Below are 62,321 nucleotides of genomic sequence, written 5' to 3' on the forward strand. Positions count from 1 at the left end.
CTCGACGGAGCTCCCCCTAGACATGTGCATATTTTGAGTATGTATTTGAATACAAATGCACACATCCTAGAGACAAAGACTCCCCCTAGATTTTACAAACCAAGCACATATGCAACAAGGATACTTGACAAATGTTCATATAGCATATGCACAATATGGAGGCAACACAAGATAATGCAAGGAGTTTTGGGTGAAGTTATCATACCTTTGCCTTGAGAATACCCATACTCACAATAAGGTGCCTCCATAGAGTTGGTGTAGCCGCAAGAAGAGATAAACAACGAGGACCAAAAGGCTACAACAACGAAAGTCCCCATGCAAAAACCCATCCGAATAGTCAACTTCTCCCCCTTTAGCATCGGAACACCAAAAAGGAGGGTAAGCAAACTAAAATGATGGTAAGAAAAAAACCCAACCAAGCTTGCAAAAACCAATAAGGAAAATAAAGCTTGGATGAGACTCCCCTAAAACATGGAGAAAAAAGAAAAAAAACAAAACAAGAAGGACAAAATAAAGTTAAAAATAAACAAAAAGAACCAAAAAACTCCTCAAGGAGGTGGTTGGTGGCCGAGGCCACCGTGTAAGAGTATAGTAGTGTGAGATCACGTAGATGTATCTAGGACTCATGACTACAACTCAACATGAAGCTCATTAGTCACTTATTTGACAAATAGCATATGTTTTGGATTTCTTTATGCATTATGGGGGGAGGGATAGCTCAATAAGTTTAAACCGCACTCCCCCTATGTTCATGCGTGCCTTTCATCTAGATATATAGTTTGAGAGTGGTATGTGCGCACGATGGTCAAGCGAAGTTTGATGGATCAATGATATTTAGCTCATGCCTCAACTCAATGAAACGCTTCTCATCCAAGGGCTTCGTGAAGATGTCCGCCAATTGCTCCTTGGTACCAATGAAAGATAGAACAATATCTCCGAGAGCAATGTGATCCCGGATGAAGTGGTTCCTTATCTCAATGTGCTTCGTCTTGCCATGAAGAACCGGATTGTAGGCGATCTTGATTGCGCTCTCATTGTCACACAAAAGAGGCACCTTGCTATACTCGAGTCCATAATCCCGCAAGGTTTGCCTAATCCACAAGATTTGAGCACAACTACTTGCCGCGACAACATACTCGGCTTCCGCGGTGGAGACGGAGACACAATTTTGCTTCTTCGAGGACCAAGACACCAAGGATCTTCCAAGAAAGTGACAAGCTCCGGATGTAGACTTCCTATCAACCTTGTCGCCCGCCCAATCGGAGTCGGTGAAACCAACCAAAGCGAAGCCCGTGTCCCTTGGGTACCATTGTCCGAATTGTGGGGTATCAACTAAATATCGAAAGATCCTTTTTACCTCCACAATGTGGCTTTCCTTCGGGCTTGCTTGAAACCGTGCACACATACCAACGCTTAACATTATATCCGAGCGAGAGGCACAAAGGTAAAGAAGCGAACCTATCATCGAACGGTAGAGCTTGGGATCCACCGCCTTGCCGGTCTCGTCAAGGGAGAGTTGACATTTGAGATGCATCGGAGTTCCAATGCCCTTGGAGTCCTTCATGTCGAAGCGCTTGAGCATGTCTTGGAGGTACTTTGCTTGATTGATGAAGGTGCCTTGTCGCATTTTCTTGATCTCGAACCCGAGGAAGTACTTGAGTTCACCCATCATCGACATCTCAAACCTATTAGTCATCAACTTAGCAAACTCATCATTGAACTTTGTGTTAGTTGAGCCAAATATGATGTCATCTACATAAAGTTGGCATACGAAGTGCTCCCCATTGACTTTCTTAGTAAAAAGAGTGGGATCGATTTTCCCCACTTCGAAACCACGGTCTAAAAGCAACTACTTTAGATGCTCATACCAAGCTCTAGGAGCTTGTTTGAGACCATATAGGGCCTTTTTGAGCTTGAAGACATGGTCCGGGAAATGGGGGTCCTCGTATCCCGGGGGTTGCTTCACATATACCTCCTCATGTAAAGGACCATTAAGAAAAGCACTCTTAACATCCATTTGTTGCAACTTGAAGCCATGATGAGAAGCAAAGGCCAAAAGGATACGGATGGACTCAATCCTTGCAACGGGTGCAAAGGTTTCACCAAAGTCCATGCCTTCAACTTGAGAATAGCCTTGTGCCACCAATCTTGCTTTGTTGCGGATGACGATGCCATGTTCATCTTGCTTGTTCTTGAAGACCCATTTGGTGCCGATAACATTGCGGCAATGATCGGGTCGCTTCATGAGAGTCCACACATCATTCCTCTTGAAGTTGTTGAGTTCCTCTTACATTGCTATCAACCAATCGGGATCTTCAAGCGCATCATTAACCTTGAGTGGTTCCACCATAGAGACAAAGGCGTGGTGCTCACAAAAGTTTTTGCTAGTTACCTCCGGGTGGTCACTTTGCTCTTTAAATCACCAATGACATTACGCAAAGAATGGGACTTGAGGCGCAAATGTCTTGTAGTAGGATCTTCACGGCGAGTATCGGCTATAGGAGTAGATTCTTGTGAGTCCTCTTGGCCTTCATCATGGTTTAGATCCTCGCCTTGACCTTCATTGTTGTTGAATGGGGCATCATCATCATCATCATGAGAGCCGGATGACTCGGGGGTATTAGGAATAGAATTGTCCATAAAGATCATCCCCGAGCCATTCGGTGAAGAACTTGAAGCTTGGCCTTGGTCATTTTATGTCGGTTGTTGAGGTAGATGAGCTTGTGGTTGATGTTGTTATTGAGCTTGTTGAGGTGAGCTTGCACTTGATTGTTGTTGTTGTTGTTGATGTTGATGTTGAACTTGAGGTTGTTGTAGAGGTTGGCTTGCACTTGTATGATCAATGGAAGAAGCTTGGCCTTGTTGTGTACATGGCTCCACTTGGGTGGAACTTGGTCCTTCCCCGGTACTCATAGAAGGTAGCTCTTGAGGTCGGCGAATGCCAACACCCATCCTTCCTATGGTATCCGGGGGAATTGCATCTCCTTTCTCACAAGAAGCACTTCGCTCCTCCAAAGATCTATCATCTTCATCGAATGTCACATACAAGATTCTACAACTCGCCCATTTGACTTGTTGAAGACTCTATGGGCGTGAGAATCCGTAGCATAGCCAACGAAAATTCCTTCTTGAGCTCTTGAATCAAACTTGGATAGACGTGTGTCCTTGACAAGCACATAGCATTTGCATCCGAAGACCTTGAAGTATGACACATTGGGCTTGTTGCCGGTGAGAATCTCATATGGTGTCTTCTCTAGACCCTTGCGAAAGTAGAGACAATTAGTAGCATGGCATGCGGTAGAGATAGCTTCCGCCCAAAAGTTGTAGTTGGACTTGTACTCCATCATCATTGTTCGAGCGGCTTCGATCAAGGTTCGATTCTTCCTTTCGGCGACCCATTTTGTTAGGGAGTATATGGCGTGGAGTATTGATGTTGGATTCCTTCTTCGCCGAGGAAGTCATCCAAGGTGTAGTTCTTGACTGCGTTCCATTGTCGCTCCTTATTGCGAGGATCGTGGTGTCGTACTTGTGTTGAACTTGATTGGCAAAATCCATCATGGTCCGTTGAGTCTCACTCTTGTACTTGAAAAAGAATACCCAACAATAGCATGAATAGTCATCAACAATGACGAGGCAATACTTCTTCCCTCCAAGACTTTCATGAGACGGTGGACCGAAGAGATCAACATGTAGGAGCTCCAAGCATCTTTTGGTAGAGATGATTGTCTTGGCCTTGTGAGGTGCTCCATGCATTTTTCCTTGTACGCAAGCCCTACAAACACGATCTTTGCAAAAAGAAACATCTTCTTTTAGTCCAAGAATGTGGCCACCCTTGTGGAGACTTTGCAAAGTCCTCCTGTTGACATGGGCTATTCGGTGATGCCATAACCAACCTTTGTCACCTTTAGCAAATAGGCAAAGAGCGAACGATGTTGTCTTTCCGGAGAAATCAACAACATACAATCCGTTCTCTACATATCCAACAAAGGCTAAACGGAGTGTCTTGCTCCACAAGAGGACCACCATATGTTCATCGAAAAAATTACATAGACCCATACGAGAAATTTGATGAACGAAGAGTAAATTGTAACCAAGGGTCTTGACAAGGAGGACATTCACAAGTGAGATGTCGGGTGTTACCACCACCTTGCCAAGACCCAATACCTTAGAGCACGTGTTGTCGCCACATGAAACGGTAGAGTGAGATGGCTCGAGGTCGACAACAATATCCTTGCTTCCGGTCATATGACTTGTGGCTCCACTATCAACCACCCATTTAGCGCCACCGGAAGCATAGTCCTACAAGGAATCAAGTCTTGGATTTAGGTACTGATGGCGTGTATTTCACACGTTCGTTGGGCAACCCCAAGAGGAAGGTATGATGCGCACAGCAGCAAGTTTTCCCTCAGAAAGAAACCAAGGTTTATCGAACCAGGAGGAGCCAAGAAGCACGTTGAAGGTTGATGGCGGCGAGATGTAGTGCGGCGCAACACCGGGGATTCCGGCGCCAACGTGGAACCTGCACAACACAACCAAAGTACTTTGCCCCAACGAAACAGTGAGGTTGTCAATCTCACCGGCTTGCTGTAACAAAGGATTAACCGTATTGTGTGGAAGATGATTGTTTGCAGAGAAAACGAGTAAAAACAAGTATTGCGAGTAGATTGTATTTCGAGTAAAGAGAATTGGACCGGGGTCCACAGTTCACTAGAGGTGTCTCTCCCATAAGACGAACAGACATGTTGGGTGAACAAATTACGGTTGGGCAATTGACAAATAAAGAGAGCATGACAATGCACATACATATTATGATGAGTATAGTGAGATTTAATTGGGCATTACGACAAAGTACATAGACCGCCATCCAACCGCATCTATGCCTAAAAAGTCCACCTTCGAGGTTATCATCCGAACCCCCTCCAGTATTAAGTTGCAAAGCAACGGACAATTGCATTAAGTATGGTGCGTAATGTAATCAACAACTACATCCTTAGACATAGCATCAATGTTTTATCCCTAGTGGCAACGAGCACAACACAACCTTAGAACTTTACGTCACTCGTCCTGGTGTCAATGCGGGCATGAACCCACTATCGAGCATAAGTACTCCCTCTTGGAGTTAAAAGCATCTACTTGGCCAGAGCATCTACTAATAACGGAGAGCATGCAAGATCATAAACAACACATAAGCATAACTTTGATAATCAACATAACAAGTATTCTCTATTCATCGGATCCCAACAAACGCAACATATAGAATTACATATAGATGATCTTGATCATGATAGGCAGCTCACAAGATCCGACAATGATAGCACAATGGGGAGAAGACAACCATCTAGCTACTGCTATGGACCCATAGTCCAGGGGTAGACTACTCACTCATCACTCCGGAGGCGACCATGGCGGTGTAGAGTCCTCCGGGAGATGATTCCCCTCTCCGGCAGGGTGCCGGAGGCGATCTCCGAGGATCCCCCGAGATGGGATCGGCGGCGACGGCGTCTCGGTAAGGTTTTCCGTATCGTGGCTCTCGGTGCCGGGGGTTTCGTCACGGAGGCTTTAAGTAGGCGGAAGGGTAGGTCAAGAGGCGGCACGAGGGCCCCACACCACGGGGCCGCGCGGCCAAGGGGGGCCGCGCCGCCTAGGGTGTGGCCCCCTCGTGGCCCCTCTTCGTCTCGTCTTCGGTCTTTTGGAAGCTTCGTGAGAAAATAGGCCTCTGGGCTTTTATTTCGTCCAATTCCGAGAATATTTCTTTACTAGGATTTCTGAAACCAAAAACAGCAGAAAACAGCAACTGGCACTTCGGCATCTTGTTAATAGGTTAGTTCAAGAAAATGCACGAATATGACATAAAGTGTGCATAAAACATGTAGATAACATCAATAATGTGGCATGGAACACAAGAAATTATCGATACGTTGGAGACGTATCAGCATCCCCAAGCTTAGTTCTCTCGTCCCGAGCAGGTAAAACGATAATAAAGATAATTTCTGGAGTGACATGCCATCATAATCTTGATCATACTATTTGTAAAGCATATGTAAAGAATGCAGCGATCAAAACAATGTGTATGACATGAGTAAACAAGTGAATCATAAAGCAAAGACTTTTCATGAATAGCACTTCAAGACAAGCATCAATAAGTCTTGCATAAGAGTTAACTCATAAAGCAATAATTCAAAGTAAAGGTATTGAAGCAACACAAAAGAAGATTAAGTTTCAGCGGTTGCTTTCAACTTGTAACATGTATATCTCATGGATATTGTCAACATAGAGTAATATAATAAGTGCAATAAGCAAGTATGTAGGAATCAATGCACAGTTCACACAAGTGTTTGCTTCTTGAGGTGGATAGAAATAGGTGAACTGACTCAACATTGAAAGTAAAAGAATGGTCCTCATAGAGGAAAAGCATCGATTGCTATATTTGTGCTAGAGCTTTGATTTTGAAAACATGAAACAATTTTGTCAACGGTAGTAATAAAGCATATGCATCATGTAAATTATATCTTATAAGTTGCAAGCCTCATGCATAGTGTACTAATAGTGCTCGCACCTTGTCCTAATTAGCTTGGACTACCTGGATTATCACCGCAATACATATGCTTTAACCAAGTTTCACAAAGGGGTACCTCTATGCCGCCTGTACAAAGGTCTAAGGAGAAAGCTCGCATTTGGATTTCTCGCTTTTGATTATTCTCAACTTAGACATCCATACCGGGACAACATAGACAACAGATAATGGACTCCTCTTTTAATGCTTTAAGCATTTGACAACAATTAATTCTTTTCTCATTAGAGATTTGAGGATGTTTGTCCAAAACTGAAACTTCCACCATGGATCATGGCTTTAGTTAGCGGCCCAATGCTCTTCTCTCACAATATGCATGCTCAAACCATTCAACTCGGTGTAGATCGCCCTTACTTCGGACAAGACGAACATGCATAGCAACTCACATGAAATTCAACAATGAGTTGATGGCGTTCCCCGGTAAACATGGTTATCGCACAACAAGCAACTTAATAAGAGATAAAGTGCATAATTACATATTCAATACCACAATAGTTTTTAAGCTATTTGTCCCATGAGCTATATATTGCAAAGGTGAATGATGGAATTTTAAAGGTAGCACTCAAGCAATTTACTTTGGAATGGCGGGAAAATACCATGTAGTAGGTAGGTATGGTGGACACAAATGGCATAGTGGTTGGCTCAAGTATTTTGGATGCATGAGAAGTATTCCCTCTCGATACAAGGTTTAGGCTAGCAAGGCTATTTGAAACAAACACAAGGATGAACCGGTGCAGCAAAACTCACATAAAAGACATATTGTAAACATTATAAGACTCTACACCGTCTTCCTTGTTGTTCAAACTCAATACTAGAAATTATCTAGACCTTAGAGAAACCAAATATGCAAACCAAATTTTAGCATGCTCTATGTATTTCTTCATTAATGGGTGCAAAGCATATGATGCAAGAGCTTAAACATGAGCACAACAATTGCCAAGTATCACATTACCCAAGACATTTTTAGCAATTACTACATGTATCATTTTCCAATTCCAACCATATAACAATTTAACGAAGGAGAAACTTCGCCATGAATACTATGAGTAGAAACCAAGGACATATTTGTCCATATGCTACAGCGGAGTGTGTATCTCTCCCATAAAGTTAATGCTAGGATCCATTTTATTCAAACAAAACAAAAACAAAAACAAACCGACGCTCCAAGAAAAAGCACATAAGATGTGGCCGAATAAAAATGTAGTTTCGGGGGAGGAACCCGATAATTTGTCGATGAAGAAGGGGATGCCTTGGGCATCCCCAAGCTTAGACGCTTGAGTCTTCTTGATATATGCAGGGGTGAACCACGGGGTGCATCCCCAAGCTTAGAGCTTTCACTCTCCTTGATCACGTTGCATCATACTCCTCTCTTGACCCTTGAAAACTTCCTCCACACCAAACTCGAAACAACTCATTAGAGGGTTAGTGCACAATATAAATTGACATATTCAGAGGTGACACAATCATTCTTAACACTTCTGGACATTGCATAATGCTACTGGACATTAGTGGATCAAAGAAATTCATCCAACATAGCGAAAGAGGCAATGCGAAATAAAAGGCAGAATCTGTCAAAACAGAACAGTTCGTATTGACGAATTTTAAAATGGCACCAGACTTGCTCAAACGAAAATGCTCAAATTGAATGAAAGTTGCGTACATATCTGAGGATCATGCTCGTAAATTGGCGTAATTTTCTGAGCTACCTACAGGGAGATAGACCCAGATTCGTGACAGCAAAGAAATCTGGAACTGCGCAGTAATCCAAATCTAGTACTTACTTTTCTATCAACGGCTTAACTTGGCACAACAAAACTCAAAACTAAGATAAGGAGAGGTTGCTACAGTAGTAAACAACTTCCAAGACACAAAATAAAAACAAAGTACTGTAGGTAAAAACATGGGTTGTCTCCCATAAGCGCTTTTCTTTAACGCCTTTCAGCTAGGCGCAGAAAGTGTATATCAAGTAACATCAAGAGATGAAGCATCAACATCATAATTTGTTCTAATAGTAGAATCATAAGGTACCTTTATTCTCTTTCTAGGGAAGTGTTCCATACCTTTCTTGAGAGGAAATTGATATTTTATATTACCTTCCCTCATATCAATAATAGCACCAACAGTTCGAAGAAAAGGTCTTCCCAATATAATTGGACAAGATGCATTGCATTCAATATCCAAGACAACAAAATCAACGGGAACAAGATTATTGTTAACGGTAATGCGAACATTATCAACTTTACCCAAAGGTTTCTTTGTAGAATGATCAGCAAGATTAACATCCAAATAACAATTTTTCAGCGGTGGCAAGTCAAGCATATTATAAATTTTCTTAGGCATAACGAAATACTTGCACCAAGATCACATAAAGCATTGCAATCAAAATCTTTAACCTTCATCTTAATGATGGGCTCCCAACCATCTTCTAGCTTTTTAGGAATAGAGGCTTCGCGCTCTAGTTTCTCTTCTCTAGCTTTTATGAGAGCATTTGTAATATGATGCGTGAAAGCCAAATTTATAGCACTAGCATTAGGACTTTTAGCAAGTTTTTGCAAGAACTTTATAACTTCAGAGATGTGGCAATCATCAAAATTCAAACCATTATAATCTAAAACAATGGGATCATCATCCCCAATGTTGGAAAAAATTTCAGCAGCTTTATCACAGGCAGTTTCAGCAGTTTTAGCAGTTTGAGCTTTTCGCGCTTTGCATTAGAAGTGGAAACATTGCTAACACCAATTCTTTTATTAGTATGAGTAGGAGGTGCAGCAACATGTGTAGCATTAGCATTACTAGTGGTGGTAATAGTCCAAACTTTAGCTATATTCTTCTCTTTAGCTAGTTTTTCATTTTCTTCTCTATCCCACCTAGCACGCAGTTCAGCCATTAATCTTATATTCTCATTAATTCTAACTTGAATGGCATTTGCTGTAGTAATAATTTTATTATGATAATTCTCATTAGGCAAAACTTTTGATTTCAAAAGATCAACATCAGCAGCAAGACTATCAACTCTAGAAACAAGAATATCAATTTTACCAAGCTTTTCTTCAACAGATTTGTTAAAAGCAGTTTGTGTACTAATAAATTCTTTAAGCATGGCTTCAAGTCCAGGGGGTGAATTCCTATTATTGTTGTAAGAATTTTCATAAGAATTACCATAGCCGTTGCCATTATTATAAGGATATGGCCTATAGTTGTTACTAGAATTGTTCCGGTAAGCATTGTTGTTGAAATTATTATTTTTAATGAAGTTTACATCAACATGTTCTTCTTGTGCAACCAATGAAGCTAATGGAACATTATTAGGATCAATATTAGTCCTATCATTCACAAGCATAGACATAATAGCATCAATTTTATCATTCAAGGAAGAGGATTCCTCAACAGAATTTACCTTCTTACCTTGTGGAGCTCTTTCCGTGTGCCATTCAGAGTAGTTGATCATCATATTATCAAGAAGCCTTGTTGCTTCACCAAGAGTGATGGACATAAAGGTACCTCCAGCAGCTGAATCCAATAAATTCCGTGAAGAAAAATTTAGTCCTGCATAGAAGGTTTGGATGATCATCCAAGTAGTCGATCCATGGGTTGGGCAATTTTTAACTAGAGATTTCATTCTTTCCCAAGCTTGAGCAACATGTTCAGTATCTAATTGTTTAAAATTCATTATGCTACTCCTCAAAGATATAATTTTAGCAGGGGGATAATATCTACCAATAAAAGCATCCTTGCATTTAGTCCATGAATCAATACTATTCTTAGGCAGAGATAGCAACCAATCTTTAGCTCTTCCTCTTAATGAGAAAGGGAACAATGTTAGTTTAATAATATCACCATCTACATCTTTATATTTTTGCATTTCACATAGTTCAACAAAATTATTAAGATGGGCAGCAGCATCATCAGAACTAATTCGAGAAAATTGATCTTTCATAACAAGATTCAGTAAAGCAGGTTTAATTTCAAAGAATTCTGCTGTAGTAGCAGGTGGAGCAATAGGTGTGCATAAGAAATCATTATTATTTGTGGTTGTGAAGTCACACAACTTAGTATTTTCAGCGTTGGCCATTTTAGCAACAGTAATTAAAGCAAACTAGATAAAGTAAATGCAAGTAAACTAATTTTTTTGTGTTTTTGATATAGCAAACAAGATAGCAAATAAAGTAAAACTAGCAACTAATTTTTTTGTATTTTGATTTAGTGCAGCAAACAAAGTAGTAAATAAAATAAAGCAAGACAAAAACAAAGTAAAGAGATTGAGAAGTGGAGACTCCCCTTGCAGCGTGTCTTGATTTCCCCGGCAACGGCGCCAGAAAAAGAGCTTGATGGCGTGTATTTCACACGTTCGTTGGGCAACCCCAAGAGGAAGGTATGATGCGCACAGCAGCAAGTTTTCCCTCAGAAAGAAACCAAGGTTTATCGAATCAGGAGGAGCCAAGAAGCACGTTGAAGGTTGATGGCGGCGAGATGTAGTGCGGCGCAACACCAGGGATTCCGGCGCCAACGTGGAACCTGCACAACACAACCAAAGTACTTTGCCCCAACGAAACGAGTGAGGTTGTCAATCTCACCGGCTTGCTGTAACAAAGGATTAACCGTATTGTGTGGAAGATGATTGTTTGCAGAGAAAACAGTAAAAACAAGTATTGCAGTAGATTGTATTTCAGTAAAGAGAATTGGACCGGGGTCCACAGTTCACTAGAGGTGTCTCTCCCATAAGACGAACGACATGTTGGGTGAACAAATTACAGTTGGGCAATTGACAAATAAAGAGAGCATGACAATGCACATACATATTATGATGAGTATAGTGAGATTTAATTGGGCATTACGACAAAGTACATAGACCGCCATCCAACTCGCATCTATGCCTAAAAAGTCCACCTTCAGGTTATCATCCGAACCCCTCCAGTATTAAGTTGCAAAGCAACGGACAATTGCATTAAGTATGGTGCGTAATGTAATCAACAACTACATCCTTAGACATAGCATCAATGTTTTATCCCTAGTGGCAACGAGCACAACACAACCTTAGAACTTTCGTCACCTGTCCCGGTGTCAATGCGGGCATGAACCCACTATCGAGCATAAGTACTCCCTCTTGGAGTTAAAAGCATCTACTTGGCCAGAGCATCTACTAATAACGGAGAGCATGCAAGATCATAAACAACACATAAGCATAACTTTGATAATCAACATAACAAGTATTCTCTATTCATCGGATCCCAACAAACGCAACATATAGAATTACATATAGATGATCTTGATCATGATAGGCAGCTCACAAGATCCGACAATGATAGCACAATGGGGAGAAGACAACCATCTAGCTACTGCTATGGACCCATAGTCCAGGGGTAGACTACTCACTCATCACTCCGGAGGCGACCATGGCGGTGTAGAGTCCTCCGGGAGATGATTCCCCTCTCCGGCAGGGTGCCGGAGGCGATCTCCAGGATCCCCCGAGATGGGATCGGCGGTGACGGCGTCTCAGTAAGGTTTTCCGTATCGTGGCTCTCGGTCCTGGGGGTTTCGTCACGGAGGCTTTAAGTAGGCGGAAGGGTAGGTCAAGAGGCGGCACGAGGGCCCCACACCACAGGGCCGCGCGGCCAAGGGGGGGGCCGCGCCGCCCTAGGGTGTGGCCCCCTCGTGGCCCCTCTTCGTCTCGTCTTCGGTCTTCTGGAAGCTTCGTGTAGAAATAGGCCTTTGGGCTTTTATTTCGTCCAATTCCGAGAATATTTCTTTACTAGGATTTCTGAAACCAAAAACAGCAGAAAACAGCAACTGGCACTTCGGCATCTTGTTAATAGGTTAGTTCCAGAAAATGCACGAATATGACATAAAGTGTGCATAAAACATGTAGATAACATCAATAATGTGGCATGGAACACAAGAAATTATCGATACGTTGGAGACGTATCAAAGTCCAGGCCGGTCCAGGACCCGGTCAGACCGGCCCCCAGACCGGACCGCCCGGTCCCTGGCCCGGTCGACCGGTCGTAAACCGGCCACCAACCGGAGGAAATTTATCGTACCGGGGCGAAACCGGAAACTTCGCAGTTTCCCGGTTTCCGACCGGTTGACCGGACCACCGACCGGACCGCCCGGTCCACAGCCCGGTTGACCGGACCACAAACCGGACAGCCCGGTCCACAGCCCGGTTGACCGGATCCCAGACCGGACCAGTCCGAGTCTGTCTCGACCATATCTATTCGGGTCGGTTATTTTTGTATCTTTTCGACCAGAACTCGTCCCGGACACCTATATAAGTGCCCAGGACGCCCCCTAGCTGCTTTAGACCACGTTTAAGATAAACCCTAGTTCTTAGTTGTTTGCTCTGCAAAACTATTGAATTCCCTACACCATATTGCTTGGATATCGTGTAGATCCTGTTTAAGTCTTGTGTGATCTGCTGTTCCATTGGGAATTAGACGGTTGCAATTTACCGCTTCGTGGTCGGCGGCTACGTGCGCAAGTGTGTGGAGTTGCGAATATCTTGCAGGGTTGAGAGCTGTTGCATTGGCGACAGGGACCAATCGAGAGATCTCGTTGCGTCATACAAGTTATCATCCACTACATCGTCGTGTTTCTCCGCTGTCATCATCCTGTGATCATCATCACCACCGTTGCTTACTGAGAAGATCGGGCCACTCCTTATCAATCACAGTCGTAGTACTCCCCAATCACCCTAACACAGCTCATGTTTTAAATCTTAGGCATTAAAATTACATACTATCTAAAATCACCGTAACACAGCCCATGTTTTAAATCTTGAGCATTAAAATTACATATGTGCCAACAACTAAAATAGTTCTAATGATGTGGATCAATGTGGTATCTCTATTTAGACCCCCCCTATCTTGGTTTTAGTAATATAGGAGTACTTCAAGTGAGACAACTATAAATGTACGTACGTCAACTGATCTGAAACAGCAAAGGAAATATTAACTCATTTCTCAGCATTGTGATCTGAAACAATTGTTCATTAATGGCTTCCGATTCGAGGATAGCTCGCCCAGCCCCATGCATGGTCAAATTCTACGGGGGGTGATGCAACAAAAGAGACACTTTTACCGCCCGGCACCCACTTCAATTAGGAAATTGCCTAAAAAAAAGGAAAAGTTTAGAGAAAGAAATAATGAGTTAAACGACTTTGCAGGTCCCCTTCCACAGCCGCCGCACCCAATCCGTCGTACGATCTTTTCAGGTGCTCCCCCCCCTAACAGCACTACTGAAAATAATCAGCACCCACCAATTGCCAAGATCAACCCTATCTCCCTATAGTCTCAAGAAAGTGTCTCGAGCAATGGTGGGTTGTGTAACGCTTCAAGCTACTGAACGACGTTCTCTATAATTAATGAACCAGGAACATACCATTGTCGATGAAACTGAGGTGCTTTTTGTTTATTTTCTGAAGGGGCACTTTGTGTACTACTGTCTCAGTAACAGGTGCATATTTTGATTTTCAAATAAGAAAGCTGAGCATATGATATATTCTGCTTGGCCTATTGGCCTGTAAGTATCAAAATCGATACGCGTCAAAGCACTTGTTAGCAATTTGCCGTGCCATGCCCAATCCTTAACGGACAAAACCATTTCAAGAGGCGCTTCTGCTGCCAATCCAATTCCGCCACGGCCGGCCACTTCTCCACAAACCCAAGCTAGTTTCTTTTTGCTGGCTCCTGTTCTTGCCTTATATGTTGATTACCTCACCTCAGCAAATTATGTCATTTTGGCGGCCGTTTGGGGATTTATAAAGTTGAAGCCCGGGACAATGCCTTCTTTCCAAATAAATTGGCATGCCATATATATAGCTAGTGAAGATATTCATATAATTCGGCAGCAAACCGGTGACTGTCTTAATCGGTTTGGTCAGTTAAACAATTCAATCTTCAAAATGTTATTATGAGCCATCTTTTTTTCAATGCAAAAAAGCTCGAGTGGGGGCATATCGAAGATTTTTGGCCTTTGCGGCTTACTCCCGATGTTTCATTACGCATTCACGCACCATGCAACTATATGGCAGTCGTAATCACTCATGCGTACCTAAGGACTCGGTCCAAGTGCAGATTTTTCCATGATAAGGTGATAGTGTTACTACATGTGGGAAACTCTTGGTCACTTGTTACATCTAATTAAGTGCTTGCTTGATGCAGAACACACACTACGCCCAGGGTGTGCCACTATAAATATAGCCCTACACCAAACAATCGTCTCACACATCCCCAAAGCAAACCTGAGACACAAACCACGAAGCAATCGACTAGAAATCAGAAGCATCCATGGCAAAGCCACAGGCATTGGCTGCATCACTGCTGCTTGTCTTGGTGATCTCCCTCGCTGCAATAGAGGGTGCTCATGGCATCTGCGGCTTGTCGAACGGTGAATTCAAGCTTTGCCAGCCCGCGGCGGCGGTGAACAACCCAACGAATGGCCCCTCGTCTGAGTGCTGTGCCGCGCTTGGGAAGGCTAACCTGTCATGCATCTGCCGTTACAAAGGCGTCGCCGGCGTATGGCTGAGGATGTACCACATCGATGCCAATCGCGCCATGGCGCTTCCCGGCAAGTGCGGTCTCACTATGCCCAGGAACTGCTAGTGAGGATTGGACGTACTATCTATACTGTCCGTCTACATATATGATATACATCACCACTTATACAGCTAAATAAGTGGAGGAGCACTTGAAAGGCTTTGTGCTACTCCATCTTACCGGTGTTGTGTGATTTCACGTGTGCTTAATTATCTCACTAAGCTACTATTCATGTATGCTGGAATTGTAATGATGGCACAAAGTGCCTTACTTGGAGGATTAAATGCAAGTTCCAGAATTATGATATCTGGTTTAATTGTCTACCCGCTTGCAGTGATATTTTGCATCAGAATATACTGTTACTTGGGTTCGGCACATTTGACTTCATACAAGAGGTCTGGGCTAGATGCACTGCAAGCTAAAGTTATATTATGGATTATGGGAGCAATATGAATGGATGACATTTATCTTGTTTATCCATGACTGTGATTCACTATAGTGTACTGATAGGTTTCAAAGCTTCAGAATGTGGCTGGCGTTATGTTTTAGAGTGTCTTGATGGAATATGGCCCTATTACATGGAGTAATTAAGATCTGATTCCTTGGGTAACATGATTTATCTGTTGCTTCGTGTCACGTAAAATATGACGCATCTAATTTGTTTGATCTGGAATAAATTATTTCTAAAATACTTCGCTTTAAACATAATAAAAATTGTGTTACTATCTCTTGGAGGGGGCATTTTATAAAATACCATAATTTTCTTCACATCTCTAGAGTTTGCTTCCATGACTTTAAATTTACTTCGATTTACCAAAAAAATGTGTCATAATTAACGATATGCTAATTCCAAATCATTATAATTTTATTACAGTCGACCAGATATATAGTTTATTCCAATGAAACAAAAGCTTGTTCCATCAAAGCGAAAAACGTATTGCTTCTCTGAGTTAGTAAAAAAATTGAGAACAGTGATGTTGTGCTTTCCCTACTTTTGCATCGTACTGGAAGGAAACAAATTGGTTTGGTCTACAAAAGTAACCAACCATATTTATTTACTCCGTATTAAAAGTTAATTTGGTCCTATGGTCAATTCCCTCGAGTCCAAAAATGTAATGCATTCGCGTTCCATATCAATGTGACATCAAGCCTAAATACAGGTCGGGTGATCCATGGTCATGGCGACAAATTTAGAGGTGGATCCCAGAGCTGGCAATGGGGCAGGTTTGGCATCGGTACTTCTTCATACTAGCCGCAATGGTTCCGGATAATGGCATGGAGGTGATGGTCACCACTTATACAACAAGAAAGGTGTCTGGATCCGTGGGAGTGACGAACGAAATGAATTGCAGCTTGGTGCGCTAAAGGCTTTGCAACTGCAAAAGGCAGGCATCGCGCAGCTCGTGCAGGAGAGGTGAGGAAACAAACTTGAGGGTCTAAACAAGATCGTGTACTTGGAGAGGTGTGAGCATGATGCATGTAAAATGCATACATAAACTTTGCACTTTATTACAACATATTATCACATATTTGCATTTTATATAATATTATTCTCATGTTTTATGATGTTTTAGGGGATTTTCTAAACAATCCTCCCTCCTCCGGTTCTAATTCGGTTTGACAGGAAACACCCCTTTTTAGTGTTTTTGACTTTCTAGGAGCTACGGGACTCCAAAAAGGGCAAAGTCAGGGGCCATGCTTCGAAATTTTTGAGACAAACAAAATAAGCTAAAGTGGGCCACCAGGAGGTCAACAGGATGGGAAAGAGAGAGGGTGGCACGGCCTCCCCCTCTGGCCGCGCCACCAGACCTCTTTCGGGCCTCGAGCGTCTGTTTCGCCTCATCTTTTCGTGAACCAATTTGTTTTGCCCTAAAAACTAACATATGTACGACCGTGGGGCGTTTCGTCCAGACGACAACGGCGTAGATCAAAAACACAGAAACAGAGAGTCAACAGGCCGCCGCCGGCGGAGATCGGAGGGGGAAAACGCTGCCGGAATCGCCTCCGGTGGACTCCACCCCCCCTCCGGAGAGGGCATCAGCACCATCTTCATCAACATCTACAACAACTCTTTATCATTTCCCTTTGTACTCTCTTGGAAAACATGATGTATGATGCAATATATTGTTTTTTTCATGATCTATTGTATCTCTATGTTGATGTTTGAGTACTGAATTGTTCATGGCAATTGTTATATAGTTTATTGTTGATTGCATACAAGTATTTGTTATCTTCTATGATGGTCTGATGTATTGATATATGAGTGCACACATATGTCAAGGGGATGCATAAGGTTATCACCGTTGCATATTGATGGGGTGCGGGACTGAGGTTGACAGAAACCTAGTCCCAATTCTTAGATGCATGTTGCATTAATTCATGGTTAATCAAACGGAGGGTCCAATTATGGGGACCTTTAAAATTACAACGATGGTTGGACTTCATGCCTTAATAATTCCTTTGTTTGCTTATGATAATGGCCTTAGGATCAACCACTAGAAGTGTACTTGCTCAGTTTCATGGCTACACCTATCTATGGTTCCTCTCTAGAAGAAACACTAAAAATACTATAATGAGATTCACTAATTATGACAACCACACAAATGAAATAGCAATGCCTGAACGCTTGCTCTCACAAGTTACTCCACTTTACTTCACTTCATCTCATTGCATTTTACGTTATTGCACTTTACTTTGTCTTGCATTTTAATTTCAGCACTTGTAGTTCATAGTAAAAACCCCTTCACACACACACGCAACATATCTCCTACATTTGCATAGAAGGCCATATAAGTGGGTTATAGGGCTTTAGAGAATAGATAGTTACCTTCAGCTCCTCGTGTGTTCGACACTCAAATACTTATCGAATTGTACTGTGGTGATCTCATACACTTGGGGGTTATCAGAGCATCGTCCCTGCGAGTGCCTTTTTTGGTATCTCCATTCACATGTTCGTTTTGTGGATTAGGATTAGGGTTAGGGTTAGGCGGTCATTAATTTTACCTACATGGATTCAACATGCTTCTTTACCTACCACTATAGTGTTCTTCCGTTCCCTTGCAATTCTTCCATAAGTTCAGTTTACATTTTAGCAATCTTTTATTTGTACGTTCTGTTTAAATGTTAGAAACGCACCATGCTTGTCCAGCTAGTGATACTTATTATTTTTTATTTATGCCATGCAATATTATTCTAGCCATTATTCTGAGGGAATATGGACCTACCGCTATGGTGTTCCCTTCATTTCCTTCCGTTGGAGTTGGCAATGGTTCCATAAGTTCAACTTACTTTCAACACTAAAAAATGGGGTGACAGTTTGGCTTACAAGCACGTAGAGCTTAAAGTCACGTAGTTCTATAGAAGTGTGGCTAGAAATGTTGCAGTAGAAGGAGAGTAATACTACATGCATTTTCCGCAGAGATATCCACATAATGCATTATGCATGCATAGATCGCCTCGAAGTTTTACTCATTTATTTTATTTTTCCCTCACAAAATGGAGTAGTGGAAATTCTTTTGTCTAAATTATGCTGGCATAGCAACTTCGGTCAATTGTTTTGTCCAAGTTAGTTCAGTTACTTGGTACCTTTTGTTCGTTAGCTGCTAACCTCTATCTCTTAGCCATCTATGCAGTTTTTGAAAACTTTATAGAAAAATGTATATGCACTAGGGGCTACTGTACAACTTCAATAACAATGCAGTAGTGAAATGCAAGTTACTATTACATGTGGATTTCGTTCTAGTACCGTTGATCGAATGCACTTGATTTTGATCTTTACTGCCAAGCATGGAATTGTTCTTCTTACAAAAGATAATCTTAGTAAAAGAAAATGTGATGGGAGCAAAAGAAATGTTGCTTTTGTGATTCTGACGAGACCGGTTGCACATTTATTTATTTCATGTCCTTTTACTCGGCATGTTTGGCGAATTGTTCACTTTACCTGTAATATCCCTCCACCAACTAATATAACCAATATGTTTGGAATTGGCTTAATGGTATTGATGCAAAAAAAAAATCTATCATATGCATAGGTGATTCCACTTTATGTTGGTCAATTTGAAATTACATCAATAACATTGTTTTTAACAAGATATGAGCCTCAACTTTTTTTCAGGTTATCCATGTATGTGCACTGGATACAACTTTGGCAACTCTTTCTCCCGGACAACAACCGGGAGTTTATGGTTACTGGATGCAATCGACTCTAATGGTTGCTCAGGATTTTTTCAGCAATGCGTGTTGACAACTTTCTAATAGGATCCTAGATGCATAGGTGATTTATGATATTACAATGGTTGATTTTTGTATGAACCCTATGTAACACTTGAGATGTAAAGACTATCTACCGGTGCACAACTTTGCTCCGTTTATGACGGTCTCTACAACGTGTGAAGAACTGAGACTTTTATGGAGGTGTCTAAACTGTTAGAGTTATACAACATAGATGACAGCGCGATCTACGGATTGATCCTCTACAGCTATAGGCCTCTTTACAGTTTCTCTCCGGATTACTTGTATTGCACCTTTTTTTATTTCTCTCCTTTTTGCTGGAATTGTGTGGCTGTGTGCATCTAGTTATTTTTTCGATAAATATGTGCATCGTAGTTATACATATATCGGGTGTAATGCTTAAATATTTTAAGTAATAAAATTTCCTTTGTTAAAAAATGCAAGAAAAGGTTGTGTGCACCAGACTAAAGACTGAAAAATGAAACGCGTCGCAGACAACACCAGCACGACAGTAAGATCTGCGAGCCGATCCCGCCTATCAGACAGTACCAAAACTCAGGGAGAAGACGCAACTGTCCACCTAGTAACCGTTAAGTGACGGTCGACGTCCCTCTGAATTTGCATGCCCTGAAATGCTATCATGGCGAGCAAAGACCAGTCTGATCTCCCCTTCCACAGCCGCCACAAGAAATCTGTCGCAATCTTTCATACGTTCTTTTCTAGCTGTTCCCCTTAACTTCACTACTGAAAATAGTCGGCAAAAGCACCCACCAATTGACTGCCGGGATCAACCAGATCTCCTGTGGTCTGAAGAAAGTTTCTTAAGCCACGGTGGGTGCATCCAATGTGCAATATGAATGTACAGTAGTTCTATATAATTAGTTAACTAGTAGCAGCCAATTTTCATTGAAACTGAGGTGCTTTTTGTTAGATTTCTGAAGGGACATTTAGTGTGCTAGTACTACATCACAGTACATATTTTATACCATTTTGATTTCCATAAAGAAGTATCCAAAAGACATGATATGATTTCCATAAAGCTTTGTGTGCGATTCAAAAGACGCCTTTGCTGTCACCTCCCATGCTGCTGACTCTGCCGTCAGGGCCGGGCCACCCTCCATCTCCGCATTCGCTCTGGCCTAAAACCCAAGCTATTTTACTGGCTTCTTCTTGCCTTACATGTTGAGTACCTCAAATCAACACTTTGGATCATTTTTCCCATTTGGGGGTTTATGAAGTTAAAGCCTAGTGTAATGTCTTCTTTCAAAACAAAATATTTGGCATGCCATAGATAATGAAGCTATTTTCTCTATTCATATAGTTCGGCAGCCTAACATAAATAAAGAGATGTCGGTGCCTGTCCTAATCAATCTGGTCAGTTAAACAATTCAATCTTCTAAATATTATCACGATCCATTTTCCTTTTTCAATGCAAAAAAAGCTAGAGCGCGGGCTTATTTCAGAATTGGCCTTTGCGGCGTACTCCTGATGTTTCATTATGGACAATTGTGGCAGTCATTATCACTCAGCTAGCACACTGCATGCATGCTTAGCGACTGAGTCAAAGTGTGCAGATTTTTCCATGATACGGTAATATGGTGCTACTGCTTGTGGGGAACTCTTGCTGCATCTAAGTGCTTGCTTGATGCAGCCCGCCCCTATAAATATAGCCCTAACCAAACAATCATCTCACACATCCCCCAAGCAAGACCTAAAATACAAACCACCTGACGAGAAACCAGAAGCATCCATGGCAAAGCCACAGGCATTGGCTGCATCACTGCTGCTCTTCTTGGTGGTCTACCTCGCCGCAATAGAGGGTGCTCATGGCATCTGCGGCTTGTCGAACGGCGAATTCAAGCTTTGCCAGCCCGCAGCGGCGGTGAACAACCCCACGGACAGCCCCTCGTCTGAGTGTTGTGCCGCGCTTGGGAAGGCTAACCTGTCATGCATCTGTCGTTACAAAGGCGTCGCCGGCGTATGGCTGAGAATGTACCACATAGATGCCAACCGTGCCATGGCGCTTCCCGGCAAGTGCGGTCTCACTATGCCCAGCAACTGCTAGTGAGGATCGGACGTACTATATATGTATGCTGTCCGTCTACATATGCATCAACACTTATACGGCTAGCTAAATAAGTGGAGGAGCACTTGAAATGCTTTGTGCTACTCGATCTTACCGGGGTGTTGTTCGATTTCACCTGTGCTTAATTCTCTCAGTAAGCTCTGGATGAATAGTATTCATGTATGCTGGAATTGTAATGATGGCAAAAGGTGCCTTACTTGGAGGATTAAATGCAAGTTCCAGAATTATTATATCTGGTTTAATTGTCTACCCGCTTGCAGTGATATTTTGCATCAGAATATACAGTTATTTGGGTTCGGCACATTTGACTTCATAGAAGAGTTCTGGGCTGGATGCACTACAAGCTAAAATTATACTTATGGATTATGGGAGCAATATGAGACCATGCCCAACTAGTTATAGACTCTTTAAAAAACGGATGTAAAAGCTTTGCCTCATCAATTAATAAAGCGCAAGATAGTTACCCAATTAGTTAACGAAATATTGGACCGAAACGGAGTCATAGAGTCCTATGTGTTATGTTTAATGTACACAATGTAATCCTTAATTTACCTGCACGGATTCAACATGCTTTTACCTACCAGTATAGTGTTCTTCCGTTCTCTTGCAATGCTTCCATAAGTTCAGTTTACATTTCAGCAATATCTTTTATTTGAGCGTTCTGTTTAAATGTCAGAAACGGACCATGCATGCATGTCCAACTAGCGATACTTACTATTTTTGATATATGCCATGCAATTGTTATTCTAGCCATTATTCTGATAGAATATGCACCTACCTCTGTGGTGTTCCCTTCAGTTCCTCCCATTGGAGTCGGCAATGGTTCCATATAAGTTCAGCTTACTTTTCAACACTCAAAAATGGGGTGAAAGTTTGGCTTAGAAGCACGCAGAGCTTAAAGTCACGTAGTTCTATAGAAGTGTGGCTAGAAATGTTGTCAGTAGAAGGAGAGTAGGACTACATGCATTTTTCGCAGAGATATCCACATAATGCATAGGTCATCTCCAAGTTTTACTCATTCATTTTAATTTTCCCTCACAAAATGCAGTAGTGGAAATTCTTTTGTCTAACTTATGCTGGCATAGCAACTTCGGTCAATTGTTTTGTCCAGGTTAGTTCAGTTACTTGGTACCTTTTGTTCGTTAGCTGCTAACCTCTATCTCTTAGCCTTGTATACGTACGGTTTTTGGAAACTTTATAGAAAAATGTATATGCACTAGGGGCTACTGTAGAACTTCAATATAAATGCAATAGCGAAATGCAAGTTATTGTTACATATGGATTTCGTTCTAGTACTGTTGACCGAATGCACTTGCTTTTGCTCTTTACTGCCAAACATGGAATTGTTCTTCTTACAAAAGATAAATCTTAGTAAAAGAAAATAAGATGGGAGATAGAAATGTTGCTTTTGTGATACAGATGAGGCCGGTTGCACATTTATTTATTTCATGTCCTTTTGCTTGGAATGTTTGGCAAATTGTTCACTTGACCTGTAATATCCCTCCACCAACTAATATAACCAATATGTTTGGAATTGGCTTAATGGTATTGATGCAAAAAAATAAATCATATGCATAGGTGTTTACCCTTTATATTGGTCAATTTGGAATTGCAGCAATAGCATTGTTTTTAACAAGATATGGAGCCTCAACTTTTTTTTTTGCAGGTTATCCACTTTGATGTGCACTGGATACAACTATGGTGACTCTTTCTTCCGGACAACAACCGGACTGGATGCAACCGACTGCTAATGGTTGCTCAGAATTTCCTCAGCGATGCTCGTTGGCAACTTTCTATTAGGATCCTAGATGCATATGGCAATTTATGATATTACAATGGTAGATTTTTGTATAAACCCTATGTAACACTTGATATGTAAAATTTTATGAACTATGAATTATGCAATAAAAGGCTATCTACCAGTGCACAACTTTGCTCTGTTCATGACCGTCTCTACAATGTGTGAAGAATCTAGACTTTTTATGGAGATGTCTACGCGGTTGGAGTATACGGTGAGAGATACTTTTATCCAACATAGATGGCAGCGTGATCAACGGATTGGTCCTCCATTGCTATAGGCGTCTTTACAGTTTTGGTGTGGATTACTTGTATTGCACCTTTTTTTTTTCATTTCTCTCCTTTTTGCTGGACTTGTGTAGCTGTGTGCATCTAGTTATTTTTTCCGAAAAGATGTGCATCCTAGTTATACATATGTCAGGTGTAATGCTTAAATGTTTTAAGTAATAAAACACCCTTTATTAAGAAATGCAAGAAAAGGTTGTGTTTATTAACATGATGCAAATGTCGGGGTCACTCACAACCATACATGGAAATTTACAATTAATGCACCTTAACCTGGCGTTTGTCTGCCCGTGCCACTGGGCTTCTTGCGCCATGCCAGCCGAAGCACGACTACCATGCTGCTCCAACATACATTCATCCGATGTACATTGCTCCGACATATGCTCCATACGGTGCTCCATCACCACAGCAGCAGTAGCAGAAGCAATAGTAGCAGTAGTAGTCAGTAACGTTAAATGGTTGGATGCCAATGGGGATTTCGTCTACGGAGCTTGCAAGCGGCTTCTAAAGTATGGTGGCGGTAACATTGTTGTTTGTGGTGCTCCCGAGGAAGCAGCCAAAGAAGGGAGGCATCGCTGCGTTAGCCTCCTCTTCAATGAGGCTTGTCGATCTGGAAAAAATGGCTAGGCGGGAATTCGAGCTGCAAACTCTCCTCGGAGCTAGATCCTTAGCAGGGACTCACGATGGTCATAGCCCTCTTTGGCCATCTTCTCATAGCCAAAGGGAGGCCCTCATCAACCACACGATGGTGACCGTTCTTTCTCCGGGCAGGATGCCGATGCGAAGGATCTTCAACTACTCTGTTCGGGCGCTCCTGGGCTGCGTTACCCCAAGTGATTTGTGTACCCGGTGGCGGCAAAGCTGGCTCGGGCGTCGAGTGTGTCCCATCATTTTCCAAATTTGTTTCAGGGTTGTTGGTACAAAAGTGCTGGTCCTGGTGGTGATTTCTGTTGTATTGTGATCCAAATTCATATACTAAAGGTGGGTACGGATCGTTGGCACCGCCTATATATACATCTTGTAAGCCGCTGGCTAGGGTTTATCAGATTATAAGATAACCCACGGCGTTTGTAAATACTCCCCGGTATAGTGAAGTTTCTTGGTCGGCGCCCGTGGTTTTTCCCTTCTGTGTTGGAAGGGGTTTTCCACGTTAAATCTTGTGTCCCCTGCATGTGTTCTTGTTTCGTTCTTCGTTATTTGCTTGTCGCTTTTATAACAAGTGGTATCAGAGCCCGTGTTTAAATCTAGGGTTTTGCGACATGTCTTCTTTGAAGTTCGATCTACCGCAGCTGGATTATACCACGAGATTTTCTCTGTGGCAAGTGAAGATGAGGGCGATCCTTACCCAATCTTCTGATCTGGATGAAGCTCTTGATGGATTTGGCAAGAAATATGCCAAGACCTGGACCGACGAAGAAAAGAGGAAAGACCGTAAGGCGTTTTCTTTAATTCAGCTTCATCTATCCAACAATATCTTGCAGGAAGTGCTGTCTGAGAAATCCGCAGCGGCGATGTCGTTGAAACTGGAATCGATCTGCATGTCTAAAGATCTAACCAGTAAGATGCACATGCAGATGAAGTTGTTCCTGCACAAGCTGCAAGAAGGTGCGTCAATGATGAATCACCTATCGATCTTTAGAGAGATCGTTTCTGATTTTCTATCCATGGAGGTAAATTATGATGATGAGGATCTCGCTCTTATACTGTTAGTCTCGTTGCCTAATTCCTTTGCGAATTTTCAAGACACTTTGTTATACAGTCGTGATGAAATAACCCTTGCCGAAGTCTATGAGGCCCTCCAGCAGAGGGAAAAGATGAGATCTATGGTGCAGACAGAGGGTTCGTCATCTAAGGCAGAAGCAGTGCAGGTCCGAGGCAGGATCGAGAACAGAAACAACAACTACAACAACTATAACAGAGATAAGAGCAAGACCGACAGAGGTCGCTCAAAGTACAAGGGACGATATGGTAAGTTCTGCAAGTATTGTAAGAAAACTAGACACAATATTGATGATTGTTGGAAGTTGCAGAACAAAGAGAAAAGAAATGGTACTTACCAACCGAAAAACAAATCTGAGGGTGATGGTAATGCTGATGTTGTTTCCAGTGATAATTCTGATCGCGATTGCCTAGTTGTTTTTGCTGGTTGTGTTTATGGTAATGATGAGTGGATCCTTGATTCTGCATGTTCGTTTCATATTTGTTGTAACAAAGACTGGTTCAGTTCTTATGAGTTTGTGCAGAGTGGAGATGTTGTGCGTATGGGAGATAACAACCCACGTGAGATCGTGGGCATTGGTTCCGTTCAGATCAAGATGCATGATGGCATGACACGCACTCTGACAGATGTGAGACACATACCTGGCATGGCCAGAAATCTGATCTCTCTTAGTACCCTTGATGTTGACGGGTACAAACACTCCGGTTCTCGCGGAGTTCTGAAGGTATCAAAAGGTTCTCTCGTTCAAATGATTGGTGATATGAATTCTGCAAAGTTATATGTTCTTAGAGGTAGCACTTTGTCTGGTATTGCTGCTGTTGTTATTCCTGATGAACCTGGTAAAACTAATCTGTGGCATATGCGTCTTGGACATATGAGTGAACATGGCATGGCAGAATTGCACAGGAGAGACCTGCTAGATGGCTGCAATTTGAGTAAGTTTGAGTTCTGTGAGCACTGCATTTTTGGTAAGCATAAATGATTTAAATTCAATGCTTCCGTTCATACCACTAAAGGGATACTAGATTATGTGCATGCTGATGTGTGGGGACCTTCCCGCAAGACTTCTCTTGGTGGTGCAAATTACATGCTTACTATCATAGATGATTACTCCAGAAAAGTGTGGCCTTTCTTTCTGAAACATAAATCTGATGTGTTTGATGCTTTTAGAAAGTGGAAACTTATGGTAGAGAAGCAAACAAAAAAGAAAGTTAAATTGCTTCGTACTGACAATGGCACGGAGTTTTGTTCTACTGTTTTCAATGATTATTGCAACGACGAAGGCATTGTCAGGCACCACACCATCCCATATACTCCTCAACAGAATGGTGTGGCAGAGAGGATGAACAGAACCATCATCTCCAAGGCTCGCTGCATGTTGTCCAATGCTGGTATGCATAGACGTTTCTGGGCTGAAGCAGCCTCCACCGCCTGCTACTTGATAAACAGGTCACCTTGTATTCCGCTTGATAAGAAAACTCCTATTGAGGTATGGTCTGGTTCACCTACTGATTATTCACAGTTGAGAGTTTTCGGTTGCACCGCTTATGCTCATGTTGATAATGGAAAGCTAGAGCCTAGGGCTGTTAAGTGTGTGTTTCTTGGTTATGGTTCAGGAGTTAAGGCATACAAGTTATGGAATCCTGAAACTAAGAAAGTTTTGCATAGCAGGAATGTAGTCTTTAATGAGGCTGCCATGTTTTATAAGAGTTCATCTACAGATGTTACTGATGCTGTTGACTTTTCTGATAGTTCTGATGATGAGCAATAGAGGATTAGTGTGCAGGTGGAGCACGTGGAGGAGAAAGAAAATGATGTTGCTGAAAATGATAACACTGTTATTCATCACTCACCACCTGTTTTGCAGCAAACAAATGATTCCATTGCTGCTGATAGACCGAGGCGTAACAAAGGTCCACGTCCTCGTTTAATTGAAGAATGTAATCTTTTTCATCATGCTTTGAGTTGTGCTGAACAGGTGGAGCATGATACTGAACCTGCTACATATACTGAGGCTGTTGCATCTGTTGACTGCATGAAGTGGATTTCTGCTATGCAAGAGGAGATGCAGTCGCTTGACAAGAATGGCACATGGGATGTTGTGCCCTTGCCTAAATAAAAGAAGGATGTCCGCTGTAAGTGGATATTTAAAAGAAAGGAAGGATTGTCTCCTAATGAGCCTCCGAGGTTTAAGGCAAGGTTAGTAGCAAAAGGTTTCAGCCAAATTCCAGGTATTGACTATAATGATGTATTCTCTCCGGTTGTGAAGCATAGTTCCATTCGTGCATTCTTTGGTATTGTGGCTATGCATGATCTTGAGCTTGAGAAGTTAGTGTAGGATAACGTTGCATAGAAAACAAAAAAATTTCTACCGCGAACACGCAATCCAAGCAAGATGCAATCTAGAAGACGGTAGCAACGAGGGGGTATCGAGTCTCACCCTTGAAGAGATTCCAAAGCCTACAAGATGAGGCTCTTGTTGCTGCGGTAGACGTTCACTTGCCGCTTGCAAAAGCGCGTAGAAGATCTTGATCACGATCGGTTCCGGCGCCACGAACGGGCAGCACCTGCGTACTCGGTCACACGTTCGGTTGTTGATGAAGACGACGTCCACCTCCCCGTTCCAGCGGGCAGCGGAAGTAGTAGCTCCTCTTGAATCCGACAGCACGACGGCGTGGTGTCGGTGGCGGTGGAGAACTCCGGCGGAGCTTCGCTAAAGCTACGTGGGAGATATGGAGGAGAGGGGCGGCTAGGGTTTGGGAGGGGGTGGCCGGCCACTTCAAGGGGGGCGGCCAGCTTGTGGTCTTAGGGTGGCCGGCCCCCTCCCTTGGCCCCTCATTATATAGGTGGATCCCCAAGAGTTGGTCTCCAAGTCTTCTAATAAGACCCGAACCAAAAACCTTCCATAGGGAGGGGAAACCTAGCCAAGCTAGGACTCTCACCAAAGGTGGGAGTTCCACCTCCCATATGGGGGGGTGGCCGGCCCCCTAAGGGGAGTCCACTTGGGACTCCTCCCCCACTAGGGTTGGCCGGCCATGGAGGTGGAGTCCCATGTGGACTCCACCTTCCTTGGTGGTTTCTTCCGGACTTTTCTAGAACCTTCTAGAACCTTCCATAGAACCTTCCGCGACATTTTAATTCACATAAAATGACATCCTATATATGAATCTTATTCTCCGGACCATTCCGGAACTCCTCGTGATGTCCGGGATCTCATCCGGGACTCCGAACAAATATTCGAACTCCATTCCATATTCAAGTACTACCATTTCAACATCCAACTTTAAGTGTGTCACCCTACGGTTCGTGAACTATGTGGACATGGTTGAGTACTCACTCCGACCAATAACCAATAGCGGGATCTGGAGATCCATAATGGCTCCCACATATTCAACGATTAGTTTAGTGATCGAATGAACCCTTCACATACGATACCAATTCCCTTTGTCACGCGATATTTTACTTGTCCGAGGTTTGATCTTCGGTATCACTCTATACCTTGTTCAACCTCGTCTCCTGACAAGTACTCTTTACTCGTACTCGTGGTATGTGGTCTCTTATGAACTTATTCATATGCTTGCAAGACATTAGACGACATCCCACCGAGAGGGCCCAGAGTATATCTATCCGTCATCGGGATGGACAAATCCCACCGTTGATCCATATGCCTCAACTCATACTTTCCGGATACTTAATCCCACCTTTATAACCACCCATTTACGCAGTGGAGTTTGGTGTAATCAAAGTACCTTTCCGGTATAAGTGATTTACATGATCTCATGGTCATAAGGACTAGGTAACTATGTATCGAAAGCTTATAGCAAATAACTCAATGACGTGATCTTATGCTATGCTTAATTGGGTGTGTCCATTACATCATTCATACAATGATATAACCTTGTTATTAATAACATCCAATGTTCATGATTATGAAACTAATCATCCATTAATCAACAAGCTAGTTTAAGAGGTATACTAGGGACTTCTTTGTTGTCTACATATCACACATGTACTAATGTTTCGGTTAATACAATTATATCATGATATATAAACATTTATCATAAACACAAAGATATAAATAATAACCACTTTATTATTGCCTCTAGGGCATATCTCCTTCAGTCTCCCACTTGCACTAGAGTCAATAATCTAGTTTTACATTTGTAAAGATATAACAACTTGGCCTTCTGGTGCTTTATCATGTATTGCTCACGGGAGAGGTTTTAGTCAACGGATCTGACACGCTCAGAAACGTATGTATTTTGTAATTCATTTGCGTCTCAACGCATCACTCATTTCCAAATGAGTCGGTATTAAATATGTTTGGTCTTCTCGGTGGAACCTTAATTCCGCGGTCTGAAATATGTCACTAATATTGTCACACACAATATAGCTTCAAAGTTCTGACTCGTCGGAACTACACCAAGTTCTCAAAGAACCTCTTGACTTAACATCCTTTGTCATTGTCAAAACAATGACATACTCTGCCTTCTTTTGTAGAATCTGTCACAATATTTAGAACTCTTCTAAATCTAGCATAGACAACTTCTAGCTCATTGTGCTACCTTTTAAACAACACTTAGTCTAATTTGAGATTGAAATTATATTTTATATGTGACAAAACCAATATCGGTGTAACACCTTACAACGATTTGTTTGTCATTTCCTCATACAAAACTATATACATATATCCTTAGTTCTTCTCAAGTACTCAAGGATATTCTTACTGTCGTCCAATGATCATCATATGAATCATTCTGGTATATGCTCATAACACTTTATAGCACATGACATCTGATTGTGTACATATTATTCGTGATCTATAATCACTCATGTGTTTTTACTCATTGAGTGTCAGATACATTCAAGTCTTGTTAAAACTTAACATGACAAGAACATTTTCTTAATATTTATATATTGAACTACTTCAATATCCATTCTATGTACTTTGACTTAAACTTATTATGTGTTTCAATCTATCTTCATAGATCTTGACACTAAATATGTTTCAGTCCATATCCTTTCATTGAAATTAATTTCTCAATGAAACCTTTTAATCAAGTATATAATTACATCATTTATAACAAACTATATGTCACCTACATAAAGTATTATAAATATGTCTCAGCGCTCCCACTTAATTTCTTGCAAATACAAGCCTCTTCATCATCTCTTGATGAAATAAAAAAACTCTTTGACTATTTCATCTGGTGAAGATTCCAACTCCGTGATACTCACTTCATCCAATTGAAGTTTGTATACCTATCTAGTATTCTACGGACACGCAAAACTCTTGGTTGTATTTTGTATACACCTTTAATACATACTTCTGATAAGTAATGTATTTTGCCATCCTACTAGCATATCTCATAAAAGAAATATGTAGTGATTACTAGAATAATCCACATAGACTATAAGCATTGCTACGGAAGATCTAATCTTATCGTAGTCAACTCTTTGAACTTTGTCGTAAACAATTTTTCGACAAGTCGAGCTTCTTTAAGGATATTTCATCCAAGTCTATAGATCCATTTACTTTCAAAAAGTATTCATCTATTATGGATTTCATGGCGCATGGCCATTTTAACGGAGTCAGGGCCCATCATAACTTCTTTGTTTGTAGTTGGTTTATCATTATTCAAAATCAATCCTTTGTTCACAAATCATTTATTTGATCACAAAGTAAACCATACCTACAAGGTTCAATATGTACTTCGATCTCCATGGCTAAAACACTTTGTAGTCATGGGAGCCATGATCGTCGTGGCCGCTTCCGAAACAAATTCCGATGCTGCGCTACTCTGATCATTATGCTCGGGTTCATAAACCTTATCAAATTATATTGTCCTCCCACTCAAATACTTCACTAGAAACAATTTCTCGGAAATAAGAAACATTGACAAACACTTTTGTCTTTGTCTCGTGGGAAGAATTCCCAATTAAATCTCTGGGATAACCAACAAAGACATTCATCCGATTTTGGTTGTAAACTCTTAGACCAAAATTTAAAGAAAGACTATTAGGGTTTATACCCATACCACAACTCGTATGGTGTCATTTCAACGGATCATGATGATGCTCTATTCAGTGTAAAAGCGGTAGTCACTAAAGCATAATCCACAAAAATATAATGGCGTCATAATATTTTATCTCATCATTAATCCAACAAGGTTTGGATACATATCTCGGATACTATATCATCATTATGATACTCCAAGAAATGTGAGTTGTAGAACAATTTCATAACTCTCTTAGATGTTCGCTAAAACTCGTAATTCAAATATTTCTACCATGATCCAATCATAGATATTTGACTTTTCTATTACGATGATTTCCACTTCATGCTGAAATTTATTTGAATCCATTCAAATGTTTCAAACTTCTGAGACTATGTTTATGATAATTAGTTCATGTTTTAATCTAATTACTAATGAACTCCCACTTAATACAACATCCCTCATAGTTGTTAAGTGGTACACGATCCAAATCCACTACACCAAAACCGATCATCACGTGAGATGATGTAGCTTCAATGGTGAACATCAACATGTTGATCATATCATCCATATGACTCGTGTTCAACCTTTTGGTTTCCGTTGTCTCGAGGCCATGTCTGTACATGCTAGGCTCGTCAAGCAAACCCAAGTATTCCGCGTGTGCAACATGGCTTACACCCGTTGATTGTGAATCGTTGAATCTATCACATCCGATCATCACGAGATGCTTCGAAACGACGAACTGTTACAACGGTGCATACGAGGGGAGAACACTTTATTATCTTGATATTAATGTGAGGGATCATATTATAATGCTGCCGTCGCGATCTAAGCAAAATAAGATGCATAAAGGATTAACATCACATGTAGTTTATATGTGATATGATATGGCCCTTTTGTCTTTGTGCCTTCGATCTTCATCTCCAAAGCACGGACATGATCTCTATCATCAACGGGCATGATCTCCATCATCGTCGGCGTAGCGTCAAGGTTCATGGCGCCGTCTTCATGGTTGTTCACCTCATGTAGCAACTATTACAACTACTTTGAAATACTACTCAACATGAAATTTAAAGACAACCATAAGGCTCCTTCCGGTTGCCACAATACAATAATGATCATCTCATACATATTCATCATCACATTATGGCCATATCACATCACCAAACCCTGCAAAAACAAGTTAGACGTCTCTAATTTGGTTTACATATTTTACGTGGTTTAGGGTTTTCGAGAAAGATCTAATCTACCTACGAACATGAACCACAACGGTGATACTAATGTTGTCAGTAGAAGAGTAAATTGAATCTTCACTATAGTAGGAGAGACAGACACCCGCAAAGCCTCTTATGCAATACAAGTTGCATGTCGAACGAGGAACAAGTCTCATGAACGCGGTCATGTAAAGTTAGTCCGGGTCGCTTCATCCCACTATGCCACAAAGATGCAAAGTACTCAAACTAAAGATAACAAGAGCATCAACGCCTACAAAACCATTGTGTTCTACTCGTGCAACCATCTATGCATGGACACGGCTCTGATACCACTGTAGGATAACGTTGCATAGAAAACAAAAAAAATTCTACCGCGAACACGCAATCCAAGCCAAGATGCAATCTAGAAGACGGTAGCAACGAGGGGGTATCGAGTCTCACCCTTGAAGAGATTCCAAAGCCTACAAGATGAGGCTCTTGTTGCTGTGGTAGACGTTCACTTGCCGCTTGCAAAAGCGCGTAGAAGATCTTGATCACAATCGGTTCCGGCGCCACGAATGGGCAGCACCTCCGTACTCGGTCACACGTTCGGTTGTTGATGAAGACGACGTCCACCTCCCCGTTCCAGCGGGCAGCGGAAGTAGTAGATCCTCTTGAATCCGACAGCACGACGGCGTGGTGTCGGTGGCGGTAGAGAACTCCGGCGGAGCTTCGCTAAAGCTACGTGGGAGATATGGAGGAGAGGGGCGGCTAGGGTTTGGGAGGGGTGGCCGGCCACTTCAAGGGGGGCGGCCAGCTTGTGGTCTTAGGGTGGCCGGCCCCCTCCCTTGGCCCCTCATTATATAGGTGGATCCCCAAGAGTTGGTCTCCAAGTCTTCGAATAAGACCCGAACCAAAAACCTTCCATAGGGAGGGGAAACCTAGCCAAGCTAGGACTCCCACCAAAGGTGGGAGTTCCACCTCCTATATGGGGGGGTGGCCGGCCCCCTAAGGGGGAGTCCACTTGGGACTCCTCCCCCACTAGGGTTGGCCAGCCATGGAGGTGGAGTCCCATGTGGACTCCACCTTCCTTGGTGGTTTCTTCCGGAATTTTCTAGAACCTTCTAGAACCTTCCATAGAACCTTCCGCGACATTTTAATTCACATAAAATGACATCCTATATATGAATCTTATTCTCCGGACCATTCCGGAACTCCTCGTGATGTCCGGGATCTCATCCGGGACTCCGAACAAATATTTGAACTCCATTCCATATTCAAGTACTACCATTTCAACATCCAACTTTAAGTGTGTCACCCTACGGTTCGTGAACTATGTGGACATGGTTGAGTACTCACTCCGACCAATAACCAATAGCGGGATCCGGAGATCCATAATGGCTCCCACATATTCAACGATGACTTTAGTGATCGAATGAACCATTCACATACGATACCAATTCCCTTTGTCACGCGATATTTTACTTGTCCGAGGTTTGATCTTCGGTATCACTCTATACCTTGTTCAACCTCGTCTCCGACAAGTACTCTTTACTCATACTTGTGGTATGTGGTCTCTTATGAACTTATTCATATGCTTGCAAGACATTAGACGACATCCCACCGAGAGGGCCCAGAGTATATCTATCCGTCATCGGGATGGACAAATCCCACTGTTGATCCATATGCCTCAACTCATACTTTCCGGATACTTAATCACACCTTTATAACCACCCATTTACGCAGTGGAGTTTGGTGTAATCAAAGTACCTTTCCGAGTATAAGTGATTTACATGATCTCATGGTCATAAGGACTAGGTAACTATGTATCGAAAGCTTATAGCAAATAACTCAATGACGTGATCTTATGCTATGCTTAATTGGGTGTGTCCATTACATCATTCATACAATGATATAACCTTGTTATTAATAACATCCAATGTTCATGATTATGAAACTAATCATCCATTAATCAACAAGCTAGTTTAAGAGGTATACTAGGGACTTCTTTGTTGTCTACATATCACAAATGTACTAATGTTTCGGTTAATACAATTATAGCATGATATATAAACATTTATCATAAACACAAAGATATAAATAATAACCACTTTATTATTGCCTCTAGGGCATATCTCCTTCAGTTAGATGTGAAGACTGCTTTTCTGCATGGAGAGCTTGAGGAGGAGATATACATGGACCAGGCTGAAGGTTTTGTTGTGCCTGGTAAGGAGGATCTTGTTTGCAAGTTGAAGAGGTCTCTTTATGGTCTGAAACAGTCTCCAAGACAGTGATACAAAAGGTTTGATTCATTTATGCTTGCACATGAGTTTAAGAGATCTAAGTATGATAGTTGTGTTTATATCAAGTTTGTTAATGGATCACCAATATAATTGCTGTTATATGTTGATGATATGTTGATTGCTGCCAAGAGCAAGAAAGAGATCACTACTTTAAATTCACAGTTAAGTAGTGAGTTTGAGATGAAGGATCTTGGTGCTGCTAAGAAAATACTAGGTATGGAAATTACAAGAGACAGGAAATCTAGTGTGTTATTTCTTAGTCAGCAAAATTACATTCAGAAAGTTCTTCATCGTTTTAATATGCATGATGCAAAGTCTGTTAGTACACCAATTGCTTCTCACTTCAAATTGTCAGCATTGCAATGTCCTAGTACTCGATGAAGATATTTAGTACATGTCTCGAGTTCCATATTCTAGTGCTGTTGGTTCCTTGATGTATGCCATGGTTTGTTCTCGTCCTGATTTATCATATGCTATGAGTTTGGTCAGTCGATACCTGGCTGATCCTGGTAAAGAACATTGGAGAGTTGTTCAGTGGATTTTCAGGTACCTTCGTGGCATATCCAAATCTTGCTTGAAGTTTGGCAAGACCGGTGAGGGACTCGTAGGCTACGTGGATTCAGATTTTGCTGCCGATTTGGATAAGATAAGATCCCTCACAGGTTATGTGTTCACTGTTGGTGGATGTGCTGTAAGTTGGAAGGCAACGTTACAATCTGTTGTTGCCCAATGTACGACCGAAGCAGAATATATAGCAATTAATGAAGCTTGCAAAGAGTCTGTTTGGTTGAAAGGTTTGTAGCTGAGCTTTGTGGAGATGATTCTTGCATTAACTTGTTTTCTGACAGTCAAAGTGCAATATACCTTACTAAAGATCAAATGTTACATGAGAGGACAAAGCACATTGATATCAAGTACCATTATGTTCGCGACATTGTTGTTCAAGGTAAACTGAAGGTATGCAAGATAAGTACTCATGATAATCCTGCTGATATAATGACAAAGCATGTTCCTGTTTCCAAGTTTGAGCTTTGCTCGAGCTTGGTTGGTACAACTGTTTAGCCCAAGTGGCTGTTGGCGCCAGCAAGTGTTTTTCTTTGTTGTTCAGGAGATTGTTGAAATTCATGCTACAGGATAGAATTTGTCTCAAGGTGGAGTTTGTTGTATTGTGATCCAAATTCATATACTAAAGGTGGGTACGGATCATTGGCACCGCCTTTATATACATTTTGTAAGCCGCCGGCTAGGGTTTATCAGATTATACGATAACCCACGGCGTTTGTAAACACTCCCCGATATAGTGAAGTTTTGCTGGCTGGCGCCCGTGGTTTTTTCCCCTTCTGTGTTGGAAAGGGTTTTCCACGTTAAATCTTGTGTCCCCTGCATGTGTTCTTGTTTCGTTCTTCGTTATTTGCTTATCGCTTTTATAACAATTTCTATTAATTCCAGGACCTTTTGTACGATGAAACCTTTAATGCAGGGCCATTCAGAACCCTTTCGTATCCAAAAAAACAAAAAGAATTCCAGATAGTTGGAAACATTTAATGGCTATGAAATAGCATGCGCATCAGCATCGTCATTCAGATAATGCATGTCGGCTGCGAGACCGAAAAGTAGGACATGAAACATAGTCGGATGATCCAAGCGGAAGACGTCACAGAAGCGAAATACCGGCCAGTTCAGACAGTTGTGTTTTCTTCTACAGTTGGGCGGCAGCTGCGGGTTAATTTGTCTGCAGTGCTCGTTATTAGACCGTAGTCTCGTTTGGCGCCCGTGAATATTTGATCATCCAGAAGGCAGATGGGCATAATGGAGAATCAAAGTCATAAGGGTCATTACCAATGAATGACTGACAGTGGAAAGGGGTGCGAACACGTCAATCGGTGCGGGCAGAATTGAGTGGGCGTGCGACACAAGTCCCAGTCACAAATCACTTTATATCCTCCCTTCAGTCCACTACCGATCCCATCAGCTTCTAGTCGATCGGGACAAGCAGATGATGTACAGTACAGCACAGGCAGGCGCCTTTCTTTGATCAAGTCGTGTAGGATGGTGTCCCTTTTCTGAAGAAATGTGCATGATTGGCCTCGTCAGATTTTGTGTTCGGGGTCTAGGTCGTGGTCACCCGGCCTTTTGTACCATTGTGAATTTGTGACCATGGAAACGGGGGAGAGAATGCACACCATGGAAAACTAGCGACATGAACTGCTCGTTAGAAAGGAAGACAAGTCATTATCTAATCGAAAAGAAAAAAAGGTACTAACACAAGTGGCTTCACCCATGTTGTAAGACTGTAAAGTAACGTTGTTTTGCATGCTGCCGCTACCAAAGTTTGAGCATTTCTAATCTTCGTTATTCGGCAGCACAAGTGTGAGCGGTGGCATGTTGAGATGGTGGTCCCGAAACATGATGTTGGTCATCCGCTGGGTGTCGCGAAGCAGCTGGATGTCGAGGGGGTGACCTAAAATGCTGACAGTGTTGATGTCTTGACCTCGTGTCGTGTGGACGGCGAGGTTGCCTTTGATGTTGGTCGCCAGTGTCGTTTTGGTGCAGCTCCTCGTAGCATCGGCTTCTTCATATACGTTAGATCGTTCCATTTTTGCTCCTTCTATAGCACTCACAATGGTTTCTCTCTGGCGGGGGTGAAATGTTGTCCGGTCTTGACAGAGTGATGTTTCGGGTTGTTCTCGGATCTTAAGTGGGCTTGTTCCTCTGGCGAGTGTGGGCGTGCCCATTGGTGTTGGCGCTGTTGTGTAGTTTCGTCATGTTTTCTGCTAATTAACTAGACACCTCCTTTTTTAATGGATAAGGCACTCTGCTTTAAAAAATTATTCAGCAACAACAAATATGCATGGAATTGCATCAGCCATGAGACATTTGAATCAACTCATTAACACAACAAGCTAACTAGTTTCGTCAGATATCTTTTGTCAGGTTTGACCGTTCCATACTTTTCTAGCAATCTCATCAACATAGAAAGAATTACAAACGGGCTAAATGGGATATTATTTGCACGTTAAAAGAAAAATAAATGGCTCCTTAGGATTGGCTTTTTAAGTAATTCACGTAGGATGGTACTTGGATTCAGTACTTTGTATTGTATGGACGGTAAACCTTTAACCGTATCAAGGTTAAAAGATCTCGAGTTTAAGACCACACCAACGCAGTATTAAAAAAATGCAGCTTACACCAAGCTCGTGTCTAAGGATTAAAATAGCCTAAATATATTGTCTAGGCAAACTTTTCTGTCAAGTTAGATAGTGCATCAATTCAATATATCAAATGTTTTTAGTAGGTGTAGCATTTCACATTTTTTTATTTGACCAATTTTTCTTTAGACGGTGATCTTGTAATTAATTATTTCAACCCGCAAAAAAGTAATTATTATTTTCTCTTAGTGAGAGCATTCCTTACAAAAGAATACAAGTGGATCGTTAAATAATTTGATTTTCCACCCGTAACTTTACAACCAAGAAGTCAATCGTAATCCCATCATAGTTGCAGTGGTATTTCATTTTTCATTTCTAGTTCAAATTTTAAAACGAATTTAAAACAAGAAATCATAAAATGAACTATGAGTGAAATTTTGGTGGGATCCGTTTGCAATCTCTACCCACAGCCCGGCATAGCGGCACCCCGCTCCACGATCGCGAAAGTTGCCATGGACTTTCACCATTCTGTAGCATTTTCTAATGTCCCCGACACGCCATTTCTGACTCCTCCCGGCGAGGTCGCCATAAGTCATGCAGCAGAGGCCAAGCTTCCCTCCGAACAAGAACAAGAAGCGAGACCTCCCTTGCAGTCGCAGTCCATATGACCCAGAAGAGAGACTTTTTCTTTTCTAGATTGCTCATAAGAGCGGCCCATCCCCCGTCAACTGAAAACCCCAGTCCCCATAGACACGCGCGAGGAACAGCTCGTCCAAGGCTATATAAGGCACAATAAAGAGTCAGGACAAGACAACGCTGCAGCAGTGACACTTTGAAATCCTGAATGAAGCAAGAAGATCGAGCGGCAAATATACTGGGAGAGGATCGATCTTCGTTCGTCTTCAGGACAGGGGAACGAGGCGCTGCATCTGTCAGGTTTGCGCTAAGCTTAGTTTTCTTTCGACTCGATCGACACCGAATATTTGAGATCGAGTTTGTCTTAAGATTCTTAGCTGCCAGAGCCCCGGATTCTTTCATAAACAATGATTGTCGGTTCCTTTAACCCTGTCGACTGCTCCGTGTTTTCGTTTATGCAAATTCTGCGAGTCGCCATCAGAGAGTCACACTCTGCAAAGCAGGACACGCAGTAGTTTTATAAAGGACAGGTAAAGTACGAGTAGTTGATCAAGTGTGGTGGTAGAACCGTAGAAATCGTATTAGGAACTGAACTGCCATTATGATTCAGGAGTTAGCCAGGTGAACTTTTCTGAAACTGCAACTTCTTTGAGCAAATTCATGCTCCATGTTTGGAGCAGCAAGTGGCAATGGCCACCATCCATGTGCTTGTGTGCGATCTCTTTAGCATAGTGCAGAGCTGGGTGCTTCGGCTGTTGGATCTAGCTTTTGCATGTTCTTTTCTCTCCACATTCTTTAAGGGTTTACAGAGAATGTTGGCGACGGAACGGCACCATACTGATAGTGATGCCCAGCATGGTTTGCCAAACACAAAGCACTAGTAAATTCAGCCGCCTCGTACCGATGAAATTACCTGCGCAGGACAATCACAAAGTGTCACATGGCTGACACCGAAATGTCTTTACCTTTTTGTTGCATATTGTTATGTTTGGTTTGATACTCGTTGAGACTACGATATTTTCAAAGGGTAAAAACAGAGACTGGTGGAAGTACTACGTAATTTTCACACTACAACCGAAGAATGGACAACAGATATGTTGCTGAGGTGACTAAGATTTTCAAATTTTCAGACAACTTAGAACTAGCAAAGTTCGAACTAAAAGGATTAGCTTGGCAATATCTGAAATTTGAACTCCTTGATGGCAAGGTGTTGCACGGTGGGTTTCCTACCATTGCCCCAACTCGCTTCTTGTTCCCTCGCCCCTTTCTTTGTTTTTTTTTTTTTGAGAAACACAGTACAAACGCAGGCGCTCACATACACGCGCGTACACTCACCCCTATGAACGCACACACGCACACCCTACCCCTATGAGCACCTCCGGAAGACCGAGCCGGCGGATTGGATCTTGAAATTGACGAAGTCACCACAAGCGCCTCGCTGTCGACGGGAACGTCGCCTCCCACTGAAAGAATATTCCGCCTTTATGAGACACACAGATGTCAAACGTGGGGTTTGAACTCTGGTGGGCTGGGAGTACAACCACCCTCCTAACCACCCAACCTGAGATTGGTTCTCGCCCCTTTTCTTTGTTTGTTATAGTGTGTAAGAAAGACTGGTTATTTCCGTTATTGCAATGGAAAGGGGTTGAAGCCGATTGGAAAAAAGAAGAAGCAAAATTCAAACTAAAAAGATTAGCTTGAAAATATCTGAAATTTGACATTGCAACAAAGATGACAAGGTTGGGAGACACGCGGCTGCTTCTTCACGCATTAACTAGGTGTCTAGGTCCCGTCATCGCTATGTAGTAGAGCATATTTCTGTCGCTCCTTACAGTGAAACGCTAGATTCAAAAAAGTTGAACAACATTGGTGCCAGTATTCAACGTGCCACGATTCACAGTGATCCTATAGACAGCGATTAAGATTTAGTGCACCAAACAGCATCAAATATTGTAGGACTAGCCAGTAGCAATGTAGCATCTAAGACTCTCAGGCTAGCTATAGTGGTAGTACCTTAGCTAGTATTATGTACATTGGTCCCACAAAAATGCTAATGTGGTAGCTAATTAAGGAGGATAGATGAGTTTAGAGTATCATAGATGGATACTGTATCATAGCGCATATCATGAGAAAAGTTAATGCCAAACAAATCTTGTACATTAATTTGCATTGTGATTCTAAATAGCAATAAATATAGCATAACTATGATACTACCTCCTCCGTCTCGGTTTAACAGACACGCACGCAGTTCAAGACAAACTTTGACCATTGATTTGGTCAACAAAATATAACTTTTATATCTACAAAATCTATATCATTATATTCATATGCAAAAAAGTTTTTCATTGATATAATTTTTGTGACATATATTTTATATTTTATTGACTAACATAATGTTCAAAACAATTTATTAAACTGCGTGCGCCTGTTAATCTGAGATGGAGGGAGCACTCCATAATAACACCCACTATAGGAATAGTATCGTACACAAGTATCACTATAGGCAGCCTCAGTAAGTGGTTGTATATTCCTTACAAGATCGAGTCGTAGTAAATGTCCACTTGTGGTCTCGATCTTGAAGAATGGTACAGATGAAATGCGTGGCGCCAGAATCAGTACATGGATCATTTAATTTGGTAGGGCATGTCATGTTTGACCGTTTGGCCGGAACAGTGTGTTCAGGGGCTCATCAGTTTCTCAGTCGGCTGACAAATACCAATACCGAACTAGAGGTGATTGCCAGTCGGCTCATCAGTTTCTGGTTGTGCTGCAGCCAGTTGACAAATTTTTACACATAGGACTTTGTTTGGTCGTGGCATGTGTGCTGATGCTTGGGCGTGTACAACTCTGAAACTCTTGCAGGTGCAGACTAATCGGACCACGAACATACGACGTGTTTCTCTGATTCTGAAGTAGCGAAGTGGCACTAACGGGGGAAGGAGCTGGGCAGAGATGGATCCGCCGGACGACGGGAGTCACGGCAGCAGAGAGAGGCACGAGATCGTCGTCGACGCGCCGCCGGAGCCGACGCGGCTGATGGACTTCATCCCCATCTACATTCCGACGGTGGAGAAGGGCGCGCTGAGCAAGCGCGTGCGCAAGAGGCGGTTCCTGGACTTCCTCCGCGCACGCCCGTCCAAGGACTGGTTCCTCCGGTCAACCTTCGTGGGCCGCCTCCGCCACAGGAACCAGATCACGTCCAGGGAAGAAGAAGAAGACCATGACGACTCCGACGAGAACTATGGCGAGTGCCGGCTGCGGAGGCGGGGCCGGTTCCGCGTGCCGTTCGTGCGGAAGATCAAGTGGGGCAAGCTGTGGTCCTCCGCGGCGAGGTGGTGCAAGCGGCCGGCCAACTTCGCGATGATCATCTGGCTGGCCTTCGTGGCCTCGGGGCTGCTGCTGCTGTTCCTGCTCATGACGGGGATGCTCGACGGCGCCATCCCGCAGGACACCCGGCGCAAGGACTGGACGGAGGTGATCAACCAGATCCTCAACGCGCTCTTCACCATCATGTGCCTCTACCAGCACCCCACCATCTTCCACCACCTCGTCCTGCTCCTCCGGTGGCGCCCCGACGGCGACCGCGACGAGGTACGGAAGGTGTACTGCAAGGATGGCGCCCCGGCCGAGCCGCACGACCGCGCGCACATGCTGGTGGTGGTGGCGCTGCTGCACATCACCTGCCTGGCCCAGTACTTCTGCTGCGCTCTCTTCTGGAGCTACTCGCGCACCGACCGGCCGGACTGGCCGCTCAACATCGGCTACGGCGTCGGCACCACGTTCCCCGTCATTGCCGTCATCTACATGGCGTACAGCCCGCTGGGTCGCAAGCAGCATGACACGGAGTCGTCCTCGGCCGAAGAGGCGCACGGTCACAACGGTGACGTGGAGATCAGGGTATACAACCGGTCCGTGGTGGTGGGCAGCCCGGAGTGGAGCGGCGGGGCGTTCGACTGCTGCGACGACGTGACGGTGTGCGCGCTGTCGGCGACGTGCACGTTCTGCGTCTTCGGCTGGAACATGGAGCGCCTCGGGTTCGGCAACATGTGCGTGCACACCTTCACCTTCATCCTGCTCTGCATCGCGCCCTTCCTCGTCTTCAGCGCCACGGCGCTCAACATCCACGACCACGACATCCGCCTCATCGTCGCGGTCGCGGGCGTGCTCCTGGGCTTCTTCGGCTTCCTCTACGGCGGCTACTGGCGGATGCAGATGAGGAAGCGGTACAAGCTGCCGGCGAGCGGCGACCGCGGGCATGTCTGGGCCGCGGTGGGCGACTGCGCCAAGTGGCTCTTCTGCTGGAGCTGCGCGCTGGCGCAGGAGGTGCGCACGGCCAACTTCTACGACGTCGATGACGATCGGTTTGTCGTCCACAGCGCGCGCAACGAGGATGGCCGCGCCGTGCTGATGCCGCTGCCACGGGAGGCGTCGGCGACCTACTTCCGGAGCATTTCGTGCCCGCCCAAGATTGACGCGATGGTGGCAATGAGTGACGGCGGCATGAGCTCGCCGGTTGTGCAGATGGGCGACATTGCCATGGAGAGGTCGGCCACGTACAACGGCTACGGCGCCAATCTTGATCGCCAACATGCCATGAGGCCGCCTCTGCCTACGCTGATACAAATGGACAGGGAAGAGTGTAGTTCCAACTAGTTTAGTTCATGAGTCTTTGGTGATTATGTGTATGTTCGTAAAGAATGGTGTGATTTTTTTTCAACCGCAGCAGGACCACTCTTTAGTTTCTGCGTCTCAAATTAGGTTGCATATACTTTTATACTAGTTAAAGTCACTTAAAGTCAAACCTATTTTAATGGATAGCCCTGAGAATTCTTCGCACGATAGGATTAGGAACCTCCAATCCTCCGGATTCCTAACCGTATGATCTCATCGAGACAAGTTGGATTGGACAGCGAACACCCTCCCGCAACCTCTCGCCGATGAACGGAAAAGAACTCCTCCCATCCGCACGCTCCTCTCGAAACTCCACCCACAAACCATGGCGGCTCTCAGTAGCGCTGCCCCTCTGCCCCTGCCTACATCCGCGAGCAGCACTGGTGCCCCGCGAGGCTTACTTCGGCTTGTAGCTCCGGCAAGCCGCTTGCAGCACTGGCTTTCTCCTTGGAAACATCAGCACCCTCTGATTGCAGCACCGTCGCCCCACGCCGACTTCCACTCGCACCACCGTCAGTTACGGTTGGCAGCAGTGGCTGGTAGCATCGGGCATCCACGCAGGTACCACCAGGTCTAGAAATGGCGCTGCCTCCAACTGGCAGCAGTTCTACCGTGCCCTGTCAGCATCGCTCTTCCATGTTGGAAGCATCGCCGTCGTGCCCTCGCAGAAGCACCGCCATTGCTGGCAGCAGCGGTAGCAACGCCAGCAACTGCCGGCAGCAGCATCGTTGTTCCCTGGTAGCAGCGCAAACAGCCTCTTGTAGGCGCGCCACCCATCCTGGCGGCTTCACCATCGCCACCCCTGAGCTCTCAATACCCACACTTATAATTACTATATTGTAAATTACATTCCAAGATGCATATTATGAAAATACATTTCAGTATGCATCTAGTCATATTAATTTGGCGTTGCAAATATTTTTTCTTTATGGAATTGGTCAAACTTAAGAAAAATAACTTTGGATAAATCATATTATAATATACTTATTTGTGGATGGAGTATATTTTATTTGATATCTAAGTTAAATTGTTCCCTAGCAAGGAAATCAACTAAGGGATAAATACGTGCTTATAAAGTCATCATTTTTGCTTTTTTAGACCACACCGGTGCGCCCAATAATGTGTCGGCACCATTCGAAACCCAGTACAATCGTTGCCAACCCCGTGACGGCCTCTTTGCGCGGGACACCGAATGGGCGCGTCGGTGCCTCGTGCCACATCGTACGGAAGCCCTCGGGCCTGCTTGGGAGCCGCTGAATGAGCGGTTAAACACGGGTCGACGGACTACGGCGTCTTCACTTCCGAGGGTGCTGGAGATTAATGGCGCCACCACCCACCTACCGTTGCCTATCACCGAGGACCCTTTCGGCCCAAAGAGGCTCCCGGAGAAGTTTGCGCAATTTCTTGCCGGCCGGTAGCGGGCCAGGGTTCACCAGCTGCGGCTTTTTCCATTGGCCTATAGAGGTCCTATTCGACGGGCAAGGTCAAATGTTCCTCCACACCGGCTCGGAGAGGTTCGCCCAACTTTAAGTACGAAGGCGACAGCGAGGTAGCTCAGGGTGAAGGTGTTCGACGCCACATGCTGCCGCATGCACTACCACAATAACAGCACCGACGATGGTGGGGATAGCAAAGTTTAGGTTTTTGAATGTTCTTCCTTTGTAGCGAAGATGGTGAGGGCCAGCGAAGATGGTGAGGGCCAACAGAAGCCTTTACTATAGGTTTCTAGATGTTCTTCCTTTGCAGCAAAGATGGGGGGGGGGGGGCAGAAGCCTCTAGTATAGGTTTCTAGACGTTCTTTCTTCGTAGCGAAGAAGGCTAGGGCCAACATGAGTCTAAGTGTAGGTTTCTGGATGTTCTTCCTTCACAACGAAGGTGAGGGCGAGCATGCGCCTCTAGTGTAGGTTTCTGGATGTTTTTCGTTCACAGTGAAGAAAGAGAGGGCAGCATAAGCCTCTAGTGTTTTAATTTGAATGAAGTATAAATTGAATTTCGTAGTTTAGTTACATTTTCTTGTTCAAAGTTTTTTTTAGGGTTCTTATCAGGGTCGGCGGTATGTGCAACCTGTCGGCGCACCTGCCGGCGCCTATTTAGGACGCGCCTGTGAAGATGCTCTTAGACTAGTCATAGTGGGTAGTATTTATACATATAAACTGATATTATCTCTATAACGCATTGTATCATGTAGGAGTATCATATCCTCATTATGTTTATTGATTTGTAGAATCTCAATGCAAAAGACAATGTACAAGATTTATCTGAAAATAATTTATGTTGTAATGTGTCATTATCTACATATGTTACTCCAATATTCTCTCTTCTTTAATTAGCTGCCGCATCAGCTTTTTAGTGGGGCCATGTTGCATGATACCACCTAATATACTACCACTATGACTAGCCTTATCTCTAGCTTAAAACTATGTCACCGGCTCTAGAATTACGGAGAGAAATAATTTCTCTCCCAATGTCTACAAAAAAATCCATCCTTCTAAGAAGTTTATATTAGACAGGCTGATTAACAATGTCTACAAAAATACGATTAATATAGCGTACCTCTCAACTCAAGCATGCTTTAAGAGTTTCAAGACTACTGATGCAGTGGTACCGAACAGCCTTCTGGATTGCTGATTACTTGTTAACTGTGGAATTCTTCCCAACAATCCAAGATTCTTATTTGAAATTGGAGGGGATCTTTCAGCCACTGATCTATTCCAATTTTCCTCGGTCTCTTGAATGGTTTGCAACTTTATCATGGGAGACATATCCTGCAGCTGGGATAACACTGATTTCCAATATGGGAAGAAGCTTCTCCTTGTATATTCGAGCTCCCATCCTTTAGGTCGTTTCTTTCTGGTAGCCTGTACCAATGGTCAATAAATGCCGATTTTGAAAATCCAACACATAAAATATTTCCACAAGACCAAATGAGGTGTTACATATTGTTTGGATTGCTCTGGAATGTGGTCGGTTCATATATTTCTTTTCAGAGTATACTACCACTTAAGTGGCATGGCAAGCAGCTGAACTAGTAAGCTTCATTTAAGGAATATGTAAAGTGGCACGTGCCACTACCATTGCCTCTGGAGACTGCTATTTCCTTTACCTCACAAATCCAATAATATTTCAAAATTAAAGAGAAAAGAAGAAACAATTTTTACTGGTAATTGAATAAATTCCACAGTAAGCCAATGCTATATATTATTGAGCATAATTACAGAGATCATGCAAGCTGCACAATTCAGGAAACAGTGGGTACTAATAAGTCAGTTCGAGTGGATGTTAATTTTATAAACAGTGTAGCAGTGTTATTGACCTTAAATTCCCCCAAGAAAATTGCATCCAAGAGCTATTCCAGTGTTTTTTCACCTTTTCGTTGTCAATGATAATCAAATTTAAATATTTACACTTTATTTTTCTTTTTATCAATTCTGCTTTTGGCATATGGTTTCATGTGAAACACTTCAGTTCCATCAGCATTTTAGACATGTAAAAAGTCGTAAGAATACTACAAAATAGCAAATGTACCATTTGATTTATAGGCATTATATAAGCTGGCAGCAAATCAAAGAGTGTGAACTATAAAGTAGGATTCATCGTACGGAGAACCCTTGATTCAGAAAATATTTCAATCTCTTATTTCAAATTTATTCCCAAGTATAGAATACTGATGATTTGTTGAAAATAAATTATCTGCCTTTTTACCGGTTCTCAATAGAAGATACCTGGATCAATGGAGTAATTGGTTTGAATGCCAATATATTTAAATAAAAAACAAAGAATTATCAATCAAACCTGTCACATCTTTAGTACCATCTAATGCCAAGTAGATATTTCTTTTCTTTTACTGACTATATATGCTTAGTTGGTTTTTTTTTTTCTGTTACATCTTTCAGTTGTCGCAATGCAGCTAGCATCACACAGTTTGGACTAACTTTTGCAAGTCAGGTTACTTTAGCTAACAAATTAATAGATTTAACCCATGCGAGAAGATATCTTATCGGCCCTTGCGCATTAACCAAAGCAAGAACATCAAAGATTACATCGCTTGTGACAAAATATTTTCCATGTGTTCAACAAACAGAAAGTTTTAAATTGATACCCTGCCGCAGAATTTGGATACCGAACAAGCATACTGCAGAAAATATAAACACACCAGTTCTAGATATCTTACCTTCTCAACTGTACCATGCACATCATCTTTGACAGGTAGCTCTCCATCGGAAGATCTGGACAATTGTTGCTCATAGGGGCAGCTACAATAACAAATAGGAGAAAATATTCAATGAACATAACTCAAGCGTGTAGTTGTATGCAAAAATATATTGGTGGAAAAGATTGAAAATAAGTACAGGTTTCCAGTGTTGATGCATTCTCCAGTAGGAAATACACCATGGTTCTTGAGAATCGATGAGACACGTTCAAGAACATGGACATGGGACACCTGCATGGCACTGGTCACCTGCATGACACTTTAAACCTGTATAAGAAAATGCCTCTGTGAGAGGGAAAGTTTGTTTCCTACATTACAAGTTCTCAATATCACACAGCAATTTGGAGAGAGGTTCAGAGGAAAAAGATGACAGTATCTTTGTGCAGCGTTCAACTTGCTATATTTCTGTTTCTTCTTCCTTCTATTCTGAAACTCAAAGCAAGCCGTGGTGATCGCCACACCCCCTGCTGAATCGTGCCATCCCATGACTCGGGACGTGCCCACGGTGACCCTACAATGCCGGACGTGAACACATAGACCGCATCATCGCCCAGCCCAAACTCCTGAAGACTCACAAACTGAAACCTAACACTTAGACTAACGTAACAGAACTTTTCAACACCTAACTCTGACGAAACTGAAACTATCCTAACAGCTAGTTTATTTCCAACAAAGTTTAATCCTAGATCTTGATGCACATCTGTGTTTATTATTCCTTTTAAATTTACATTGTTAAAAATTATTCCAGGGGGTCAGCTGATGTAATTACGCTCTGGATTTAGAATTTTAGGTGCCATGGTTGTTTAAAGATCGTAAGTCAACCTACAATGAGTCTAATAGGCGCATTGGATGTTTGTTTTTTCTCTCAATCAATATGATTATTTTCATAATTTAAATCGAGCAGATTAATACATTTATTTCCTAAAAGCCAAGGCTTACCATATTATATGCATCTATAGTAGAGAAAACAAGAAGATATGCACTGTAGCTACAGATACAAACAGTTTGATACCTCTGGGTGCGCCCGGATATAAGAATCAAGAGCTTCACCAGCTTCATTAATTGCATTAACAAGGACCCATGACATACGTTTAAGCTTTTTCTCCGCCTTCAGCCGCTTATTTCCAGATTTTTTTTGAGAAATTTCCGAATCTAAGGCAAGAATATCATCTGCACATAGCTTAGATATAATAAAAAACCCATCTCCATCTGTCAAAGAATTGCCATTTGCATTGAACGAAGATCCCGTGCGGATCTTTTTTTGAGCCGCCAGGAGCAAAACTGCTGTTTCGGCAAGCATTCCATTCTTTATGTATATCCAGAGCTCAGCAAGTAGATCATCTGTTCTTTCTGCAATCAGTCTGGTTGTATCCAAGAAGATCTTCTGCAAAAACGAAAATGGAACATAAACTGAGTACCTTTGGCATTATACACAAATAAGTGGTGTTGAATAACTTCCACCGGTGTTCTCACTGTCAAGCACAATAAAATTGAATGTTCAAATTTGTTAACATCAACCTGTAGTCACTGCTTCCTTATCTTGATTAAAAAGTAAAAAAGATGTGATACCTGGACTACAAAAAAAAAAGGTTCCATAGGGAAACTATTCTGTCTTTGACAACTAGTACATCAGTAATGACATACTAGAAATTCCACTTGTTACGTTTCAGAAATAGTAATTCATGCTGGGATGAATCTGAGACGAACATTATGGCACGCACAGAATATGGACATCCCAAATGTAGTTGAAGAAATAGCAGTACTATGGGTCAACAGGAAAGTGGGACAAACCATTTCAGGTAAGCACAGCAGTTGAATGAGCCTGTAGACATACTCTCTATTCTCTTTGTCAGGTAACAGATTGTCCTCAAGAAACTTATGCAGGCAAGCGTTCTGAACTGCAACATGTAGTGGGAGTAGGCCCTCGACGACTTCAGGGCCAACTGTGCGCAAATTGGCCAATGCGCCATAGCGGAACAGCAACTTGATCATATCAGTAGAGAACATCTCAGCAGCTTGGTGGAGGGGAAAGTACCCACATTGGTTCATGTAGTTGGGATTGGCACGATGTCCATCGAGCTCAGGAGCCTTGCCCTCCAAGGCAACTTTGGCACATCGCAGGGCATTTTGCACAATCATCTGATTGAAGGTCTGTGGGGTTATGACGAAACCCCAAGCCAAGCCCACTCTGTCATTCTCGAATAAGTTGAGGAAAAGCTTGACACTATCCTTTTCCAGGATGGGTGCCAGGCGGGATAATTTATCGAAGAAGGCATCATTTGCCATCTTAGATTTATCCATACAAAAGTGAAAGGGTGAAAAGGTAATCAATGATCCAATCAACAAAGTTTAATAGGGAAAAAAAAAAAAGACAAGCTGAAATGCATCGTATGACAACAAAGCGCAAACATTGGAACACACAAGTTAAGTATTCACAAGTAGTGCAGGGATGAAAACTGAAAAGACAATTATAACTAAATGATTTTTCAATCCAATTACAGTAACGTGGACAGCAAAGAACCTCATGAGTACGGTCTGGGATGATTGTATGAGTTGCTCTGTAGGCAGAAAGAAAAGCCTGTTTTCGATCCATCCACTGAAACAGAGAATATGCAAGCATGAAGTGGCATGTCTAAGAAAAGGAAACAGAAGTAGAGCGAAATATCATATAGGAGGTTTAGTTACCGCACCTCCTTGATTAATTTGATATGGCTAGTAAAATCTTTAGAAGGACCAGGTGCACAAGGAGGATAGGGAGGATTCCAAGGATCAATTGCTTCCATGTTTGATACATCCTTAGCTTGACGATTATCTTCACCATAAGCAGCTTCAGTTGCCTTCTTTTCGTTCACTATCTCCATTGCTGAAGAACAGGCGCGGATTCTAGTTTCAGTGTCTATTAGCCTGAAAGTAAGTACAGAATTACCATCCATGTGTTATCATAACTTGTTTAGTTTGATACTTATTATTTAGAGCATTTGCACTAAGCAAGATTACGCCCAGACACTGACTTTCAAAGAAACCTCAAAACTGCAGTTAGTTTGGCACTTCTGTCATTTGGCAAAAATAGCCTCCAGTTCGCTATAGAGAAAATGATATTGGTATATTTGCAGCCAGTGCGCGCTCTGCAAAAAAAGGTCCACAGTTTCACATACAGACTTTGCGAATTTTGACCAACAATCGCTTCAATGTACTGTGTCCTTCACAAACAGTACTACCCGATTGAATTTAAAACTAATTTAACAAAATGAGGCCTGATAGTATATTGTAATAGTCACACACAGTAATTGCCAACGCTGATGTCCAACTATTATGACAAAACGAGGTCTAATGTATACGAGAAACATGATAAATGCTCCAGAAAGTACAGATGGTTGAAGCTGAAGCATATGTGCAGAAGATTAAAAAGCATGCATGAGTATAACACACAAATTTGTCTCACGCATGACACTCCGGACCGAAAGTACGGATGACTGAAGCTGAAGCATATGCACAAGATTAAATTCTATGCATACTACCGCAGATCTATTCGAGCTCGAAGGTACCAGATATAATGAAGGCTAATCTTTTTTCCAAAATCAGTAGAAAGAAGCTTTCGATTGCGCAGTTCGTGTGTAGAATTGAATGTATTGGGAAGAGGGAGAGGATCTGGGGTTCTGCGATTACCAGATGAAAGCAAGCACGGCCGGTTGGGGATCGTAGGCCGGGACGAGAGGAGGCACGGTGAAGATAGGGTTTCGCTCGATTGCGCCGTCGCCGGGTTGCCGCTAGGGGCTTCGCGGGGCCTCACTCCTTATTTCGTGCGCTCGAGGCACCCGCACCCCTTTACTTCATTGGATGGTCTTCTCCATAGAGTCAGTTTAACTAGGTTAAATCCATATACTTATGTTTAATGGTATTTTGTTTGGTTGCTAACAAAGTTTTTCAGTCTATTTGTGCATCCTGTTTGGTTAAAAAGAAAACTGCAATTTGTGTCTCAAGCACGCATTTTACCTCTTTGGTTATCTATGAGACGTTAGTTTTAGTTACCACCTCTTTCAAGTAGTGATATTACCCCGCACCAACAAAGAGCAAAGAGACATCATAACAGCAAATGAAACTAACATGGTGGCCTAATATAACGTCGTTCAGTCCTAGCTAGTTCCGGATAGCAGTTTAACATAATATGTTAGGCCCTAGCTAATTATGAATGATAGTGCATAGCGCACATGTAGTTCATGACACACATTAATTAGGGGTGATTCATGGCACAACACGGGGTGTTAATTCATGGCACATCACACATGAATGCTTCTCTTCTTCTTCAGATCTTGGTCTGGCCTCTATCAGCCCACATAGCGTCCGCCAACTCCCGTCTCTTGTTCTTCCAGGCCGTGTTATCGGTGGCACCAACACCATGGCCAACATCGATCTCGTCAAGCTGGACCTCATCCTCCTCCGAGAAGAACGAATCAACACCCCAGTCTAAGATCCAGTTATGCAGAATGCAACAAGCCAGCACTAGCTTGACCTGGGTGGAGAAGGTGTGGAAAGGCTTCTGGTCAATAATCTTAAATCTGTTCTTCAGAGCTGCAAATGCCCTCTCCACGGTGATCCTGAGGCTAGAGTGCTTGGGAAGTTGGGATTGAAGAGTTCCTTGACATTCTTAGGGTAGAACCTTGCAGAGAACTCATTGAGGTGGTACCTTGTGGACCTGAAGGGCGGGAGAAAATCAAGGTGGCAAGCATAGCCAACATCAGCTAGGTAGAACTTACCCTGAGGGACCTTCAGGCCATCTGCTCTCTCCAAGCTGTCAGCCAGAATAGTAATCATGGGCTGATCCTTCCCACCCAGCAAGCACATATGTGAACGTCATATCGAAGTCCACATCGGCAAGCACATTCTGGCTGGTGTGGTGCTTTCTCTCTTTGTAAGCATGAGACTCACTTCTTGGCACTCTCGCTGTTATATGAGTACCATGAATGGCACCAATACAATAGTGACATGACCATGAATATATGTTATAATCAAAAATTTCAACATTGGTGTACATGAACATTAACACTCTAAAATGATGCAAAAAAGTGTAAATCAGTTGTACAAGGTATTGCTCACCTTGAAATATGGATACCAGTGGTGACTTTCAGCGATCTTCAAGGGGGTGGCCGAAGATGCAGGCTTGATCATCTCTCCTCTCAGTTCTCCAATAGCATATAGAACTTTCTTGAAGTACTTAGAAACTATCTCAGTCGATCTCCTCCATGTGCTATGGATGTCTGATGGCGTGTATTTCACACGTTCGTTGGGCAACCCCAAGAGGAAGGTATGATGCGCACAGCAGCAAGTTTTCCCTCAGAAAGAAACCAAGGTTTATCGAACCAGGAGGAGCCAAGAAGCACGTTGAAGGTTGATGGCGGCATGATGTAGTGCGGCGCAACACCAGAGATCCTGGCGCCAACGTGGAACCTGCACAACACAACCAAAGTACTTTGCCCCAACGAAAAAGTGAGGTTGTCAATCTCACCGGCTTGCTGTAACAAAGGATTAACCGTATTGTGTGGAAGATGATTGTTTGCAGAGAAAACAAGTAAAACAAGTATTGCAACAGATTTGTATTTCAAGTATTAAAGGAATGGACCGGGGTCCACAGTTCACTAGAGGTGTCTCTCCCATAAGATAAAAGCATGTTGGGTGAACAAATTACAGTCGGGCAATTGACAAATAGAGAGGGCATAACAATGCACATACATGGCATGATAAGTATAGTGAGATTTAATTGGGCATTACGACAAAGTACATAGACCGCCATCCAACCGCATCTATGCCTAAAAAGTCCACCTTCAGAGTTATCATCCGAACCCCTTCCAGTATTAAGTTGCAAAGCAACAGTACAATTGCATTAAGTATGGTGCGTAATGTAATCAACAACTACATCCTCGGACATAGCGCCAATGTTTTATCCCTAGTGGCAACAAGCACAACACAACCTTAGAACTTTCCGTCACTCGTCCCAGTGTCAATGCAGGCATGAACCCACTATCGAGCATAAATACTCCCTCTTGGAGTTAAAAGAAAAAACTTGGCCAGAGCCTCTACTAGTAACGGAGAGCATGCAAGATCATAAACAACACATATGTAATAACTTGATAATTAACATAACATGGTATTCTCTATCCATCGGATCCCGACAAACACAACATAGAGTATTACGGATAGATGATCTTGATCATGTTAGGCAGCTCACAAGATCCAACAATGAAGCACAATGAGGAGAAGACAACCATCTAGCTACTGCTATGGACCCATAGTCCAGGGGTGAACTACTCACTCATCACTCCGGAGGCGACCATGGCGGTGTAAAGTCCTCCGGGAGATGAATCCCCTCTCCGGCAGGGTGCCGGAGGAGATCTCCAGAATCCCCCGAGATGGGATCGGCGGCGGCGGCGTCTCGCAAGGTTTTCCGTATCGTGGTTTTTCGCATCGGGGTTTCGCGACGGAGGCTTTAAGTAGGCGGAAGGGCGAGTCGGGGGCTGACGAGGGGCCCACACCACAGGGCGGCGCGGGCCCCCCTCTGGCCGCGCCGCCTTGTGGTTTGGCCACCTCGTGGCCCCACTTCGTATGCTCTTCGGTCTTCTGGAAGGTTCATGGCGAAATAGGCCCCTGGGTCTTGATTTCGTCCAATTCCGAGAATATTTCGTTACTAGGATTTCTGAAACCAAAAACAGCAGAAAACAGAATCGGCACTTCGGCATCTTGTTAATATGTTAGTTCCAGAAAATGCACGAATATAACATAAAGTGTGCATAAAACATGTAGGTATCATCAATAATATGGCATAGAACATAAGAAATTATCGATACGTCGGAGACGTATCAATGTCTCGTAATCGTTGGTTGTGCCCGACGACATGAAGGAACATAGCAACTTGCTCTTCGATACAGCTGTGGATGTTGTCCCTGAGCAACCCCCTTCCTCTTAATGTGTTGACGAGTTGGTTGAAGACAACTTTTTTCATCCTCGGCACGTTCACAGCTTCCACATCGCCATTGTTGTAGATGTAGTTCAGGTTGTTAATCCTCTCTGTGTCGCGGACATACATTGGTGCATATGTCACGATGGGCCTAGTGTGGCGACGAATGGCTCTCGCGTGCAGACAGAACACACATGTCTGAATCACAACTACAAGCTAGTGCATTTGCTTGAGAAAATATCTTCTGCAGGTTGATGACCCACAAGTATAGGGGGTGTATCGCAGTATCTTCGATAAGTAAGAATGTCGATCCCAACGAGGAGCAGAAGGTGTTGACAAGCAGTTTCGATGAAGGATTCACTGTAAATGCTCACAGACAAGTATTCACGGGGTTTTGATGTAACAGATGAATAAAGTACGAGTAAGTAAAATGCGAGAGAAATAATTGCAGCGAGTGGCCCAATCCTTTTTAGCACAAAGGACAAGCCGGTTTGTTTACTTATAATGACCAAACGTTCTCGAGGACACACAGGATTTTAGTCTAGTGCTTTCGCTACATGCAGCTGATTAATCTTCATTGTTTTGATAAGTGTTGTGTGGGTGAACCTATGCTAATGTACCGCCCTTCCTAGGACTAATACATACTTGTGATTATACCCCTTGCAAGCATCCGCAACTACAAGAAAGTAATTAAGATAAATCTAACCACAACCTTAAACTCCGAGATCCTGCGATCCCTCCCGCATCGATATACCAACGGGGGCTCGTGTTTCGTCACTCCGGCAACCCCGCAATTGGCAAACGAGTACAAGATGCATTCCCCTAGGCCCATAAAGGTAAAGTGTCGTGTAGTCGACGTTCACACGACACCACTAGAAGAATGACACCACAACTTAAATATCATAACATTGAATATTACTCAACCATAATTCACTACTAACATTTAGACTTCACCCATGTCCTCAAGAACTAAACGAACTACTCACGAGACATCATATGGAACATGATCAGAGGTAATATGATGATGAATAACAATCTGAACATAAACCTTGGTTCAATGGTTTCACTCAATAGCATCAATAACAAGTAGAAATCGATACGGGAGAGTTTCCCCTATCAAACAATCAAGATCAAACCCAAATTGCTACAGCGGTGACGATGTCCAGCGGTGGAGACGGCGGTGATGATGATGAAGATGATGGTGATGGTGATGGAGATGATGTCCAGCTTGATGGCGGTGGCGATGGCATCGATTTCCCCCTCCGGGAGGGAATTTCCCGGCGGATTCCTCGCCCGCCGGAGAGCTCTTTTCTCTCCGGTGTTCTCCGCCCCGCGAGGCGGCCGTAACCCTTCGTGAGGATCCCTCTCTGGCTTAGGTCTTCGGGACGAAGGGTTTCGCGAAGAAAAGGAGGCGAAAGGGGTTGTGGGGCCCCCACACCACAAGGTGGCGCGGCCAGGCCATGGGCCGCGCCGCCCTATGGTGTGGGCCCACCTTGGGTCCAGCTGGCTCCCCTTCCGGCATCCTTCGTCATCCGGAAAAATTGGATTTTTGGTGAAATTTCCTTCCTCGGTTGATCTTCCGAAATATTGCATCCCGACGGTGCTTTTTCCAGCGAGAATCCCGGCTCCGGTGCGCGATCTCCAAATAATCATGAAACATGCAAAATAGATGAAATAACATAAGTATTGTGTCCCAATATGAAATATATCAATGAATAACAAGCAAATTATGATATAAAATAGTGATGCATATTGGACGTATCAACTCCCCCAAGCTTAGACTTCGCTTGTCCCCAAGCGAAACCGAACTCGGTAAACAGGACCACATGTTTATGGAGTGAAGAGTCGATAAATAAAATACGGACAAGAAGCATCATATTCATTCACACAAGACATTATAGTAACCAACTTCCTCATATAACTCAACTTGAAACAAGTATAAGGTAATCACAAATAAAGGTGCATAAGAAATCATAATTGGTGATGGCAAACTTTGTTCTTGGTCAGAGAACAGTTAACAGATTATACTTATCTATTGAGCAGCGCTCTCATATTAAAGCTTATGGTAAACTTGCATACTCAATCATATTAATCATTGATGACTTTCAAAGCTATATTCATTCAGGTAAAACTTGTACTAAACATGAAAGAGTAAAGACATGACGAAGCAAATCACAATATAATAGTTTGATCACAACAACTCAAATGCTTGCTTGAGATGGAGGGAAATAGGTTTACTGACTCAACATAAAGTAAAAGACAGGCCCTTCGCAGAGGAAGCAGGGATTAAATCATGTGCTAGAGCTTTTTCAGTTTTGAAATCATATAAAGAGAATAAAAGTAAAGTTTTGAGAGGTGTTTGTTGTTGTCAACGACTGGTAGCGGGTACTCTAAGCCCCTTGCCAAACGGACCTCCAAAGAGCGGCTCCCATGAAGGACGTTATCCCTACCAGCAAGGTAGATCATCCCCCTTCTCTTTTGTTTACACATGTATTTTAGTTTATTTAAGGATGACACTCCCCCCAACCTTTGCTTACACAAGCCATGGCTAACCGAATCCTCGGGTGCCTTCCAACAATCTCATACCATGGAGGAGTGTCTATTGCAAAATTAAGTTGCTTGTCGATGAACCAGGGCAAAACATGTGAAGAGAATTATTAATGAAAGTTGATTAATTGGGGCTGGGAACCCGTTGCCAGCTCTTATTGCAAAATTATAGGATAAGTGGATGAAGCCACTAGTCCATTAGTGGAGGCTGCCTAACAAGACCGAAAGATAAAACACCACATACTTCCTCATGAGCTATAAAAAATTGACACAAATAAAGAGTAATAAGTTTTGAATTGTTTAAAGGTAGCACATGAAGTATTTACTTGGAATGGCAGAAAATACCATGCAGTAGGTACATATGGTGGACACAAATGGCTTAGGTTTGGGTTCAGGTTTGGATGCACGAGAAGTATTCCCTCTCAGTAAAGGTCTTTGGCTTGCAAGGTTAAATAGCAAGCATAGGAGTTGAGGGAAACAAACAAATATACATGTGATAGAAACAATCATGCATCTTACTTGTAAGCACAAACAGTTTTAACTTCAAAATACCAAGCTAAGAACTGATAAGAAAGATAATAACATCTTCTACATGTATTTCTGATACGTCTCCGACGTATCGATAATTTCTTATGTTCTATGCCATATTATTGATGATACCTACATGTTTTATGCACACTTTATGTCATATTTGTGCATTTTCTGGAACTAACCTATTAACAAGATGCCGAAGTGCCGATTCTGTTTTCTGCTGTTTTTGGTTTCGAAATCCTAGTAACGAAATATTCTCGGAATTGGACGAAATCAAAGCCCAGGGGCCTATTTTTCCACGAAGCTTCCATAAGTCCGAAGACGAGACGAAGAGGGGCCACGGGGTGGCCAAACCCTAGGGCGGCGCGGCCCCACCCCTGGCCGCGCCGGCCTATGGTGTGGGCCCCGTGCCGCCTCTTGACTTGCCCTTCCGCCTACTTAAAGCCTCCGTGACGAAACCCCCGGCACCGAGAGCCACGATACGGAAAACCCTACCGAGACGCCGTCGCCGCCGATCCCATCTCGGGGATCCAGGAGATCGCCTCCGGCACCCCGCCGGAGAGGGGAATCATCTCCCGGAGGACTCTACACCGCCATGGTCGCCTCCGGAGTGATGAGTGAGTAGTCTACCCCTGGACTATGGGTCCATAGCAGTAGCTAGATGGTTGTCTTCTCCTCATTGTGCTTCATTGTTAGATCTTGTGAGCTGCCTAACATGATCAAGATCATCTATATGTAATTCTATATGTTGTGTTTGTCGGGATCCGATGGATAGAGAATACTATGTCATGTTAATTATCAAGTTATTATACATGTGTTGTTTATGATCTTGCATGCTCTCCGTTTCTAGTAGAGGCTCTGGCCAAGTTTTTACTTTTAACTCCAAGAGGGAGTACTTATGCTCGATAGTGGGTTCATGCTCGCATTGACACCGGGACAAGTGATGAGAAAGTTCTAAGGTTGTGTTGTGTTGTTGCCACTAGGGATAAAACATTGGCGCTATGTCCGAGGATGTAGTTGTTGATTACATTACGCACCATACTTAATGCAATTGTCTCGTTGTTTAGCAACTTAATACTGGAGGGGTTCGGATGATAACACCGAAGGTGGACTTTTTAGGCATAGATGCGGTTGGATGGCGGTCTATGTACTTTGTCGTAATGCCCAATTAAATCTCACTATACTTATCATGTCATGTATGTGCATTGTTATGCCCTCTCTATTTGTCAATTGCCCGACCGTAATTTGTTCACCCAACATGCTTTTATCTTATGGGAGAGACACCTCTAGTGAACTGTGGACCCCGGTCCATTCTCTAATACTCGAAATACAAATCTGCTGCAATACTTGTTTTACTCGTTTTCTCTGCAAACAATCATCTTCCACACAATACGGTTAATCCTTTGTTACAGCAAGCCGGTGAGATTGACAACCTCACTCTGTTTCGTTGGGGCAAAGTACTTTGGTTGTGTTGTGCGGGTTCCACGTTGGCGCCGGAATCTCCGGTGTTGCGCCGCACTACATCCCGCCGCCATCAACCTTCAACGTGCTTCTTGGCTCCTCCTGGTTCGATAAACCTTGGTTTCTTTTCGAGGGAAAACTTGCTGCTGTGCGCATCATACCTTCCTCTTGGGGTTGCCCAACGAACGTGTGAAATACACGCCATCAAGCATATTTTCCGGCGCCGTTGCCGGGAGATCAAGACACGCTGCAAGGGGAGTCTCCACTTCTCAATCTCTTTACTTTGTTTTTGTCTTGCTTTATTTTATTTACTACTTTGTTTGCTGCATTATATCAAAACACAAAAAAATTAGTTGCTAGTTTTACTTTATTTACTTGTCTTGTTTGCTATATCAAAAACACAAAAAAATTAGTCTACTTGCATTTACTTTATCTAGTTTGCTTTATTTCTCGTTGCTAAAATGGCTACCCCTGAAAATACTAAGTTGTGTGACTTCACTAGCACAAATAATAATGATTTCTTATGCACACCTATTGCTCCACTCGCTACTACTGGCAGGATTCTTTGAAATTAAACCTGCTTTACTTAATCTTATCATGCGAGAGCAATTTTGCAGTGTTAGTTCCGATGATGCTTGCTGCCCATCTCAATAATTTTGTTGAACTATGCGAAATGCAAAAATATAAAGATGTAGATGGTGATATTATTAAACTAAAATTGTTTCCTTTCTCATTAAGAGGAAGAGCTAAAGATTGGTTGCTATCTCCGCCTAAGAATAGTATTGATTCATGGACTAAATGCAAGGATGCTTTTATTGGTAGATATTATCCCCTGCTAAAATTATATCTTTGAGGAGTAGCATAATGAATTTTAAACAATTAGATAATGAACATGTTGCTCAAGCTTGGGAAAGAATGAAATCTCTGGTTAAAAATTGCCCAACCCATGGACTGACTACTTGGATGATCATCCAAACCTTCTATGCAGGACTAAATTTTTCTTCACGGAATTTATTGGATTCAGCTGCTGGAGGTACCTTTATGTCCATCACTCTTGGTGAAGCAACAAGGCTTCTTGATAATATGATGATCAACTACTCTGAATGGCACACGGAAAGAGCTCCACAAGGTAAGAAGGTAAATTCCGTTGAAGAATCCTCTTCCTTGAATGATAAGGTTGATGCTATTATGTCTATGCTTGTGAATGATAGGACTAATATTGATCCTAATAATGTTCCGTTAGCTTCATTGGTTGCACAAGAAGAACATGTTGATGTAAACTTCATTAAAAATAATAATTTCAACAACAATGCTTACCGGAACAATTCTAGTAACAACTATAGGCCATATCCTTATAATAATGGCAACGGCTATGGTAATTCTTATGGAAATTCTTACAACAATAATAGGAATTCACCCCCTGGACTTGAAGCCATGCTTAAAGAATTTATTAGTACACAAACTGCTTTTAACAAATCTGTTGAAGAAAAGCTTGGTAAAATTGATATACTTGCTTCTAAAGTCGATAGTCTTGCTTGCTGATGTTGATCTTTTGAAATCAAAAGTTTTGCCTAATGAGAATTATCATAATAAAATTACTACTACAGCAAATGCCATTCAAGTTAGAATTAATGAGAATATAAGATTAATGGCTGAAGCTGCGTGCTAGGTGGGATAGAGAAGAAAATGAAAAACTAGCTAAAGAGAAGAATATAGCTAAAGTTTGGACTATTACCACCACTAGTAATGCTAATGCTACACATGTTGCTGCACCTCCTACTCATACTAATAAAAGAATTGGTGTTAGCAATGTTTCCACTTCTAATGCAAAGCGCGAAAACTGTCTGAAATCGCTAAAGCTGCTGAAACTGCATGTGATAAAGCTGCTGAAATTTTTTCCAACATTGGGGATGATGATCCCATTGCTTTAGATTGTAATGATTTAGATTTTGATGATTGCCATATCTCTGAAGTTATAAAGTTCTTGCAAAAACTTGCTAAGAGTCCCAATGCTAGCGCTATAAATTTGGCTTTCACAAAACATATTACAAATGCTCTCATAAAAGCTAGAGAAGAGAAACTAAAACTTGAAACTTCTATTCCTAGAAAGCTAGAGGATGGTTGGGAGCCCATCATTAAAATGAGAATCAAAGATTTTGATTGTAATGCTTTATGTGATCTTGGTGCAAGTATTTCGTTATGCCTAAAAAGGTCTATGATATGCTTGACTTGCCACCATTGAAGAATTGTTATTTGGATGTTAATCTCGCTGATAATGCTAAAAAGAAACCTTTGGGGAAAGTTGATAATATTCATATTATGGTTAACAATAACCTTGTCCACGTTGATTTTGTTGTCTTGGATATTGAATGCAATGCATCTTGCCCCATTATATTGGGAAGACCTTTTCTTCGAACCGTTGGTGCTACTATTGATATGAAGGAAGGTAATATTAAATATCAATTTCCTCTCAAGAAAGGTATGGAACACTTCCCTAGAAAGAGAATGAAGGTACCTTATGATTCTATTATTAGAACAAATTATGATGTTGATGCTTCATCTCTTGATGTTACTTGAGTTACACTTTACGCGCCTAGCTGAAAGGCGTTAAAGAAAGCGCTTATGGGAGACAACCCATGTTTTTACCTACGAGTACTTTGTTTTTATTTTGTGTCTTGGAAGTTGTTTACTACTGTAGCAACCTCTCCTTATCTTAGTTTTGTGTTTTGTTGTACCAAGTAAAGTCTTTGATAGTAAAGTAAGTACTAGATTTGGATTACTGCGCAGAAACAGATTTCTTTGCTCGTCACGAATCTGGGTCTAATTCTCTGTAGGTAACTCAGAAAATTATGCCAATTTACGTGAGTGATCCTCAGATATGTACGCAACTTTCATTCAATTTGAGCATTTTCGTTTGAGCAAGTCTGGTAGCCTAATAAAATCCATCTTTACGGACTGTTCTGTTTTGACAGATTCTGTCTTTTATTTCGCATTGCCTCTTTTGCTATGTTGGATGAATTTCTTTGATCCACTAATGTCCAGTAGCTTTATGCAATGTCCAGAAGTGTTAAGAATGATTGTGTCACCTCTGAACATGTGAATTTTTATTATGCACTAACCCTCTAATGAGTTGTTTCGAGTTTGGTGTGGAGGAAGTTTTCAAGGATCAAGAGAGGAGTATGATGCAATATGATCAAGGAGAGTGAAAGCTCTAAGCTTGGGGATGCACCCGGTGGTTCACCCCTGCATATATCAAGAAGACTCAAGCGTCTAAGCTTGGGGATGCCCAAGGCATCCCCTTCTTCATCGACAACATTATCGGGTTCCTCCCACGAAAGTATATTTTTATTCGGCCACATCTTATGTACTTTACTTGGAGCGTCGGTTTGTTTTTGTTTTTTGTTTTGTTTGAATAAAATGGATCCTAGCATTCACTTTATGGGAGAGAGACA

General features: G+C 42.6%; 4 protein-coding genes across 4 annotated transcripts; 3 read left to right on the forward strand and 1 right to left on the reverse strand.

Moving 5' to 3' along the window:
- The first annotated feature begins 14,809 nt into the window (after positions 1-14,809).
- LOC124698031 (putative lipid-transfer protein DIR1) lies at positions 14,810-15,428 on the forward strand. The gene has a single exon (XM_047230556.1). It carries the CDS (start codon positions 14,857-14,859, stop codon positions 15,169-15,171), a length of 315 nt encoding a protein of 104 aa, XP_047086512.1. The 5' UTR covers positions 14,810-14,856; the 3' UTR covers positions 15,172-15,428.
- A 5,616-nt stretch (positions 15,429-21,044) lies between these two features.
- Positions 21,045-21,654, forward strand: LOC124698032 (putative lipid-transfer protein DIR1). Its single transcript, XM_047230557.1, has one exon. It carries the CDS (start codon positions 21,086-21,088, stop codon positions 21,398-21,400), a length of 315 nt encoding a protein of 104 aa, XP_047086513.1. The 5' UTR covers positions 21,045-21,085; the 3' UTR covers positions 21,401-21,654.
- Positions 21,655-41,494: 19,840 nt separating this feature from the next.
- Positions 41,495-43,185, forward strand: LOC124695381 (the record flags this gene model as incomplete). The annotated part of the gene is made up of 1 exon (XM_047228234.1): positions 41,495-43,185. A coding segment is annotated over one exon (1,659 nt), but the record flags the coding sequence as incomplete, so codon positions are not given.
- Positions 43,186-49,061: 5,876 nt separating this feature from the next.
- Positions 49,062-52,193, reverse strand: LOC124695382. Its single transcript, XM_047228236.1, has 6 exons — positions 52,066-52,193; positions 51,716-51,976; positions 50,405-50,506; positions 50,072-50,285; positions 49,903-49,977; positions 49,062-49,667 (listed from the first exon to the last, which is right to left on the reverse strand). The coding sequence occupies exons 1-6, from the start codon at positions 52,191-52,193 to the stop codon at positions 49,062-49,064; spliced, it is 1,386 nt and encodes a 461-aa protein (XP_047084192.1).
- Positions 52,194-62,321: the final 10,128 nt, after the last annotated feature.

The sequence above is a fragment of the Lolium rigidum genome, chromosome 3 (genome assembly GCF_022539505.1).
Source record: "Lolium rigidum isolate FL_2022 chromosome 3, APGP_CSIRO_Lrig_0.1, whole genome shotgun sequence".
Classification (NCBI taxonomy): Eukaryota; Viridiplantae; Streptophyta; class Magnoliopsida; order Poales; family Poaceae; genus Lolium; species Lolium rigidum.

What these genes read in the sequence shown, in the direction of transcription:
- LOC124695382 (XM_047228236.1), bottom strand. Translation starts at nt 52,193, where the DNA reads ATGATTACTATTCTGGCTGACAGCTTGGAGAGAGCAGATGGCCTGAAG. An exon ending in AAACTAACTGCAGTTTTGAG is followed by an intron (nt 50,286 to 50,404) that starts GTTTCTTTGAAA and finishes ACTTACTTTCAG; the next exon opens with GCTAATAGACACTGAAACTA. An exon ending in TCCCAGACCGTACTCATGAG is followed by an intron (nt 49,668 to 49,902) that starts GTTCTTTGCTGT and finishes GATAAATCTAAG; the next exon opens with ATGGCAAATGATGCCTTCTT.
- LOC124698032 (XM_047230557.1), top strand. Translation starts at nt 21,086, where the DNA reads ATGGCAAAGCCACAGGCATTGGCTGCATCACTGCTGCTCTTCTTGGTG.
- LOC124698031 (XM_047230556.1), top strand. Translation starts at nt 14,857, where the DNA reads ATGGCAAAGCCACAGGCATTGGCTGCATCACTGCTGCTTGTCTTGGTG.